At 38.4% G+C, this 72089-nt stretch overlaps 1 protein-coding gene across 1 annotated transcript; it reads left to right on the top strand.

Annotated features, from left to right (window-relative positions):
* Positions 1 to 17881: 17881 nt before the first annotated feature.
* On the top strand, positions 17882 to 55433 carry cxxc4 (CXXC finger 4). Its single transcript, XM_028016248.1, has 3 exons — positions 17882 to 18298; positions 21749 to 22687; positions 52691 to 55433. The coding sequence occupies exons 2-3, from the start codon at positions 21863 to 21865 to the stop codon at positions 52733 to 52735; spliced, it is 870 nt and encodes a 289-aa protein (XP_027872049.1). The 5' UTR covers positions 17882 to 18298; positions 21749 to 21862; the 3' UTR covers positions 52736 to 55433.
* The last annotated feature ends 16656 nt before the right edge of the window (positions 55434 to 72089 follow it).

Here is a 72089-nt window from a genome sequence, read left to right as displayed (position 1 = left end):
TGAATTAAAAGGTGTGTCCAAACTTTTGGTCTGTACTGTATATTTAGAATAAGTATACTCATGGAACGAAAAAACAATCTATGAGGGGTCTCAGTGTGTGTAAATGTTCAACTTTAAAGTAACTAATTAAAGAAATTTTAATCTTTAATCTTGTATTTTCATCTCTTTTCTCTTTTACAAAAGAAAATAAAATCCTGCAGGTCACTGAATGAAGGTATAACACTAGAAACTGCAGTTTACTCTTCATCACTTTTTGCGCTAGCAGAAGCATTCAGACAGAAAAGCTTCTAGCTGGGCTTCTTGTTAGTCTTCTTCCTCCAACAGCTACTGTAATTTGTAAATCTTGTCATTGCTCTCCGCCTGTCACATTTCAAAGGAATGCAGGCGTGTGCCGTCACCTCATGTGTAAACACAGAGCCCTGACCTCAGTCTGACCCAGGGCAATCAAAATTTAGGCACACTTGTCACTTGACTGTTTTCTCACCTAAAATGCTCAAAAAGTGTCAGCTGTTCTCACTTTCTTTGACAGCGGCCCAAGTTATGATTTGGGCTTTTGATTAGGAATCTGTATATTAAAAAATGTTTTTTAATTGTAATAGTATTCCGTAACTACTGAATATACTTCTTTTCTTTTCACATAACGATAGATCTGCTAGACAACTGACAAAGATTTATTTGTATTATACTACATTTTCTTTTTAGTACAATGTACACATGGTACATAGTAGCATCTAAGAAAGACAAATAATTTTCCAACTATAAAATAAAAATTTTGTATTATGAAAAGTACAGGAAGAGTTTCAAACTGTACCTTTATGACCTGGATGTGAGATCCCACTATGTAGTTGTTCCTTATTTGATGCTAATTATTTGGCCCTAATGAGGTGGGGACTTTCACTAACGACAGATTTGTGATGAATCCATTGATTTACAACTGCCTCCACCTCGACCTCTGAGTAGGAGGACTTTTTGAGGTCTGACTGATAGCTAGCGGAGCTCATCATGAAGCCGAGAAAAGTGTCACCTCTCACAATCACTCATGGCTCAGCACACATCTCTCCTGGGGCAATCTACACATACAGCGGTTTATGTGGGGGTAATAACTAGGCATAATCTGCTTGAGCCAATACACAAAATTAGTGGCCCCAAGCCCACCCCCTACCTCACCAACTAGATGCTGCTCCTCCTCCTGTAGTTATCTACAAAGACAAGGGAGAGTTGTTAGTGTGGGACTCACATAGCCCAGTTGTTTAGACCTCAGCGGGGGTTCTGGTTACAGGGTAGATGGGGGGAGATGCAATACACACACAGGCAGAGTGAATACAAATCAATTAATGTCCAGCATTCCTTTGGTAAAAGCCTAATAATTTGAAATTATAGGTTTTATCCTGCCCTCTATGTCATTGTTTTTTGTTCAATCTTTGTGTCGTTTTACAATCTCTTTTTGTGAGGACGACTGAGAGCAATTTCAGTAATTAACTCCCTTTCGCACAGCAGGGTTGGGAACGGATCATGTCCAACCGGTGATCCTCAATAAGATGTGAAGATGCTTCATAAGACGCTTGGAGCTGTGCTGTCCTCCTCCTGCAAAGCTCCAAGCTGAAATCTAACTATCATCATTCAACTCTTACACATACTTTATATTAAGAGTGGGCACATACAAAGGATTACTCTAAGATTATTTCAAAGTTTCACTATGTAGATGAAAAAGATTAAACATATGACACCTGGAAATGCTATACATCTGTATAGATCACAGTCTTGTAATGATCAACACTAAATTAATAAAATACAAAATTTCAAAGTAAGTCACAATTTCAATTCTGCTAACATTGACATTCACTACAACATACACAGTCATAAATTGAGAGCTGGAGGAAAAAACACCCCCTGCTGGCTAAGAAACAAAATCAATCTCTTTCTGAAGGAAACTCAGTTTTTAAAACAAACTTGATGCAATTTTCATTCTATTATAGCTCTGGCTGTATGTTTAGGGTCATTGTCCTGTTGAAGGTGAACCTCTGCCTCAGTCTTAGGTCTCTGGAGGAATTAATTTTTATTTCATTAGCTGTTTCTCTGATGAATCCTTATCTGACCTGTCACTATAGCTGTAGCCATGTTTTAGTATGCTTGAAGTTGTGACATACTATTAAAATTTTCAGATGATGGACTTTCCCTGAGATGTCCAAAATTTGTTTTTTTTTAACATAACCCTGCTTTCAGCTTGTCCACAACTTTATCTCTGACCTGTCTGCTCTGGATCTTCATGATACTGTTAGCTCACTAATGTTCTCTACAAAACTCCTAAGGGTTTCTCAGTATTCATTGCCCTCGATTTTATTCAAGGGTAAATGGGCCTGAACGCAAACATAAGTGACACGTTTTAGATTTTCATGTGTGAAAAATTTAGAAAACCATGTATCAGTTTTATTTCACTTCACAATTATATTCTATTTATTCTATCACATAAAAAACTAATTAAAATACCACAACATTTCACTGTTAAAATGTAACAAAATGTGAAAAATTTAAAGATTGTGAATATTTTTGCACCCTACCACATATTGATTTGGTTTTGCACATAGTTTTTTTTCTTGTATGACCTCAGAGAGTTGATAGTATTTGCTCTTCCTTTGTTTGCATTACTTTATTAATATGTATTCTGGCTTTGTGAGTCCACCGCTGAAACACACTGTTGTGTATTGTTCTTTTTGTATTAAATAAAGAAGATTTTAAATGATTTTTTTGTTGTTGTTTTAATAACCAACACTTTGACGTTATTCACTTTGACACAGATAGCTTCGAGACTTACTTGTTGAGTCTGGAAATCATTGTTGGTGTATCATTTTGCAGCAGTGGCGACGGCTGCAGCAAACAGCTCTGCCACCACAGATGTGACGTGTGTCTCTGTGAATGAACAAACATGAGATAAAGTTCCTCCATGGGCAGACATCTGGTATGCAACATTTGTGACTGTTAATCTTAAACAATACAACAGAAGCCTTGGCTGGTTGAAACAACATCCCGATTCACCATTATTACACAGGTGGCTTCTGGACCCCCACCCTTCCATCCCATCTGCCTACCAACTGTCCCAGTATTGCAGTACTGTTGCAGCAGCAGCTAGGATACACCAGACTACTGTATCTTTCAATGTGCTACTGAGACAGCAGCTTCAAAGACTCTTGAAAGTTTTCTCTTATTCTCAGGAGTTAAGAAAGCTTAAATATAAAGCTTATTAGCATATTCAGAATATAATCAAATAACAGTTTTACTTCAAAACGTGTCAGTAGAAACAATACATTTTAAAGATATTTTTATCTTATATTAGACCTGTAACAAGCTGTATGTTTCTTTTTTTTTATTACTCCACATGTTAATTTATTTGTCTGAGATTACTGACACCAGAAAAAATCTTTAATAGCTAATCTTGCTCTAGCTATTTATTAGGTAGTAGTAGCAATAACGTATTGCAGTAAGTCTGGTACGGCATAGTTTGCAAATGCATTTGCAGACTTGGTCATAGTATGTCCCATTGAAAATGCTCACCTAGCATGCTGTTATTGAAGAATTACTTTGAGCTTGAGCTCACTTATCAGTTTAATTTAACAGCAGTGAAGCTCATATTGGCGTAAATATTTAAATGTCCACACAGTTCAAGAGAAAATATTGTACGAAATCAGTCTATGACTAAACCGCGATACCTGCTGCTTAGCCGTCCATCTGTAATGGCGCCCGTTCTTTGTCACAGGGTGTCATTTTACTCTGAAAACAACTTGTTGTTGGCGTCTTTTCAAATAGTTGTACAATGTATAGGGTGGACATATATACACTACGAACATGTTTCTTTTAATTTGCAGTAGCGCCGCTGCAAGGGGGGGGGGGGGGGGGGGGGGGGGGGAATTCAATTTCAATGTTGCGTTTAAGAACATTTAAGGAAAATTGACTTTGCACCTCAGCTTCCGCGTTCGGGGAAAAGCGGCTCAATCGTTTCCCATCTATTGAAAATGGCTCTTTACACTGGGTGTTTGCAGGGCTTGTCCAAGGTAACAGTTAATGATGTACATCATCCGAAGCCCCGACAATAAGCTGGAGAAAGGTTTTAAGATGTCCGCCTGGTTATACACAGATATGAAGGTGAGTTTGACTTTTTTTAAACTTTGTGGCTAACATTAGCTTTAGCTTATGTTAGACATTTTTCTTGTAAAAACGTGCTATTTAAGTATCTAAACATTTTTCATCCATTCTAACGGACAATGTTTTTACCTTATGTTCAAGTGTCAGAGACCAAGTAACGGGGATTTTACGGTTCAGGCTTTTTGCTTCTGTAGCCTAAGGAAGCACAAAAACCCAATAGCTTAACAGTAGAGCAGCTCTGGTGTCGGAGTTCTAGTTCAGCTGACTGTTCAGGTTCAAATTTTAGAAAAATATGGCAGTGTTCCTTAAGGTCTACGTGTTACTTTGCTTTATTAGTTTTGCATGTTTCTTGTGAAGCAGGACGGTGTTTACAGCAGTGTGTACAGGCGGATCAGTAGCTCGGCTGTCTGGCTCTGGTCCGCTCTCTCGTTCCCATAAACTCGCTCTTTCAGGCTGAATACAGAAGTGATTCCATGGAAATAACACAGGAGGCTCCTTTACCTTCTTCTTTAGGCTGAAGAAGCTGATCCAGAGTGAAGTGAAGGCTGTAAACTTTGCTGTGTGGCGTTAGCTTTAACTGGTAGCGCAGGACAGCTTGGAAATCCATGAAAACTTAAAAGCACATTATATTAGGAAGACAACAATGTTCATAGTATTGTTTCATTTGCGTCTGAAATAAGACTTCATTTCTAGCTGTCATGGTAACTCAAAGCGGAAAAAAGAGAGCCGCATTTGCGCTTGCGGTTGTGACGTCAGCGCGGCAGGTGCAAAGAGCCCATTCAACACCAAGAGAAGACGGCTGTTTGAGGAAAGTGCGTAAGACATGCTGTTACATACTCCAACTATAACAACACTGATTTATTCCAAGATGAACTTGATGAATAATGAGCTCAAGGCTTTTGAGAAAAAGCCTTCAACTTATTAAATTGTCTTTTGTGACAACAAAAATCTACACATGCTTTCAAGTAAAAGTCAAGTAGATGTGGTCCCATTTACCACCAACATAGTTTTAAAAGAGAATTACGTTTTCTACCTAATAAAGATTGCAAGAAGATTAAAATTTGTCGGTATAATTTTGCCCTAATTGAAACTAAACTTTTTTTTTCTGCATCATTCATCTGGCAGGCCAAATATGTATCATCTTTGGATTGCATGGAAAGCCACATAGAATTAGTCAAAGGGCAACAGATGGTTCTTGGCTATGCAGCAGTGTGGACACCCTGGTGTAGATTATTGCATGTTCATTTTATAAATATTAAATGTGCTGGAGTTTTATTCTTTAAATATGCAAAGCCAATAGTGAAATAGCCCTGATTGGTTTGCAGCAAAATGATGTTGTATATAAGGGGGATTAAGTCTGATGGATACCACACTATTTTATTTGAAAAGACAAATGAAGACCATGTCTTATTTTTATTTCTCTTCACAATAAGCACAACTTTGTCTTGATCAATCTCATAAAAACCCACTAACATATATTGAAACTTGTGGTTGTAAGACAAAAAAGCATTTGCTTAAATCTTTTGCAAAACATGTCTGTTTGTGAAGAAATTAGCTTGTTGGCCAACTGTCTGACAGCAACAACACCCCCCTTTCCTTTAGCGTTATCTGAGTGCTGGCAGCTGAGATGGACTGATAGCACAAACACGAAATCATCTTCTAACTTGCCGGCGGTTGTTGTGGGGGATGTAAAAACTACCTTATGGTTACTTTCACCGTCACAACTCTGCAATTTAAGCACAAAAAGAAACACAAATAATACAGACAGCAATAAACAATAAAGAAGGAAGTTCTATGACAAAATACTGGTCTCTCAAGTAGAAACTGTCTTTCTGCTCTATATCTGCAGTTTTGAACATGAGATGGCTAAACATTAGTTTCAGGTAGGTCTGATGTACAAACCCTAGACATTTGTACTCTTAAAAGGGTAAACATGGAATTTATATATATAATTAAGATAGATAATGAATTAGCAGAGAATGAACTGTGCTTTCTCCTAATTTGGCTCCTTACATTCATTTTGAACAATTTTGTTCTTGCTCTTAATTACATCCAGTTCCAGAGTTCAGAAGATAAGTTAAATATCTTTTATATATTTGGTCTGACTGTAACGGATTCTTCCTATACAAGATGTTCAAAGCAACATCTTGTATAGGATTGTATACAAGACTTAGGGTTGTATGTTAATGCTTCACGTCCACTGAGTCGCTGGATAGTGCTTAATGTCTTCATGTACATTTTTGAGCATGTATAGTGCCATCTACTTGTTACTTTTTAAACTGCATTTGGCATAACTTGCTGGCATCACCAATACTGTATTAGACTTACAAATACTCATGATTGCTGTATTTTGATGAGTGGAGTGGAGATTTTGGAGTGGAGATTAAGTGGAGATTTTGGTGAGGATGTTTTTTCTTTTTTTCAAGAAAAAAAGAAAAAAATGTTATGCCCATGAGGTGTACAAACAAAATAACATAAAAAACTTTCACTCTTTAAGAGGCTTACCAGTCACATACATAAAAAACTAATCTTTAAAAAGGTTGAATAATCTTTTATTAATTTAATGTTTTCATTGGTTTTATTCTTTATTTACTGATGTTTCTTGGGTTCTGTGTTTTTCATCTATAATAAATAATAGTAACAACAGTTTCAAATACTACTAAATATGATGTAGATCTATCCTATTTTAATTCATCTGTTATCCTTTATTTCTGTCTGATCTATGAAAATTGTTGTACATTTTTGTGCTTGTGGTGCCCAGCAAAAATATTCACACCCCTTGACCCTTTTTCATGTTCTGCTGTGTTAGACTCACAAAATATGAATAATTATCAAAATGGTTATAATTATTAAACATGTTAAAACATGTAAGTTTGTTTTAAAATTAGTTTTACAAATACAAATCTCTAATATGTGGTGTGCATTTAAATGCACAAGTCAACACTTTCTTATCTGAGCTAAAGAAAAGACCCCCCCCCCCACACCATGTTTCAATTTGTAAATGGTTTGTTCAGAGTGATGTACAATGTTAGTTTTCTCAACATTTATCCATTTTGCATGTAGACCCAAAATATCCCAGTATCAGAACCAAAAAAGAAGAGGCATCATTCAGTTTCCTTGCTACTTAGCTCCAGAACAAAATCCTTGAAAACCTGCAGAAATGATTAAATCTGGACTGAAATCATCTCACCAATCAACAGTTCTCCCAATAACTGAGGAGTGATTAAAGCATGAAAATTAGAATTAAATTTGCTTTTTAGCATTATATGCAGTGCTTTCCAAGGTTTAGATTCCCACATGAGCTGTGAGTTCCTGCAACTGCTCCAGAGATGCCATTAACCTGCTTCTGCGTCTCTGATTGCTGTTTTTCTTACTGTACTTGTCAGTTCAGGCAGACAGCCACGGTAGGTTCATCGTAACACGTCGTGTGTGACTTTTTTATTCATACTGACAAGTCAAAGGGTTTTTATTCTATGAGTCTCATTCACCCAACACTCACAGTGTTCATACATCTAGAGATAGAGATAGAGATAAACCTTTATTGTCATTGTCACAAGGACAACGAAATTTAAAAGGTGCCATCAGTCAGCGCATATGCTTAAAAACAAAAAATAACTGTCTCACAATTCACACACAATGTAAGAATTAACAAATAACTGGTAAAAAAAACCCCCAAAAAAACCTAATAAATAAGAACAGCCACATTCTCACATACATCATTCATGATGATTAACGGTTGTTTTTGATTGCATTTAGTTTTGTTATTGCTATCGGGTAAAAACTGTGTCTCTGAGACGGTTGGTTCTTGTTCTGATTGCTCTGTATCTTCTGCCTGAAGGCAGCAGTGTGAACAGAGGGTGAGAAGTGTCCTTTGTGATGTGTTGTGCTTTTCTTAGACAGCGGTCGCTGTGCAGGTCCTCTAGTGAGGAGAGAGGGCAGCCAATGATTTTTTGGGCTGTATTCACAACCCTTTGGAGAGCTTTCCTTTGAGCCGCAGTGTTGCTGTTATACCATACGCAGATACAGTAGGTCAGTATGCTCTCTATGGAGCACTTGTAGAAGGACACCAGCAGCTTCTCCTTGGTTAGGTTCTGGTTTCCCAACTACATATTCACTTGGAAGCCAGAATCCTACTGGCCTTGAATCCTACAGGTTCCTACTCACAACCTGCCGGGTCACTACTGAATAACTGCCTCTTTCCATTTATGGATATTGGGCTGATGAGTTCTCCATGAGATGCACCGTGTAACCTAATCTTGTTTTTAACTATGACCAGAAGATTATCTATGACCTATCTGGGTATTCCAATAGACCTCTGATGGATACAGCTGTATTTATACAGAAGGTAAATGTTAGCTGATTTTTGGAGACAAAGTTGTACTGGATTTAATTTAAGATGAACAGTGGCACATATCCTATAATGGGGTCGTTTGTTAGGGAGTTTGCATGTTCTTCTCTTGAATGGGTTCTCCCAGGGTACTCCGGCTTCTTCTCACAGACTAAAAATATGACTGTTAGGTTAATGGGTCTCTCTAAATAGCCCAGGTGTGTGTGTGTGTGTGTGCACTGTTGTCTCTGTATTGCCCTACGATCGACTGGTGACCTGTCCAGAATGCACTCCACCTGTCGCTCATTGACTGCTTGAGATAGGCATCAGCCCTCCCTTGACTTTACAAGAGGGTATAGACAATTGTTGAATGGATTCTGGGTACCAGAAGAAAAGAGGCTGACTACAAATGCCTATGACACTTTCCAGATTTTAATTTAAAACCATTTTGAAATCCTTGTACTACTTTTGCACCAATTGGCTTTCAAGCTCTCTTTCTCCAAAAGCCCATATCTGCAAACATAAAACAGGTACAACATCATACAATTTAGGGACACAATAAATCCATTAATCTCACCTTTTAAATATTCGCAGTCGGAATTACAACTCAGACTTTGGTTAATAGGAAGGAAAACTTGTATCTGATGCTGTGCCACAGACATCAAAACATCCACTAGAGGGCAATGTGCCCAATGTGTTCAATTTAATGCCACGGCTTTGGCGACAATCCCCACAAAGAGTCAGTCATTACAACATGTGCTTCCCGTACCGCTAAATCTGATGATTACCTTGCTGGCAAAGACAAGACTCGCAAAACTGTAATTTTTCCCACATCTTCCCTAAATCGGAACCAATGAGCATACAAAATTAATTTACAACTTTTATTATTCGTATTATTTCTTGTGTAGGTGTCATTTTTATTATGAGTTGTTGCATGAATTAAAAAATATAAATAAATAAAAAAAATCTGAACAAAATAATAATTAGAACCAGATGCAAAGCAATAGTTTAAATTTTCACCAGCTGATGACGTTTAAAGGTAAATCATTTTTAAAATGCTGGTTTGGTTCCCAACAAAGAAGAAGCTGCCTCCCTCCCCATCCATCCAGGATGTTTTTCCTTCCCCCTCATCCCTGTCCCCCTTTCTCTGCGTCCCCCCACGATATCTGCCTCCTCCTCCTCCTCCTGTGGGATCATGGGAATTGTGCGAGCAGCGTGGCGCTCCATGCTCTGCCCGCGGCGCTCTAGGAGGAGGCGTGCAGTAATGACCTGCTCCTCAGCTCGCTCGCCACCATCGCCCTCACAATTAATTCCCGCCTCGCGTTCCTCCTCGGTGGCGGGAAAGGGAGGAAGAGGAGGAGGGGGTGAGAGTGTGAGCTCCCTCATTAGAGCCCCTTGTAATGTGTCTGGCAGCAGTTCCCATCCTGCCACTTCTGCATTGCAACTGCTGCTGATGTATTTGTATTATGGATGCTTCCTTCTATGCTTCCTGCCTCGCAGAGTGACTGACACAGGGTGTAAAAGCGCGCCTGGTCTGGTGTTTTATTTTTTTTATATTTTTTTATATCCATCAGGGTTTTCGGGAAACATAAATTCACCTCACGCATGCATAACGTTGAGATCTGGTTTTTCTACAGGTTTTTCATAGTTCGTCGGATTGCTATCAGGATCTTGCGTTTCATAGATGTGTCCAATACTGTGTCACATTGCAATAAAGCCAGAAACAGGCAGTGACATTTTCAATGACTGGTGACACCGAGAACGGCTGAGATTTTACAGCCAAGTGGAGCAGAGTCTGACCTGGTTTTCAACTCGGAATTTGACCACTGGGATATGTCACAGTTTCACTATACCATGGTCTGATTCACAGAGTGGGGCAGCCTGCATATTGTTTGGGAGGAAACAGACCGACTGCACCTCAGAACATTTACTAGCATCCTAGATCAAAATATGTGCATATTTTTAGTCCAACTTCTGATTTTTAAACTGGTGCAAAGCTGTACTCTTACTGATTACTTATGTTTTTTTTTTGTTTGTTTATTTATTTATATATTTTTGTTACACCTAAGTGCTTACTACCTTGAAATAAATTTCAAAATCTGAAAAAGATCACCTGAGAAAATACAAAAAGCTTTTTTCCAATGGCAATTTTAGTTATTAACGGAAAAAAATGTATATCAAACCCTGTTTGGCCCTGACTTCAAAAGTAATTGTCCCGTAAACCAAATAATTGGTTGCCACCCCGTCGTGGCAACAACTGCCATAAAGTGTTTGCAGTATGTGGCAGTAAGACTTAAACATCACTCTGAGGAACTTTAGCCCATATTCTTTACAATTTTGTTTAATTTCAGCTACACTGTTGGCTTTTATAACCAGAATAATACATTTATATCCAGACATCATACACATTTAAAGCTGGACTTTGTCTAGGCCACTCCAAAACCATTTTTAGGCTATTCAAGTCACTGTCCTATACTGCTTTACCTGAGTGTATCTGAGTCTAAGGTCATAAACTGATGGCTGAACATTCTCCTGCAGACTTTTGTGGGAAATAACTCCCATCAATTGTGGGGAAATTATCCAGAATGAAATCAGAATCAGAATTTATGAGCCAAAAATGTGTGCACAAGAAAGAAATTTGACTTTGGTATTGAGCGCTGAAAGCATACATACACAAAGAATAAATATACAAACTTTAAAGGAAATAAAATAAAGGATAATAGGAACAGTGTGTACATGTATTTGCAACCAAATTGATTTCTCTATATATAAAGAAAGAAAAATAAGGCAAACTTGCAAATATTATTTTGTTTCACAATAGCATGGCTGACTACTCTATCTGCAAGGTGTTTGTTGTGTTCATCAGAGAGACAGCTGGGGTTTTTAAACCTGTCACTGTGGCAGCTGTTTTTTTGCAAATAATGCTCTGTAACACCAACCTAAAGGTAAAAGTTTAAACAGTTTGCGTCCAGGATGTGTGGGGTCTAAGACTCACTGGGTAAATGCTCGTTTGAATTTCTAGAATTTAGGATAATAAGATGATAGTTGCCCTGCGACAGACTGGCGACCTGTCCAGGGTGTACCCCTCCTTTCGCCCGGAACGTTAGCTGGAGATAGACACCAGCACCCCTCCCGACCTCACTAGGGACCAGGGTGTTAGAAAATGAATGGATGAATGATAGTTTTTTTTAGATAGATAGGATAGGAAATGAATAGTTTTGAAACACTGATGAAAGACCAAATAATTTTGTGTTTTGTGAAATGAATTTGTTGCAAAAAGAGTTTCTGAATATCATCCTGGGAGGAGGTTTAACATCGTCTCAAATCCACGTCTCATCCAAAACCATGTAAATGTCTTCAGAACCATGTAAATGTCTTCAGAAGTGTCAATGATTTAAATAAATGGAGGCAGTGTAATTTAAGTGAACCGTGAATAGCACAGGTATTATTTTGCTAAAGTATCCATAACTCTAGAAGTTTATCACATTTTGATAACTAACTAAAATGCATTTCAATAAGAGTTTATGTATGTACTTTAGTAAATAATTGTAAAGATGAAGGAAAGCCTTAAAAACTTTTTTCTATCCAAATATCAAATTTGAAAAAAGAAAGAGGTGATATAGCATATTGATTCAAATTCACTCAATGCTTAGTAGAACAAGAGCTTTGCACATCTATAGGGCTAAATATTTGGTTTAAATCAAAAATCTAATAATTAGGTTGTTTTTTTCAGGCATTGCTGTGGATTTAGCTCTGATCTATACTTATATAGTTATATATACTTACTTACAGTTATATATACTGTATATTCCTTTATTTAATCAGGTAAACCCCGTTGAGATCTAGATCTCATTTTCAAGAGGTTCCCCGTCAGGGAATCGAACCCCGGTCTGCCGCATGACAGGCGGGGATACTCACCACTATACTAACGAGGAGATATATACTTATATACAACTATAAACAATCACAGCTGAATCAAAAAAAGAAAAGTTAGGACTCCCCACCGCATGATGCTGGCAACACCATGTTTCAAGAACTTACGGTCTGTTTATGGTGATGCATAATTTCAATCATGGTCTCATCCACGCATAGCATCTTCTTCCATGCTTGCTATGTCCCATAACATCTTGGGGTAAATATTAAGCTAGAGTTCTTTTTGCCTCTCTTACATAAAGGCCAGGATTGTCGGAATGCAGGACTGATATTTGTCCCGTCAAGTGACTCCCCTATCTAAGCTGTGAATGTCTTCTGGCCGCACCTCCGATTACTACTTTTTGTTGGTTTATCACATAAAACCCCAAAACAAAGACGTTTGTAGTTGTAAGATGGAAACATTTTCAGGAGCTATGATTATTTTTCTACAGCATTGCATAGCAGTTCTTAATATGGACATGAAAACGCCAAAATATTTATTTATGATATATCTGTAGAGAAATGCATTAATAGAAGGAAGGAGCAAAATCCTTACAGCTGCAAACTGAAAGAAAATCTAGAAATGTCAAAGTAACATACTGTGCCAGATATGGAAAGAATATTTTAAAACTCCTACACTCTTGGCTGCCAACTTTCCCTCATGTTGCCGGCATCAATAATTTCCCGTCTTACAGGTTAGTGATGGATTTCCGTGGAAAGCGGCTGCATGTAGATGCTGTCATCTGCAACAGACTGTGCCAGGGTTGGCTCTCGTTTAGCAGAGCTACTAACAGGATAATTAAGGGTACTCTCTACACTCCAATTAGCAGGCAACGCAGAAGGATGGGGAGGCGGAGGGAGGGATCACTCAGCACATCCAAAGCAACCGGCGTTATACGGGCTGATACAAATCAAATCACAGCAAAAGGCTAATGCACGCAAGGTGAGGGCGTCATAGATTACAGGCAGCGAGAGGAAATGAGGCCGTTTCTTAAAGAAATGCTTCAGAGGCTGCCTCGAAAAGTGGTGCATCACTGCCAAACTCCCCCGCCCCCCCAAAAAATCACACAGCACTTATTTTCTTAAGCTGTCTCTCCTTTTCTTTAGCCTCATTTTTCTCTGCATCTTCTCTTTCTGACTATTAGTCTTTGGACAGTCCCTTAACATTTCAACAGGCTTGATGATATAAAAAATCATCATCTGGATTTCCACCAATACTTGACATTTGGATGGTGGATATTCCATGTTGCTGCACACACAGATGTTGAACACACTGCTCATATCAATTTGAGACAGCTGAAGCGATGGATTTACACCATTAGTCATTAGACATGCATGCGTCATGACATCCCTCCCCTGTGATTTCAGCTCTCATTGAGAAAATGCAGGCTACATCTAGTGAATCATGGTTATTAATTACTCCTCAGAGCTCACTTTTAAGCCTAAGGAGACATGGGAGGAAATAGGCGCACAGGCGGTGATGCAGGGAAAGGTGGATATGAACAAAGACCAGCCGCAAAGCTTCACGGCTCCCACTAAGGGTGACCCACACCAGCTTTGCAGGTAGAGGTGAGGAGCACCTTGGCAGGTTTTCCTGTGGGGCTATTATCGTATAGAGGATAAAATAATTTTCGCAAAGAGGGATTTTTTTTACACGGATATGGAATGTCTGATACTGAGAACATTGGAGAAACTCACCTTTCAAGGGTTGCTGGTTTTTTAAATGTAGCTGTCCATCATAGTCTTACTGCTAAAATGTATTTTTTTCACCCTAAGAGATTGTTGGAGGCTAAATTAAATGCTTCAGAGCTGTGTTGTTCAAAAGTACTTATACATGTTGATCTTTTTTTTATTTTGACATATTACAACTACAAACTTTTGTTTATTTTTACTTGGTTTGATGTGATAAGTTAATAAAACGTAGGTGAACATTTTCCATCAGGACTGTGGAAGCTAGTTAGAGTTGATGAGAAGATATATTAAGGTCAATACACAGTAGGTTTGAATGAAAAATATGTTACAGAGTTTGAAACACTGGGCTCAGTTGGAAATTCCTGCAGGACAACAACCTTAGCATGATTTATCACAAGACGTCCAAATACAATGCAATGAAGTTTGTGGCTGTAATGTAACAAAATGTGAAAAAGTTTGAGGGATATGAATACTTTTGTGAAGCACTGAAGATAAATAAAGAGAACATGTTGTTTAGGTTTGATAGCTAAAGAATATTAAACCTTTGAGGGAAAACGTATCATCACACTAATAATATCAACAATTTCTGCTTTGTTTAAAGCATGATATGAAGAATAGTATTAAGTCTTGTATTATTTAATTCTTAGATATAGTAACAAAGAAAAGGTATACTACTCATTTTATAACAGTTCTAAATCTACTACCACTAGCTTGCCTGATCAGTAAAAAAAAATACAATTCATCAAAATCTGCAGCAATACTGTCTTACAATACGGCAGACTCTTTCAAACATTTTACTGCGCACTTTTAAATTCTCACCAGTGGTACTTTTAATGTCTCTTATTTATTCATATAAAATGACCTAAAAAAATTAAAAATAACTAAACGCTATACTCAGTTCTCGATTTTGTATTTCAGATTAATGAAAAATTGTCCCAGTGGTATGCAATGTTCCCAACCAAACTTGCACCCCACCCTTATGATTCCTTCTTATGATTCAACCACAATTTATAGTTGAGGTCTTTGTTTCCTCACTTTTCTATCTATCGCCGGCTCTAAATACATTCATCAAAGTGTAGCCGTTAGCAGCCTATAGGCCTGTGCCACACAGCGTACCTAGAAGGGCTCTACGACTTAGAAATGTGTCGGTATCGCTGTCACTTTGTTTACCCACACAAAGCCCGTCTCAGAGAAGACGCAGTGCAGGGACTGTTTATTCCTTTGTGACGTGCTGTCACTTTAAGTGACTTCTAATGGAAAGCTAAAATTATCAATTGAGTGAGTATTCAGCTTTCTTAATAGAAATTTCACATATTTAATCATGTTGCTGTTTACACAAAGCACAAAGGATTTGCTGGACTCTGATCAAGGAAGTGGTTTGAAGATGTCACAAAGAAATCTTTGCTCATGAGCTTGATGGATAAATAAAGGAAGGATCTGCTGCAGGGTCAGTGATCTCTAAATCAAGACAGACCTTCAGCTAACTTTATCCAACATGAAAATGTATGGTGCATGAGCAGGCACCACACATATATATGAGTATATACTGTACATGCACGTCAAAATTTGTAACTAATTTCCAGCATTTTCTGACTAATCAAATGACTCTGATCTCCATTTGGAGTTTTCGCTGATAACGGCTCAGCAATCTGCTCAATTTCTTGTTCCCTCTCAAATTTCTAAACTCACTGAATCTGTTCACCTATATGAAAGCAGATGCTCTTCTAATTATTGGATATACTTAGCTGGATCTGTGCCATTCTCATCGTGTGACAAACAAAGCTGCTACCTACAAACTTGCTTCTACCTTTATATCATCAGCATCACTATTTTCCACTGCTCAGTCTGAACTTGGGAAGACAGAGAACCAAGATCCTGGCAAAACTCCCTCTGCTATTCTACTTCACGTCCCTACTGAGGCCTTCTGTTTTACTTTCTTCCAGATCAGACATCCTAGCCTCAACCTGTGGAACATCAAAGTGACATTATTCCTTCTCTCTCTATTACTTTGTGTATAATAAGACTTTCAAATCTCTCATTGCTTTTGGGTAACTTATATACAAAACACAACATGTTTTCTAAAGAACTGTCCTTGAGCAAGCTCGGAACAGGCTGGAAGAACATCAGCATGAAGCTTTGTGAGAAAGTGAGAGCTGATGATGATTTTTCACCCTCAGTCTGAGTAATGTGGGGTAAGATCATTAAGATGAAGGTGCCAACAGTCTGAAGGTGGTTGGGTTCACAGTTATTAGGTGCATCACTGATAAAACAATAGCCCATATTGTCATAGATTTAAATGTTCAAACTTTTTCAATAGAACTGACACATATAAACTCATCTTGTGTTTTTTAAGTGAACAAGTAAATGATTTAGAGGTTTTAAGAGAGAGAGGAAGTGCTGTGGTCAGTTGAGACACAAACTGAGCTTGGCCATATTTCACTTCACTTCACAGTATCAACTTCACTGGCCGTATTTGGTGGAGGAGAAGTGCTGAATATGCCAAAGCTATAGGGTCTGCAACCTGCAGTTAAAGAGCTATATATGTCTCTTTCTTCCATCCCCTCTCTTTGTAACTTTGGCCAAAAGTGATGCATGCCTGAGCTGTAATTTTGAATATAAATTTTTTTTTAAAAATGAGCAGTTTTGCTATGAAATATCTGCTCAGAAATTATGCAACAGAATGACACAAATTATTAGGCTGCAAACCTTTTCACAGTCCCATATATTATTTTGCCTCCTAGCTTTAAAATGAGACTGCCATAATAATTGGAGGCTGTTCAATCATGTTCTTATTTCACTCTGATGGTGTTAAGAATGCATCCTTCTTATTTGACCTTTTTCAAATGCTTTTCCTCCACTCAGACTGAGCCTAACCTATTTTGCAAAGAAGAATGAGCAAATTTTACAGTGTCTGGATACGCAGCTGGTAATGACTTGGATGGATATGAGTATCGTGTAAGCCATTGTGTTGTAGCAATAAGACTATGAGAATATAACACATGATACAGCAGGCTCTGAGCATGAATAAGCATAAGTTGCTTTACAGTTGCGCTCAAATGCGGACAGGTTAAAACAGTCTAAAACTCATACCGACAATTAGGACAGGATCATTTTCAGTGTGTGAATATTTAACAGCCCAAACAAGCAAATCCTACAACTGACATCAGTGTCAGCTTCTCTCTTATTGCTAAATTATCCACGAAAACTCAGAATAAGTGCTGAGTGAGAAAAATCCATCGTGGAGGTTTGATAGGAGTCTTGATTTAAAGCAAAGCTAATAAGCATCAAAATGAAGGAAAGCGCAAACTCTTAAACGGGGGGGATTCTAGGAATTAATGTTTCAGGAGGAGCCCGGGTTGTCAACTGGAGCTGATCTGAAGGCATGGGTGGCCGGCAGGCGGGATTTATAACGCGCCGGATCCCGGAGGACCCAGTAATTATAGCTGTCGCTGGACTGAGATAGGAAGGAGGGAGGGGGCAACAACCCGACGGAGGCATTTTATCTTAATCACAGCTCAGCGCCATTTAAATTAATTTGACAAGTTTCCCCTCCCCACACACACGCCAAACCTTATTAAAGGGCGCGTTTGGCAAAAATGACACCCCGCTTCCTCCTCCTCGTTAAGGGTCCCGCCATGAAACAAATATGTTAGAAATGTTTGTGTCAAAGCGCGGCGCGGATACTCCTCTCTCTCGGTGCGCCCCTCCGAGCCACATCCCTCCCTCTCCAGTCCTCCCTCCTCCCCGGTGTTTCTATAGTAATTTCCAGCCAATGATCAGTAGGTGTCCACATCCCTGCTTCCTCACCTCAGCACCAATCAGCCACACACAGCGACAGGAGACACGGACCGAGCAGAGAGCAGGCAGACGCACAATACAAGAGGAGAGGAAGCACCTATATATATATCCAGCGCTGCGATCTAGATTTCTTTTTTTTTTTACCCACTCTCGTTTTGGCTTATAGATGCACTTTTCAACCTCTCTTCCTAGTTTGGCAGGACACGCGAAAAAAATGCTTCTTTTGTTTTGAGCGATCTGAACGCACACACTGACAGAGACACAGAGAGACGCGGTGGCTCTGCTCCCCTCGGGCGGCTTGTCTGTGCGTCTTTTCTCGCATCTTTGCATTAAATCCCCCCTGCCTCCCTCCACATATCGCCTCGCAGTGATGTGCGGTAACACGGTGGCGGGCTGGTAGCATCTTGGGAGCCTTGTCTCAACGGGAACCCGGTAGGTGATGCTCACTCTCTCTCTCTTTCTCTATCTCTGTGTGTGTGTGTGTGTGTGTGTGTTTATCTTTTTCTCTGTTTCCTTTGGCTTTTGGTACCTAGACGCATTTTATTAGCCTGTTTCTGCTCCGGTTGCACTCATCTCTATGGATTTTTCACCTTTTTACACTGTTGCACCACTCACCTTTATTTATTTATCTTTTTGGATGATTTCACCTTTGATCTGAATATCTACCTATCTGCATCCTGTCTGATTTTCTCCACTCTTTCCTGTCTCTCTTCCTTCTCCTCCCCCTTTTTTTCCTCTCCTTCTTTTTGTCTGTCTCCCTCCAGCTCCAAGTATTGAACACTTCTGTCTCTGGAAACTTTGTTTACAGGCGGAAAAAATCAATGTCCGTGACTTGATTGCCTCTGGGCTGCGTATTTCGCTCCAGGGGTGAATTGATTAAGTAATAATGACCCTGAGGAGGTGCTGATCATTAAGCCAGCAAGGTTTTGTTTACGGGTGGCTGCTGGTCGACACTGAACTTGAAAATCTGGAAGAGATTGCACCCTGGTGTCACATTTTGTGTGCAGTAACTTCAACATTTCTTAGGAAAGAAATTGTTGCTGTTGTGGCAACATGATGTCTATGGGGCTGTAATTTTTTTAGCTAACAGTGAAGATATTTGCTCTCTTTGAACAGATTTGGGGAAGATGCATTTTAATAATGCAGTTCTAATGAGTGTTAGAGCTGCACCTATCAGATATGTTTTGGCCAATTTCCGTCAATGACTTTAAAGTTTTGACCTGTTAATACAATAAGAACTATAAACAACCACACCCAGAGCATAAGTGTTTTTTACTGTCCAGATTGGTTAAACATTGTACAATAAAAGTTTGGGAAAAAAAGCAAATAATTATTTCTCCAAAAAAGCTAAGTTCTGAATTTTTCCTTCATTGGCTCTGATTGTTGATCAGTAGATCAACCGCTGAAAATTTAAATTTCCCCATAGTAATTTATTAAAAACTGAGAAGTCCCACAATTTTTGGTCCTCATAGTTTATCAACCATCATCATTTAGTGTTGTGCATGGTTTGAATGTAATGAAAAAAGTTTTAAAGAACATGTGCTATAATGTAAAAGTAAATCTCATTGACATAGTGCATTATGAGGCAAACATCACACTATGCTAGAAAAAAGAATGGTATCAATCAGTACTACTGATTGAAGAAAAGCAATTTTAAAAATGTCTGTTGCCTTTAGTTTTCATCCTTGTTCCAGCAGAACCAGCAAGTCCTGGTTATAAGAGTTCAGAGTAATGCTTGGAACGTTTGGATTTAAAACATCTGAGATACTGTATATGTCAATGCTTATCTATTTAGAGGTCCAAAAGTGATAGCCAAGATCTCCTGATACACTCTAAAGAGAATGGAGAGACAGTGTGCCTGGTTAGAAATGGAGTGACATGTTAAAACTAATGTGACTTGGTTAGAAATTTGGCAGTGGTGCTTTGAAAAATCTATTGATGGTCCAAGGATGAATATTAAGTTTTTGTGAAAGAAAAATGCCAAATGAATAACAGTTTCCACTATAGACCATGACACAGTAAAATTAAACTTTTCCACAGCAAAAATATGGATGAACCAGAGATTCCTGAAAGTTTAATGTGAACTTTAATCAAAGTAAACCCCAAGATTCCTGATTGAAGATTTAGCAAAATAAGCAAAAGAACCAAGAATTTTCATTACCCTAGGTACAGTGTTATCTTAATTATGTTGGAGACATTTCTAGCCATCAAATTTATCAATAGTCCAAGCCCTTATGTCAGACATGCAGCTTAAAAACATCATGAGACTTGGAAGCTGCGTAAAACAGAATGTCATGTACCTCACAGTGATGATAATGGTTTTAAATATGCTCATAATGTGCTGAAAAGTAAATGTGGACCAAAATAAAAAGTCAGAGGAGAGCTTTATAGAACTTAGTTATGCACTGTCAGAAGGTTTATTAAATTGTCCAAATATGTATAAAGAAGTCTTAATGATTTTTTCTGCCATGAAAAACATATTTATTGGAATAAGAGGTGATGTCACACTGTGTATGTGAGAAAGGGCAATGATCATATCACACAGCTCTGTGGTGAAACCTGATTTCATAATTATTTCAAAGCAAAGACAAAATGACAATAGGGCCAAATCTTTAAACTTCCCCTCGTGTCTTATCGTAGTGTTATTAGCAGAACTCACACTTACAGTAAACGTGTATTTTCTGCTGTGTAAAGTGCAGACGGGGAGATCTTCAAAAAGGCTGCCAATGTTTTAGAACTGTTCTGTTCTAAAGGATAAAACTTCATTTTAAACACTGTTCTGAGACTGAAAATAGCTAAAACTTCTTACCTCAGTAACAACACTGCTCTGAAGAGTGTCATTGTTATGACCAGCGCTGCTCGAGTATAAAATCATCCGATTACGGTCACCAGACGATTTCTTGGGGCGACTCCAGTGATAATCGATCTCAGCTTTGTGTGTACACATTTATACTTTGCTCTTTGTGAAAACTACGGATAGGATATGAAATGCTTGACGGTTCTAGCGACGGACCCGCAATTAAAAGAGAAAGCCCAGAAAACGGTAATGGAGGTAGGGAGAGATGTGTCTAATGGGCTTTTATCTGTGGAAACCAAATCCAGACAGATTGGTTGGAAAAGCAGAGAAAGGAAATGCCCTCCCCCCCACACCCTGCCCTCCACACACATTCAGGAGGCCTATCCTCAGGCAGCTGACACTGTGGTTGGTCTGGTCCATGATCTGGTTGTAAATCCACCGCTGGCTATCACTGAGGGCTGTCACTGTAATAGTGGCCATGAATGAATGCCAGGTGCTCTTAAGAGACACCAGTGAGGGTCTTGTTTACACGGACAGGGCCGCCTCTCCTATTGCCGTTGCTGCAGATACAATCGATATATTCACTGCACTTTAACTGTACCTTGAGTCCTGTAGAAAATAATTTGATGTGTTAGAGAAATCCAAGTAATTATTTTAAGATTGTGGCTGTTGTTGTTTTATAGTATGAATGAGGGTCCCTTCTGATGTTTCAAAATGCAGTATCACATACAAAACTATATTGCCGTATTGATATTAATGTCCTAATGTTTAATTCATTTGTTCTCAAGTTCTAAAAGTGTTGAAAGTGTTCCTTTTTTTCTGAAATGTGCAAATATTTTTCAGCATTACAATAATTCTAGGCTGGCCTGTCACATTCATCATGTCACTGTCACCAGATGCAGGTCCATTTGGACTGCTTTTTAATAGCCTCAGAGCCTGAAAACATGTCACAGAAGGCTTCACATGTTCAGTTGCTACCTTGAGAGAAACTTGAAGTTGAAAAGTGAAAGCTGAATTTGCATAAAACCGTTTACCATTTTTCTGTACATGTAACTGTTATTTCTTCTCCGTTTTCTGCTTTCCAGTGCTGAAGAAGACACACCAGGATGGTTACTCATTGTTCCTAACCACCTTCAGCTCGACAAAGGCCCGTGCACCTTCACACTCTCCCCCTGAACACTGACAAGCACTCCCCAGCCATGTCTAACATAAACAATGCGCTTTGCATTGAAAACGGACAAAATGCAGACGTGTCGCTCCTGCAGAAGGATAATCTCCAGGATGGTGGATTAAGTCAGCTCTTGGATTATAACGCAGAAATGGAAAGGTACAGGTCTTTTGCGAACTTTTACAAAACGAACGGTGCGTTTCCGCAGACTGCAAAAATTGCCCGAATCACGACGCCCATTTTTCCCAGCGCCAGAATTGGTATGTCCCCTTGGAACTGTGATAACGCCATGCTCTGGGGAAGGAAATCAGCGGCAATAAACCCTAATAGGACCAGCATGCATAGAAATGACTCCCAGAGGCCGGGGAAGCCTGGCGTGCCGCCAGAGACGCTGCAAATGGCAAATAATAATTTCCTCTCTACCTTATCCCCCGAACACTGCAGACCTTTAGCAGGAGAATGCATGAACAAGCTGAAATGCGGCGCTGCTGAAGCAGAGATAATGAATCTCCCAGAACGCGTTGGAACTTTTTCCGCTATTCCGGCTTTAGGGGGCATCTCATTACCTCCCGGGGTCATCGTCATGACAGCCCTTCACTCCCCCGCAGCCTCAGCAGCCGTTACAGACAGTGCGTTTCAAATTGCCAATCTGGCAGACTGCCCACAGAATAATTCCTCAGCATCCAGTGGAAACCCAGCGAAGAAGAAAAGGAAAAGGTGTGGGGTGTGTGCACCCTGCAGGCGGCTAATCAACTGTGGTGTTTGCAGCAGTTGTCGGAACCGCAAAACAGGCCACCAGATCTGCAAATTTAGGAAATGCGAGGAGTTGAAGAAGAAGCCTGGCTCGTCGCTGGAGGTGAGAACGGAGGCTCTGCTTCCCCTTCTTTTGTTATTATCCCCCTCGCACTCCAAAGCATTAACCTTTTCATCCAGTCACGTTCTAAGCCCTTGAAAATTGTTTCCATGCCCACCCATGCCTGAACATCCCCCTGCTTTCTCAAATCTGCCTACCCGCCTAGCCTAATTGGCAGTAATTAGGGGTGTTTGTGCGGAGCGCAAGCTGAGCTTGGCTCAGACACCCCTAATTGCTGCCAGTCAGGCTGGGGCTGGAACGCATCCGAACAACCCCGAGTTTGGCTCTGCTCCAAGCAGGGCTGGGAAATGGTTTTCAGCAGAGAGCCATCTCTCTCCGCACCTGGTCATTTTAACCAATTATGGAAGCCGTCTCTGGATGGGGAGAATCAATATCCCACAAAGCCTCAGCCACTGACCACCAAGAGATGGTGAGAGTGATGGTGGAGCTGCTGATGGCGTTTTTCAAAACACCCCCCTTCCCTGGCCCCAAAATGTTGTATGTGTGTGTGTGGGAGGTGGGAGGGGGGCAGGGAGGGTTAATCCCATAAACTGATCCCCTTCCACACATTATGAATGAACTGATTGAAGTGTGGGTACACAGTATGCAGACTGTGTGTGTGGATCAGTCTGGGACAGATGCATATCAAGAGAGCTATGAAGGCAAACAGGTTCATTCAAGCTGATTTATTTTCTAGTTGACATTTGGGCATCAAGTGCAAAGGCCAAATATGAATCTTCAGCTGTAAATATGCTTCGCTTTGCCCTCAGACTCACACGTATGCCTACAGGGGCCTGGATGAATGTGTTTCTAACAGATGCAACCTGAGGCTCGGATAATTTGCTCATTAATTAAGTGATTACACAGAGAGGAAAACTGGGTTAATCATAAAGTGTTACCTAATCTACTTTTGGAAAAATGGCGTTTATGGATTCAATTGTTAAAACTGAACTTAAGACATCAGTTTGTCAAAATCTTTGCTCACTTTCGCCATCACCTCTTTATCTTTTTCTAAGATAATATAGACTAATGTAATATCAAATTACTGCTTTGACTCCTTTCCAGTGATCAAATGAAAATTAGTTAAAATTGCAGCCAAATTGAGATTCTGATCATATTCACTTCCATTAGATCAGTGTTACAAATGTTAGTGAATAACAGGTTCTACAAAAAAAAGAAAAAGTTTGGTTTTCTGTTGCTATTAACCAGTTTGGTCTTATATTAGTACATCACTGTAAAGATCTCATCCAGCAAATGTTTCATTCTTCAGCTTATAATGTGTATTCTGACAGTTTTCCTGTACAAATCATATTATCTCAGAATCCCACCCATGTGATCTCGGATCGGCACCAGGCGCGCTGGAAACCACATTAGAGTACAGGAGGTGTTTGCAACCTGATCTGACGATATTAAAAGATTACTATTTTTTTTCTTCTAAACTGACTTAAAAGTTGTGTGAAAGAATTTAGCAGAAAACAGTGGCTGTAACTATGTGAAATGTAACTTTAATGTTAGAACAAAGGAAATGTAAGACAGTGAGCTCATATCATAATGTTGAAACTCTGTGTTTTTACAGTTATTTGTTTACAATGAGCCAAAGAACAAATGTTGGTTGGTTGTTGGTTTCATTAAGCCTACATCAAACTCCTGTTCTTTCCTCTGATCCAGATAAGAGTCTGTGCTGTGAAACCTCCATTTTATTGGTGTCAGCCAGAACTTGCAGAGGCGGAAGCAGAAAGAACTGGCGCTAAGTGAGTGAGCCTCAGCACCAGTTTAGCACTGGAATTGGTTTGATAAAAAATAAAATACAAAAGAAAAAAAAAAACAGACAAGAGGAGTTGATACTCAGAGATTCAACTTTATTTTTATGCATGGCTACTAACTGTGGAACATATAATTTACCAAATGGCCAATCATGACTCATTTTGATAGGATGATGCTAAAAAAAAACTTTTTTCCTTTTTAGAATCTAACTATCTGTCTTCTGTTGAATAACAAAACTACTATATTTTTCAAATTGAACAAACAAGTTGTAGTTGTTTCTTATGTTTAGGGGCTGGGCTAAAACAAAAAAATATTGAAACAAGGCAGATTATTCACCTCCTCACTGACAACAAATTGGCCAGTTACTAAAATAGATGTTAATCAATTTAAAAACAAAACCTCAGTTACTGACAGTCTTTGATATGGGTTAGATGACTTTCTGTCCAGCATATGTCAAATAGGTATTCCAGAACTTAATTTGATTTCCAATCATGAGTAGTGGGTGTCCATGGTGGTGTAAAGTTGATATCTAATTCACAAACAAAGGGATATATTAGAGTTTTCAAGAAGTCTGTACAGCTTTTGACCATCTCGTGGTCAACATTATATGTTTATACTAGTTCAACCTTGTCTAGATTATTTTACTCTGAACAGAGATTATTTAAAATACAGTTTGAGATTTGGAAAAACCCAACTGGATTCATGAAAAACAAAAACGAGAGTATTTTTGATGCTGTATTGGCTTTAGGAACATCTTAGAGAAAAAGGTGAAAAGCACAATATTATCTTCTTACTAAAATAATGGTGTAAGTATTTGTTTTTGCCAAAAATGATTTAGGCAAGAAAAAAAAAAAAATTTGAATTGCTGGACTGGTCAAACAGAGACCAAACTATTGTACATTGATTCCAGATGGTTCAAATATTTTATTTTTAGTTCATCTGAATATATCGCTCTTCATTTTTTGATATTAAGTATTCTAAACACACCATATATGCCTTTCAGCTTACATCATGTTTTCTGGCTACTGATGTCGTTGCTCTCATTTTGGCCAAAAATATTTCTCACTGAAAACAAAAGTGTTACAGTTTGTTAGTACAGCTAGTGGTTATTTGGGAAGAAGTTGACTTTTGAAACTAATTTTTAGAAATATGTGTGTTTGAATTAAATTTAATGACTTTTAATGCAAGAAACATTGTTAGGACAATAACCAGGGTCTCCCTTTTTCAAATAAGTCTAAAGGTGAAAACCTAAAAGAACCTTGCATCTTTTGCATGAACTCACAAGTGTCCAGGTTTTGAATGCCTCTAATGCACTATGAGGTAAACTGAGTTTAATTGATGTAGCTTTTGGACAGTGTGGAAAAACAATGCTGCCCTTGGTTTAGCGTGGACTGGATGTGGATGCTCCAAATGTGTCAGTTTCATGTTCGAACAGGTGCCCCCAAACAGGTGCGCAGGAAGCTGAATTCATGTTTATTATCCGAGGGGAGACTCGCTTCTGGAAAACATCTATTTGCAAAGAAGGGTGGAATTAGCAAGGGTGTGCAGCCTCTAAGCAAACCTGCACTTGCTTTTAAAAGCTTCTTCACCTTCTTCAGTAATTCATAGGATGGACTTTTCCGGCAGTAATTGTTATTTTTGGCTCTGCGTTTGTAATTACAGGTGAGGCTTTGGCTACGGAAATGCTTTTGAATCAAAAGTTGTGAAGGAGGAGGGAAGCTCCTGAGTTAGTTTTGAGAGATATGTTTTATTTTTTTTACATGAACCTTACATTAATGCAAATACAGTGCCATGCAAAAGTGTTCAGTCTTTTACTGGGTTGTATGTGATGGACCAACACAGACCAGTAGAATATGTGTGACATACATTTGTACTCTGCTACTCCTAAACAAAACCCACTATAAATAATTGCCATCAGAAGTTGCTTAGCTAGTAAAGACAGTCTACTTGTGTGGAGTTATATTGTTTTTCAGTATAAATTTGGCTGTAAATACCTTGGAGGTTTGTTAAGGAATATTAGGGAACAAACAGCATAATGAAGACAAATGAGTACATCGGACAGGTTGGGGGAGAAGTTTGAAGCAGATTTAGATTATAAAACAATTTCCCAAGCTTCAAATATCTCTCAAAGCTCTGTTCAATCAGTGGTCTGAAAATTAAATAGTATGATACAACTGCAAAATTACCACAACATGGCTCACTACCTTGAAAACTAACACTGCACATCACCCTGAACACACCAAACCAACTAGGTGACAAACCCTGTAGTGGTGGCAGCGTGATGCTGTGTGGATGCTTTGCTGTAAAACTGATCGGGACAAGTCGATGGTAAGAGAGAAGACACTTAGCACAGGGCAAATCTGAATGAAAACCCTTTATGCAAATTGAAACTAGGGCGGTGGTTCACCTTCCAGCAGGACAACAACCCTAAGAACACAGCCACAGCTACAGTTCCATGATTTAGATCAAGTAATGCAAATACAAATATGTGCATCACTTTTCAGTTTTATTTGTAAAACCAAAAAAAGAAAAACACTATCTATGCTCACTGACATAGAGTGAGCATAGATAGTGCTCACTCTATGAGCACTATCCACTCACACAGGCAAAGAGGTACACAAGCACAGAGTAACACACAAGCATGAGCTGAGCGTACCTTTTTGCCTCGCAAGAGACGATAAGCTACCGGCAACCAGTTAGATTTGCCTGTCAATGTTTTCCACATGGGAATCACCCTGAACTAATTATATCTTAAGCAGCGGTGGAAAATGCAAATCAGAATTTTACTCACACCCCTGAAATCGGAGAGCCAATTTAATCTAATACCCCCTTTAATTTAGCGCGCTAATGCAAGGCCCTGGAGAATTGCCCCGTGTCACCGCCATGCCGTTCTGCAGCAGATCCTGCTCTGTCTCGCTGCTGCTACTCCCGCTTCTGCTGCTGCTCTCAGGCTCCAGGATGGATTAGTCTGGCAGATGAATCTCATCTAACCTAACATTTCCCGAGCAGTTACCTTTGCATAGCTCGAGCTCAGATGGCTCAAAGGTCCCACATTAACATTCAAATGCTATACTCATGTGAGAGCAGGAGGAGACTTTCTCTTTGTTTGCTGCTTAAGCTATTTACGACAAACTAACTTTTAATTTGTCTAAGAAGCCAACAAATAGCTATAACTTGGTAGAGTAAAAATAGGTCTTTGCATTTTGGAAAGTGTAAATGGAAGGAAAATACAAACCACACTAACAATCTGTGAGTCTGATTAGCTGTTTCTAAACCAGCAGTTTGTAGGTTTTGTAACCCAGGATTTTCTGATCATTGCAGAATACGGCCATGTGCTAACATAATCCATAACCGGCTCACACAGAGCTGTCAGAAAATGTGTAACGTTTTAGAGAAAGCATAAACATTTCACATTTATTCATTCATGAATTCAGTTAATGTTACATTATACCTTAATTAGAAATATGACCTCAACCGTTCTCCTTTTTTGACACAGTCAAGATCGCAAGCATTTTGGGAAAAAAAACAACTTTAAAAATGACTCTTGTTTTTGTTTACAATTGTTGGATGGATCTTTACTTCTTAAAATCTTATTTTGTAAATCTTAGTACAGTTTGCATATGGATGAGGAAGGTAAAGGCAGTTTGTCATATGGCAGTGGGATATGTTTGTCTTAGTAAATATCTGTTTGTGTGCCTTCCTCAGCATCATTTGTGTAGCAGGTATAAACAGGTTAATGTGTCAGAAAACCAGAACCACTGTCACAGTTACTATAGCACTGATGATGATAATGATGATGATGATGATGATGATGATGATGATGGTTGAAAAATGCTCCCAATGATACAGAATTATAGTTCTGAGTACCATTTTTTTAACATTATGATATATTTAATTCTGAGTGACCAAAGCTCTGCAACGCCAGGTAACATTAACTACAACATCATCTTAAAAAGCAAACGATTTTGTCATTGATAACATAACAGTAAGTTCTATACTTCATAATATTAACGGAGGATTTTCCATGACAAACCAGTAGTAGAGTAAAACATGTCCCTTGGTTCATTTTTTTCTCAGTTATTTTATACTCAGCATGATCAATAATATTTTGGAGACTTTTTTCGGTGTTACATTTGCTGTCATAAATCCCCTGAGCAACAGACATCTGAACCCTTCTGGGGGCAAGATGTTCCAAATCTGAAGTTCTTTTAAAGAAAAGCATATACCTGGGTATTTGAGCCAAAGGACATTCATGGATTATTTTTTAATTGTATTTTTATTTATCTGAAAATAGATTAATATTTTAATGTAACCAACATCAGTCAGACAAAGAGAATGCTTGCAACATTAAGGGTATTTAATGCCTTTAATGTAAGGAAAGGTATTAAATACTTTTCTAAGGTATTTATTTGAAGCTAAGGAATAAAGAATAAAATGCTCAGGAGTATAAAAACTATAAGTTAACATTAGCATCCATTCTCTATTTCTATATGACTTCCTAATAATTTGCCTTGAGGCACATATTCTTTCAATTGCAGTTAATTGTATGAACTAAGCACTCGGTTGTAGCTCTTATTGACTGGTGATGTATGGTTTGAGTATGACATGCATCTGCACTGGCTAATACAGTCTTTCTTTTGTTGCACCTTCCTGTAAAAAAAAAAAGTAGAGATGGAAATGACTGTTGATTCATTAGGTTAAAAACAAAAAATATTAGTAATTATTTATGTACTTATTAATTTGTTAAACTTTATTTTACAAAATAAAATGTTTAAGAACATTTACAGACATGACATCGCTAAGATTACCTTCAAAGAAAAGACCAACTAAGAAAACAATAAATTTCACAAAATATGTAAAAAAGAAGATGATATTCCTAATTTATCAAATTACGCAACACTGTCTGCATTATCTGGGCCTTCAAAATCTTTCTGATTTTGCAGATAATCAATGTTTCAACATTTTTAGAGTTTAGTCCTGTCATATCGCCCACACCTAAATACAATATGGTACTATGCAACTATGCAATACGATATAATAATGAATTTGAAGACATTTGCTCTTGTTCCAAAGACAGAGTAAAGAACATGCAGCTACATCTAAAGAGGCTTCGATTTGCTTGCAGCATAAGGCTGAAGGGAGACCAGGATGAGACTGAACAGATTGCTCTTTCAATTAACAAATGTCAAAGGCCAGCATCAAGTGATGTGTAGGAAAACAGTATCTCAGCATAGGGAGGGATGCTCACTCTCCCAGTCTCGGTATTTGTGCAGGGTTGGTTTGACTACATGAAATGGTTGAGATGAAAAGGCGGCATGTCTGTCTGGAAACCTTTGCTGTAGCGATAAAAGACAAGACCCCAAAATGGTAGAGAGGCAGGACCTCGAGGAAAATAGCCTGGATTTCAGCCCCTTAATGAGAGTGGGGGAGCCAAATAAGCAGCGGCCGCCAGGTCTAATTTGTTTTAGGTGTGCTCAGAATAGATAAGGACAAATCTGTGGCCTTCACCCCCACTCCACCCCACCAACCTTTGCCTCTCTGGAGATAACACCGGCTGCTCCAAGTCAATCTCTGTGGGCTAAAGAGAGGGGGTGAAGAATAAATAAAAAAAATGTGAAGGAAAAACTCTGAAGGACATGTGGCCTTAAGATCCATGGATCTCTAACTTACTGGATTTATTCAAGCTTAAAATTTGAAAATTAACTTGGTCACAGAGGTCTGGAGGAGTGTGGAAAAAAAAATAAAGTGAACACTGCCACGCATCGCAGCCTAAAGGGCAACGGTCCACTCCTGTCAAGACAAAGGGAATTTGCCATCTGAACAACAATGCAGAACGCTTAATTATACAGATCTTGCCCTGCAAACTACCCCCAGTTATTTCAGAGCCCAGGTCCCCTTTAGTCACTGTCATGCCCTTTTTCTCCTAGACCGATTGTACCATGTGGATTTTCTGTCAGCTTTCATTTGCACTGACTCGCTGTCCTCTCTGGGCCAATGCTGTGCTTTGAAAGGCGCAAATGCACACCAATGAAGAATTCCTCATCCTTGCCACGGCCACCAATTAAGGCCAAAGCGTAATTGGAGGCGTCTGGACGATGGCCTTACATTATGTGGTCTGTCGCCTTCTCTGCCATCGTTTCATTTAACATCCGTGGTTCAGTGGAGAGAAGGAGGACTTGTCATTGTCTTCATTATAGCGTAAGGAGAAGCTAAGAGAGAGACGGGAACAGTGGTGAAAAAAAGCCCAGTGGAGGGTGGACAGCGTGAAGGAGCAGGTGTGGCAAGACGTTAATGTGCTGCGCTTTAAATTTTAAATGGAGAAGAATAAATTATTGATGTTAACTCGGGCTGCGAAGTTAAAATGTATCTCGTCATTATTGAGAGACTGTAAAAAAAAAAAGAAAGTCTGAGAGGAAAGTCTTCAGTAAAGATGCACAGAGTATTGCACCACGATATTGGGCCAGTGTGGCTCTGAATTATTTTTGTATTTTATTTCTGCAGTTGTTTAATGTTTTGACTACAGTAAGCTATAGATATACTGTAACTGGGAAGTGTGAGTGTGAAGCTAACATCAGTTTACTGAATAAACATCAACTTTATTCAATATCCATTGAAAATCAGGAGTTGAAATGATGCAAAATTCTATGTATCAATCTTACTAGTAAATACCTTTAAATCCGAGTCATGCATTCATTCACATATTTTGGACATTGTAGGTAGGTACATATGTAGTAAAAACCAGAAATTTGTATCCACGCTTTAAAAACGTGAATGCGTTTTTAAAATGTATCCCCTTTTTTAAAAGACAGAGACAAAAAATATTTTTTCTCAGTCTCACAGGAAATCAGACAAAACTTTACTATTTGGGTCAGTTAGATTTATCAAATTTGTTTATACTTACTAAATGCCAGAATAATGAAAATGGTATCTGTTCGATCTTTTTTTGTTTCATAATTTTTCTTTAATTTCTCATGTTTGCTTTTCTATTTTGGATTTCTTCTACAGTATAAATACATGACTGTCAGGTTCATTGGTCTCTCTCTAAATCATCCTTGGATTTAGATGGATGGATGGATGGATGGATGGATGGATGGATGGATGGATTCTTCCACACGCTTCTTACAATAGTTTGGTCTTTTAGTTCATTCCTCCCAACTGGTGTAGGTGAGTTAGTTTAGTAGTCTCCCTTGCTTGCGCACCTTTTTCACCTCTGCCCACAGATTTTCTACTGTTCTGAGATCAGAGTTTATGATGGCTCCTTCCAAACATTGACTTTGTTGTTCTTTGTAACGAATATGGTGTGTATTCTTTTTGGAGGACAAATTTGCTTAAATCATCGTCATATATATTTTATTTAACATTACCTTCATAGAAATCAAAAAGGCTAAATGCTTTCCCAAAGCAGTGTAACGTGTTTTCTTTGACATGTTTCTTCATCTTGAATTCAAAGTTCACTTAGTACATTTGAACCTCATCAGTCTAGTGCAGAGCAATTCACAAATGTTCCCGAAGAAACAATTTATTTTACCGCAGCTGGTATAAAAACAATGCTGACCAGTGTATTTTGTTCCCTCGGTTTCTGTTTTTGAGACAGCAAAGTGTCCGATTAATGAGAGCAACGTGATTTATGTAAAGGTATTATAGTACAAGGTTTTCTTGAGAAAATGTTCTGTTTCTACTAATTATGCTCTGTAAGTCACAAAGCACTATTCTCTTGCTTTATCCAAACTGATTGTATCACATCCTATTATATTCTATTAAATCAAAACTCACTGAATCAGACTTAATTATTGTTGTGGTGAATTGAATCTTATCGAGTTTGTATTTACTGCTCATTTAACTTTTGTCCGTCGTACCATTGGAAGTGGATCCGTATCGCATTGGCCACAAAGCAGAGATAACCAAAAGCTTCCGGCAGGATTCCCATTCATTCCAAGACACCTAGTGAGAACTGTAAAGGGTTTTGAAAATTTATTCTAGGTTGCAATATTTTGTTGAAGGAAGGAAGGAAGCATAAAAGAATGTATATTTTTTATATGAATCTGTGTAAATAATAAGCCTTGCTTGTGTGATGTTGAAATGGACAGCGTATTTTTGTACTTGCTCTGCATCCCTATTCTGCCTTTCATTGTGTTTCTACAGTGATCTTAAAGGGACTAACTAGACGCTATCCATAGTTTAGGCTTTTCAGATGTTCTGTTTGTCAGCATCTATGACTGCAAGATCCTAAAGAGTTTTAGGGTAGACAGGGGATGATCAGGTAGGTGTAGTCAGACGATGATATATACTACAACATCATGAAGTCAAAATAATTAATTTCCATGGTGCGCCTTAAAGGGCCACAAACAGAATGGCTCTCAGAATTCATTTATTAGCTTTTCTTAATGAATCTCTTGATATTTAGCATAACATGGTGGGATTATAACTCTTATTATTAAAAATGGTAACTACAATCAAAACATTTAAATCATCATTTAAACTATAAAGAATGACATCAATGGCATTTTACAGACTTTTGATCATTTATTTGCAGGTTGCAGAGATCTTTTGCAACAACATCAGGGACAGTCACGGGAAGACACAGTTATAGCTTATGTGAGACAGCTGCCAACTTATTGCAAAACCACTAGCACTTTACGCAAACAGCTCTGGTCTTTGAGAGTTGGACGCTTGTGGTGATAGCTATAACGCAACATAAATACTCACAAAACAATTGCTGTTTTCCATAAAGGTTTTCAAACTGTATCAGAGAAAGACATAATGCTACATACCTGGCTCTGCTGTTTCAGACTCAAACCTTGTGAATTAAATCTGTTTAATTCATGAGAATTAAACTCGTAGGTTTTAGACAATTTTGAGGGCACAAAAGGTGTACATTGTTTGTGTAGATAAAGACCAGAGTGCAAATATATTATTCATATTATTTATTTCTGATGTCTTAAACATACAGTCATCAAATTAGAGCTACAGATCGTTGCCTGCACAGACTACATTCATTCAGATATTTGATTTATCAGCAACCTTGCTGCAAAACTGCAATTTTTATGTTTGTAATTGTATGTAATTATATCACATGTAGGAAATCAGGAGAGGATGACCGTGTAGAGCAAAACACTCTGGGTTGCATTTATGCCACAATGAAAAATATTCCTTTACTTCCAACAAAGGTCAAAAAATGTGTTTTATTAGACAATAATATTCCTACTTTATTCCTTTTTATGTTTATTGGGGACTTTTATTAACATGCTGCAAATAACAAAATCAATAAAGACATTAGGCTTCTGACTTTTAATATTTTGTGTAAAATGCAAGCTTTGTATTGCTACAAAATTTAACATTGTCTTAAAGCTGTCATTGATAGAAGTCTGCTGACTATTGTTCACAATCTCATAGTTGTGTGCTGCACCTTTTCTCCGGAAGCTATTTTGGTTAAAAACAGACACGTTTTCTCCAGTTAGAAGGAGGAAATATCCAAAAGCTTAAAATGACCAAGGAAGGGGAAAAAAGTTTGTTTACTAATGTGACCTATTCAAAATAGACTGCAACAACCACTATTTACTGTGTGTGCTGGTGCATAGGAGAATCGCAGTGTACTAAAAACTGCCATTAACTGTCACTCAGTGTATTTATGTAGCACCAATTCACAATAAATGTTGTCTCAAGGCACTTTACAAAACAGAGTCTCATTTTATTTCAGAAATATGCAGTCTCTTTTATCCATTCATATAGACATAAGTCAAAAATACATATTCAAATTCAATTCTAGCTATGAAACAATGCAGTCAAGTTTAGCTTATTATGGCAATTGATTAAACAGTTTCTAAAGAGACCAAGCCTACTCTATCAAAGTGTTGACTTTGTATTAATCCCTGGGTTGGGTTTTAAGAAGATAGAACAGACACAAATACACAATGAAGCACTAGTCCAGAACCACGTTCTTCCGGGTTGTGTTTAATTGCGCTATATGTTTCTTCTAAATATTCTTTTTCTGTCTGTAACATTTATTCTGGGCAGCATACTCTTAGTACCTCTGTACCCTCCCTGTATACAATACATGTGTTCAAAAAATAGGGATGATTTTTTTTTAAACACAGTATCGAATTTTCGTAGTTAAACTGGAGCTCTCATATAAAATCAAACTGTATTATTCTTTCTTTTCTCGTTTGTTTTAATCAGCTGCCTTAGTGTGAAGCAAAGTGAAAGGTTTGTGTGCTTAAATTAAAAGAGAGCAAATGACAGGTGGCTCCGTGGTATTCAGTCTGGAAATAGTGACGTGGATGAGGTGAATTTGTGACTGACAAGTTGTGATGAGAGAAACTGGTCAATGCGGTTTAAGCACCTCCATTTCTGCAAGTCAAATCCTCGCAGGCTGCCACCTCGTCTTTTGTGGCTCTGGTCTCAGGTTATGAATATTTCATGATGAGCATCTGACACCATGCCCAGAAAGATATTCCTTCTTTTTTTTTTTTCTCTAAGATGCCCTGAGGTTCAAGTGTGTCATAGAGGTGTGAAGTCACCCTGTGGTCCGCAGGCAACGGATAGGATTTATAATGCCACAATCAGGTGGATTAATTTTTTTCCCTCTTGACTACAGCGGTGGGAGATTCTCCCCTCGTTCAGCTGTTCGACCACTGTGCCGTCCGCAGTTTGTTGACATTCCTTAAATGCACTGTCTGAGGTGTTCTGTAAAGGGGAGAGAAGTAATTTCAATCAGTTCAGAGGGCAGCCTGTGTCTTTTCAAACTGTGACCAGTTTCCCTGTCTGATTATTGTTGAGTAGCAATGACTTGGCAGTGTGGGAGTCTCCTTGGACTAGCTCTGTATTAAATTGTTGATCCAGGTTTTGCTTTGTGTTCTAGCTTCATCAGAAACCGTTTGAGTTAAAATATTATGCTTTACAGTTTATATCCGCTGGCTTTCTTACTTATTTCTCAATAAGTAACTATTTTAGGATTTTACAATTACTTATTTATTCAACATTATCACCACTTTGTAATTCAATGTAAACCAAGGTTTAAAATTGACAAAACAGTTCAAACTTAGCATACATCAGCAAAACCTCCTTTCACTGAAAACCCAAAACTGAGTAAAGCTGAAAATTAAAAACTTTGATATTGAAAAATAGAGTTGGTCCTGGCTTCCAAGCACTTCCCTAAAGTTTTAAGTTTGTTGGTTTGTGTGTGCTGTAAGGGGAAATCCATCAGTGTGTTTAACATTTTAAGATTAAATGTTAAACTAACCAAGGATCAAAAAATCCATACAAATTTTAGGGATTTTTATTTTTAAAAAATGAAAACTGTACAATTTCACTTCCACGTAACAACACTACTTTGTCTTGGTGTGCTCCATGAAATCCCAATGAAGCACATTGACGTTTGTGGTTCTGACAAGAAAAAAATTGCAGGTCATTATGTGTGCTTGGTTTTTCCCAGGACACTTTACATGGGCGCTGCATGTGTTTTTACTGAGGCATACCAGGAAGTTTTCACCAGGGAAAGAGTAACCCACACAGAGGAAATGTTATCAGGTAAACCCAGTGGGCTGGTCCTGAAGGTTTGTCTAAAGCTGTCTGCCAGAAAAGGATGTTGATCAACATATTGCATTAAAATGACAAAGACTCAAAAAAAAAAAAAAAAAAATAGAATCACAAAATAATCCATTAGGTCAGGGAACAGGGTGTGTATGGAGTTAAAACGCAAGCTGTGACAAATCGTTGTGTTCCTTATAAAGTGTGCTGAATTTCCAGTCAGATTTACGGTTTGATAGAGGTGTACTGGAAAAGCAGCGGCTAAAGTTGGGTTTGAGTCCTGACACTGGCTGCATGTTTTCAGCCCTTCTTTCTTTGCCCATTTCCTGTCTGGTGACTGTCAATAAAGGGCACTAGTGCCGGAAGAAATATTTCATATGAAGGTAAAGCTGCATAAAAACCAATACAGTCAAATTTTTTTACACCAACCTTGGTATTATAAATGTAAGCTTTCATAATAAACCACTAGTCAAACAAAACCTAAGTCAAGGGCATTTAGGATAAGCAGCACTACGTAAAACTAAGCGAAAGGCAACATGAAAAGCCATAAGAATGATGTAAAACCAATCATGTTGATATTGGACATTTAACTTAATACCAACTAATTCTTAAACTTCGATTACTTCTTGTTAGTTAGACACACATTTTTTATTAACATTGACTTCTTGTCAATAACAATGACAAGATAATAATGTATATAATAATGATGGTAATAATTCTGCTATAACTATTGTGCTGCAGAAGCCTTACTGGGAAGTGTGATACTTAGTGAAAGCTAATATTTTGTGTGTTTTAAAATTTAATTTCCTGAAATGGAGCTTTTGTTATTCACCGTATTTCAAGAACAGATTGCTTTAACTCTCATTTACCTGAGCAAAATTAAACTCTGCTTCAGCTGTGTGTATCTTCCAATCCTAACCTAAATATTATGTTGATTTACTCTAAATATGCAGAGATTTGCGTGTGGACCCTCCAAGTTTTAGGACTCCCACACAGATGCTAAGAAATCTGCTCTAAACAAGACGACCCGCTCCTACTTTGCATTTCAATTTAACATTTCAGAGAACTGGCAGCATGTTGCCTCGCTTAGCCCTCGCTTCGTTACACCCACATGGTTTGTCGATGTGCTGGCTGACGACTTTCGCTGTTCAAAGAGCTGCGACTTGGCTGGGAGATTGGGGATTTCCAGACCGGATCCCTCAGGTAGCCAAACTGCTCCTCCCTTACGCCTGTCCTAGAACACCTTTCTTCCTTCCTGCTCACGCTGCCCTAATCTCCTGTCTTGGAAAGACCTCCACACTCTATTTTATTTACAAAAATACTTTAATTTACAGGTGATGCTTTGATTTCTTCCAGCCTCCATTCATATGGGTCTGAATTTTAGGTAACTAATTAAATTATCTGGAATAATGCTGCAATTTATTTTAAAATATTTGTAGCACAAATATCTTTTAAACAACCGAGGTTGGATGTTACCTACATGAAGGATATTTCTACTTAATGTTGGAAATTGACTCCAAATCCCCAAATCTTTCCCCCAGAAAAACTGCCACAGAGACCTTTCACCTGTAATTGTTCCTGTAGAAAACCTACAAAAATCAAACACATTTTTTTTCTCCTTTCCTTCTCAAAGTGAAAGTCTTTTAACCAGCTGCAGCCTTAATCAGAGCTACATATTTTTATCCATTTCTACGCTTCTCTGCAGATTTTTTGCATAGTAGAAAAACTCACTTTTATGTTGAAAAACTTAAGATGCATTTTATTTATTGTAAAGTGTGTTGGGTATGTATGTGTGGCTTATCCAGACTATTTTGTCGTACATTATATTTATATGCAATGATGCAAAAGGGAAAAAAGAGACATTCTGACCCCTACATTTGCTCTGCTGCCAACCAGTGGTTAAATATGTAATTTCATTATATATATATATATATATATATATATATATATACTTGCTCTCTCACAAGTTAGAGCAATTGATTCAAGATCTAACAATAGTTTAAAGGGGATAGTTTGGAGTTTGGGAGAGAAAGAAAGGAGGGGAGAACAAAAAGTTTTCAGTAGATGTTTCAGAGTATCAAAAAACACCTTAACAGATTATGTTCAGTACCTTAGGAGGGTTTGGATCTTATTGTATCACCTCTCAAGGAACCTGCATTGGTCTCTAGACTTGTGATTCTATCTTCAAGCTTGGCTGGCGGAAAAAAAAAATCTTCAGCACAACAGTTTCAACAGAAACGATGGTCACTTGGTAGCAGGGTGCAGCTGCTTGTGCAGCCCAGATTGATGGATGCAAATTTTTTCTGGTAAAAATTAAGATCAGGAAGAAATCAAAATCCCATTTTTAAATATTCTAAAAACCTCATTCTAATTTGGTATTTCAATAAACCATTTGTAAAATATTTTTGTTTGTGCATCATAAGAAGCATAGTATTACTAAACAACTTCTGATGGTTGAGAAATATTAAAGGCCTTTAAAAATACTGTTTAAGGTAAGGTAACGTTTTTCAGTACAGTTTAAAAGTTACATTCACACATAACAACATACCACAGTTACTAAGCATTTTTCAGTGTTATATGGGACTTCTTTGTGAATATAAGTAGAGCAGAAACGACTCAGGCTTTGTTACTGGGCAAATATTGTGTAAATGGGCGTGCGTGGGCGTGTGTGTGTGAAGTTTGGTGTTTACATACACTGCCTCTCATATGTGTTTTATATTTGCACAGAAGGTTTAGCATAAGAAGAAAGTTAGCGGAGTAGTGGAGTTACTTTTTCTACTTTGTTGTCACCAGAGAGAGATGGGGATCTTGGTTTGAAAACTGAAAGGCACACACATCCCATCTGTTCTTTTGTTACTGACTGACTCTTAAGGAATAAAAATACAACTGAAATGAATAGATGAATAGAAAAATATTTAAAAATTGTAATATTTGAAATGCATGTATTCTTTACCTATTTTGCACTAGTACTAAATGATTAATACAAGACTCTCAACAGTTGTTGCTAATTATGAAAAAGATGTCTAAAAATGTCTGAAAATGTGTTTTTTATCCTTTTTTCCAGCTCAGTTTCCCAGTTTAAATCACAATTCTTGTTGAAATAATCGTTTTTTATTATTATTATCGTGGGCTTGTTTAGCTAAGTGGTTATTTTTTCATAGCAATATCCCAATTTATACAGGTAAATGTACATAGATGTGACTTGAATATCATGTTCTCTTTTCTTTTCCACTTTGAAAAGTACTATGAAAAATGGGCCTATAATATACAGACAGAAAGTCATGGATTTCTAATTAAAAGTTCTGTACAGTGAAGTGTAAATGACAAAAATCCTCCAGTTACATTTGTCAATCAACGAATAAATGTTAACTACTGAACTGCTGATTTAGTAAAAATCCTCTCAATAGATTGTTGTCCTCGCTGAATAAATGTAGCGAGATTGACGGTTTGATTTTTTTGTGTGGGATTATTCTAGTAAAGTAGAAGATAATTTCATTTTTGGGTCTTTTTATACCTTTTTCCTGGGGATGTCAAAAAATTTTGAGGGGAGTGTGATATTCAACTGAGGAAAGTTCATCAATAATGTTATGTTAAGCTACACAATTAATGTAATAGCTAAACACTAGATATAACCAAATTACCTATTTATTTTTAAGGTAAATAATGGAATTGCAGAGCATATTCTCTACAACTGCATATTAATATGCATATTCATAGATAATTATAACAGAAACTGCATACAATTTGAATGTAGTAATAAGAACAAATATATGCCATATTATTTTCACCAATCTTCACCAATACAAAACTCTAACAAAACTCTTAAAGGTCATGTATATCTTTTGTAAAGGATCTGTTTACATCCTCATTTGTTAATTATCCTGTTGATGTCTAAGTTTTAGGGCTTTTTTGAGTTGTACTGGTTGGTGTCTGCATGCATTTTGTCCTCTCTTATCTCTGGCTTTAAACCTGTTCTCCTAACTGTGGTGTATCTGACTCAGCGGGGGTTCTGCCATTGCCAGCAACTGACACATTTCTGCTGTGACATTACTTATTGTGGTTCAGCTGCTTTCTTTCTTAGCTTGGATTTCAGGACTTTTTTAAACAAAGTATTCTCTCTCTATCTGGCTCGTAAAGAGTCATTTTTCAGTTCAGGCTCAGAAATACCGGGTCCATTCCATTTCATTGCCCACTTAATGCAAAGCCACTCCTATTGCGGGCTAGCGAAATATACGTCCTACAGGAATAGTGCGCTGTAATTACATTCCCTCCCATTACCGTACAGAGGCTGCGAGTCACACTGATCTCAGCCTCCAGCAGCACTTTGCCATATGGTCTGTCGGCGCTTCGCGGGCGATATTTGGCGAGACTCTTACTAAAGGTCAAATATCAAGTCAGGGGACTGTGCCGAAATTGCATCTAGGCTAATTGCTCTCTCGTTCACTGCCTCCTCGTTTATCTGCTGCCCCCTCTCTCTCTCTTTCTCTGCCGCTGAAGTAAGTAATCTGCTTTAGGATGGTTCTGAGATGGAGATGGATTTGGGTTTTCCTTCATTGCCCCTCAGCCTAATCTCCCCCCTGTGACCACCCCTCCTCCCCCAGCCATAGCTCTTAAGCACACCATCATAAGCCATTCCTCCCACCATCCATAAATGCCTAGTCAGCAAAAATCACCCAAATTCCTCATTACTCACAAACATCCGCAGTACACTTAGCTAGATTTGCTTGAAAGGATGGCTTGTTCAAGGCTAGGCGTTGCATTGTAGCCACATCATGGTACCGAGGCGTAATAAGGACACTTATAGATCTCTTATCAGCGGACATCTACACATTGACTGTGTTCACTTGGGATGCACAGATGTGAATGGGATGTGAATAAAGACAATGTTTGTTTCCAAGGAGTCGGGCTGCCTTGAAATGTTTCTCAGCAGTTCTGGAGCTTTTTCAGTGGAATTGAGCCACCTAATGCTGACGGACCAAAGAGGAAAATGGAACAAACCTGTGTTGTGTCTGCGCAACAGACGACTTAGCAAAGAACCTATCTTTAGGCAGTTCCTTATTATAAACATTACTTGTCACAGAGGTATAATTTCTTCCCTCTCTGCATTTAATCTATGAAAAACTCAGAAGACCACAGACGGCAGACATAAAATAGCATCTTAGTTCCAACAAAAAGTATCCTGAAAAGCTCTTAGATGAAAACATGGCAAACTGTAAATAGTTAATATTGCTGGTTTCTGCATGAATATTTTTAAGGTCCTGACTTTCAGATACTTTTAATCTATGGTAGTTAGATTATTACAGCCCACTTTGCACTTGGCCACTTTCTCTTCAAGTACTAATTGCAAAGATGCTGTGATGGTCAGATTGGAGAAAAACAATTGTGAAAAATCAACCAAAGTCCAAATAGATTGTTTTTATTTGGACTTTGGTTGATTTTTCATAAGCAATCAAAGATAAGAAAGCTTTGACAGTTTTGTGTTATGACCACCTTAGAAGATTACAAGATAGTCTGGCTCCTTGGAACCAAAACATGTTGAAATAATGGGAGGTTTAAACATTTTTCACTGTATTTCATCCAAGTAGGACTGCAATGTAGAGGACAGAGTAGTGTGGTGTTGCCGCTCCTGCAGCTGTTGCTCATAGCCTAAGAGAAGCATGCCTGAGCAAGGGGCTGCAGGCTGGTAACCAGAGATGATACCCTGACTAATTTAGACCTCATAGTGGGCTGTTCACCTTGTTTTGCTCTACAATGTGAGGAGCATATCTAGCACTTGAAAACTACTACTAACTTTGGTGAGTGTTGATTATGCATTTCTGTTTTTTGGTCTGTGTTTGAGAATCAGAATAACAAATAAATGATGAATGAAATAAAAACATTACTATACCAGTAATAATAGATTTTTTTCATCTGGAACAAAAGAAATTAGACAATGTTATGCATCTCTTATTTATTTTTTACATTAATGTGAGGGCTGTGATGAGACAGTGTTGCAGTGAAATGGTACAATATTTAAATAAGTGTGAATGATTAGCTGGAGCCTCAGATATGAAGGGATGTATATCTTTAAAACTTGCAGCTACAAATCATAATAGTTAACACTTTACTCTTCAGTGTTGACAGTTTGCTCACAGTGCTTGTTACTAAAGCACTGCTGTCCAACGATGATGCTACACTTAGCATTTGCTTCACATATGTCCGTATTGATTCTACACTAAAAGGCCATTTCACAGAATTTGTTGTGCTTGAGCTGCATTTCATCCTCTCTCGTTTAAACCCTAACATGCTGAGAGATAATAAAAAGCATAGCTTTAAATAACAAACTTGAATTTGGCTTTGTGACTGTTTAGTCACTGTAAAACAAGATAGATTTGACCTCTTGTTGGAAGAAAAAAAACAGACAGACAGAAAGGGGGCTTTAGCAAGAAAACAGACGTGTGGTAATTCTACACTCAAACAGATTCCTTAAATAATATATCATATAAATGAAATCATTTTCTATTTATGAACACATAAAGGAACCAAATTCAATATTTTTTCTGGCACTAGGGCAACCTTAAAAGCTTAATTGTAACCACCTCCACTACATTATTGTCAGACAAATATTGTCTATCATGCCGTTTATCAAGTTGGATGCTCTGTCAGATTCTTACTAAATGGCATGAAGGTGTGTTATTTTTTCTCAAGGTGTATCATAAAAATTGTCTTATCATCCCATGCTTATCTAATACAATACAGTTTTTAGTTTAGATTTTTGATAGTGCCCTGTGATTTAGAATTGTTGTAGATTAGGTGACTTCCAAGCTAAGCTATTACACCCTAAAAATTTGCCAGGATGTTGCTAATGTAGATTGTACAGCAAAAACAAATAAAAAATGCTCTGTTAAAAAAATCTTCAAGTTTTATTAATGAAAAACAAGTAAAAATTATTTAACTGATAAAAAAAAATGTCTCTTTGAATCACTTTTGCAGGTAACAAACTGAAAAAATATTTTCATGTTAATACAATCAACTTACAAATGTACAATTGTTTTTGTGGAGGTCATTCAGTGATTTTTAGCAACTTTTTTCATAATTGAAACTGCTTCCCTTACTGAATAGCTTCCTTTAAACTGTTTGTCAAAGGCCTGAATTTACTACCAAAGCAGAGTCTGTCAGTGCTTTGGTGTGATGCTGCATTTTGGCCACCGTCACGTGAACGCCTAGATGAGTCCCACCGCGAAGGCGGCCTTGGAGAAGAGCCTCTCATAAATGGCCTTCGGGTGGCTGGGATACCAGTGACAAGGCTCCAGATGAGATTTCAACCCCCTCCCACCAGCACCGGTGAGCTCTCCAGGTGATGGATTGCGATACCTTCCACATTTGAGCTCGGCAACGCCCCAATATTTTTGCAGAATAAAGTGACAGGATATGTAAAACACATCAGTTAAGGGTGACTGCACCCCAGAGCCCCTCCCAGCAGCACCACTACCGCTCGATCAGCGCTGGAGGTCGGTCGTGAATGATTGGCTTGCTATCATAGTCCTCCCCGACTGACTGATGAAACAAATTAATTCTTGTCTCTTCCCAGTTTTCTGCTGTAAAAACAAGTTGAAATCAATAAAAGCATGGTGTCATTTGACCACTCTGGAATGATTGCAGACTGAACTTTCAGTGCCAATGACTAAGAAGTGTCGAACAATCTGCGTGTGTGTGACAGTGGTGATTATTTTTATTTTGGTTGCAGCCTGTCAGGCGACTGTGGTCATAAAAACTGGGCTCTTTCCCAGTGTGGAGTCTAATAAATAATGGACATTGTCACAGTAATGTATGGGCCATGAGTTATAATGAGCATTTGGGAACACATTGGCTCACTCCCGCTGGCTCCTATTCAACCTGCTTAATGTTACTCACTGAAATTCCTTTCCTCCCTTCTGCAGCTCCCAAATCTCTATATTATCTTCCACTTTTATTTAGATTGTTGACAAATTATTACAGTGTAAGCATTTGCAAGAAATCTTGAGAGTAAAAATATTGTACTGTCTTCGTATTTATGCAAACATTTTTCACAAAAACTGCTTCAATTTCAAACAAAAAAAAAAATTAAACTTACTTCTGCTGCTGCTTAAATGATATATTGATTACTACAACTATACCAATGAATTTATTGCGCAGAATTCTCTAGATTCTTGCCTTTCTAAATGTTTCTAGAGTCACACCAGAGTAACAAACTGCTGTTGGATGGTAATTTCGTTAGACTACCTGTTCCAGTAACCAGCCTGCAGGCAGCCGCTTCACACATGAGCCACTTCTAGCTTAATCTAGCTCCTGTACTTTCTGCACTCAGTATTACAAATATTTGTAAGTGTCTTTATTTCTGCCCTCTGACTGGACGTAAGCAGTCAGCTGGCAACAACAACAGTTTGTTTGTTGGTATAATTTTGAGAATGTTGATTCTTTATTGATTGTTCCCATTGTCTCTTTGTATGTACTCCTTTTTCTGTATGTTTCCATCTTTTTCCTCCCTTTGTAATCTTGAAGCATGTAAATGACCTAAATCATGTTGCCAAGGCCCTGCACAATTATATTTAGTCCATTACAATGCCTGGGAGTACATTTAGGGGAGGTAAGGGGCTCAGTTCCAGGGGTCTGGATTTATCCTGGCTTTGAATATAAGCATAAAATTCCTAAAATGTCTTTAAACCATAGGAAAGGTAATGAGAGAAATGATAACCGTTTGAAACTATAACTTTATAACTCCTTTATATAGCATAGCACCTTGAAACAAAAAGCTAAATGGGGATAAGAGAATTATATTGGAACTTCTTGTAACCTTTTATTGTACCCTGTTCATCAGTTATGGGCATTTCCACTTTATGATCCAACTGTCGGCCAACCACATAAATGACTTCTACTTTCAATTAAAATCAGACCAATTCATTTATTATTATTATTATTATTATTATTTATTTTATTTTTTTTCATAATAGTTATGGCTAAAAAGCTAAATGCTGTCTCTCCAAATGTTGTTGAAATGTGTACCCACTGGGTGTTGGGGAGAGAAAATAAATTATGCAAAATTGACTTTTTTGAGCTTTATAGAATGTTATAATGTCATTTCCCATCAGACACAAATCATTGCTTTAACCAGTGATTTGATTGACAAACCCTTGAGTCTACCATTCTAATTAATACAAATAAAAAAGTTTTTTGGTGGCTAATGTGCAACATCAAGTATCAAGAAAATGATGTTTGGATTTGATTTTTTTTTTTAGGGACAAAGAAAAGAAAAGCGCAGCCTATTTCCACAATGCTCCTCTTTGGAGATTCAGTCCTGAGCCAAGCACCTCACAGATCACCCCTTCCCCACATAGCTCCACCAGACTAGTGGCTGCAGAAATTAGCAAACCTCAGGAGGAAGTGTTGAGTTTATTATTCAAACTACAACATTCCTGTGAACGGTTGTAAACATCAATCTACAACATGGAGAAGCATTGTTCTGAGAGAGGATTGTTGGGAAGAGCAGGAGCTTCTTAAAGACACACAGGGCAATTTCAGGGTGTTAGGTACAACTACGAGGTGCAGTGAAAATTTCTTTTAAGAAAAATGTGCTACCTCTCTACCTGGCCCTATTTGTACCCTGGCAGTCTGATTTGGCTCTGGTCCCTGCTCTCAAAACAAAAGGGCAAAATGGTCCCAGAATTTTACCCTGAATCCTGGAAAAGCTTCTCGCTATGGAAATGCACCTTTTATAGCTGGGAAAGAAATAGAAAATTCATCAGCAATTACAGGAAATTAAAAGTTTCATGATGTTATGCCTGCCTGTGTGTATGCCCTGTACTGTAGAAGGGAGGGAGGGAAGGCGGGAGGGGAGGCAGTGAAGGGGCCTTTGTGACAAGGCTGGCTGAGGGTTAGTGCCAGACATGTCTCAAGAGAAACCGGGGCACATTTGCAATCACCCTGAGTTCAAAAGGGTAATTTATTCACAGTCTGTGGTTAAAGTAGCGCTGCTCAAAATGCCAGTGGGATTGTGCTGGGAAGCAGAGCAGTTGAAACACATTATATTCATTTTTCTCTTGCTCCCCCTCTCTTTCTCTCTCTCCTTTTCTTTTCTTTTTCCCTCATGGCCCTCCACATCTCTCGCTGTTGTTTCTCTGAGCCCTGTGTGGCATCTTTTAACACACGCTGGCGAACATATTTCACTTTTACACTCATCCGCATTGACGTCCAGGCGCTGATTGAATTTTGAGGCGCTGCGGCGTCTGCCATTATCATCCTCATCGTCTTGAGTGGTTTATCTCTGGCCCCGGCGCAGAGTGACGCCAAGGCTGCAGGGGATAAGAAGAGCGGGGCTTCGGTGGGCTGGGAGGTTGAGGACATTTCATGCATTTTTATTGTTTGTGTGGATAGAAAACAGTTTGGACCTGACTCACAGGTTGGATCCTTAAGATTGCGTTTGAAGGCTTAAGTCCCCAGCAGATATGAGCACCATTTTAGTGTTTTTTTGACTTTGCTTATGATTCAAATCTTCCGTACGAGCCAATAATGTCTCTCCACCACCTTGCCCAAATCAGCTGACAACATGTCTGCAACATTAACGGCACCTGCCAGGTTTGGTTAGGATCACAGGGCGTCTTGGCAGCCCAAAGACCTCACACTGCCTCACCAGAATCAGCGGAGAATTATTCCACCACATGTCAGTTTTACTGTGCTGTTATCACCCAGAGCCACCGGCAGACACTTTAGGATACCCTGCCTACTGTGGCGATGTGGTGGGGTTAATTCGAGGTCTAGTGAAATTCTTCCGTCTCCTGGAGTCAGTTTGCCACTTTTTCTTGTGTGCATTTACAGCCTGTGCAGGAAATTGTCTCGTGTTCCTTTGTGTGTCGTTGCAGCCGGGTTGTTTTGTATGCTTTCCTGCAGAGGCAGCGTCATTAACATAAGGCGCAGCCGCTGCTTCAGAGTCTTGATTTGAGGTAAAACCTTGGCATTGCTCCCGTGTCCCAGGTAACACGGTCAGCGCTTCCCTTCTCCTCAAGCGTTCAATTTCTCTCTTTTTCTCTAGCTTTCCTATCCCGTCTTTCCATCACCCTCCCCTCTTCCTTCCTCCCTTTCTACCAGCTGATGGAGTGATTTTGAAGGTGGGGGAGCAGACAACGCAGAGCCGGTGCTAATTGAGCCTTCTTTGTGCCTGGTCACTGCCGTGTGCTGAGGAGAGATGGCCTGGGAGTGAATCCAAGCAGCACTCAAGAGCCCCACTGGATCGATAACGCGGGGAACTTAACAAAACAGAGACATGCCGAGTGCCCGGATCAGGGTCATTATTGTCTCTGGTGAGCCGCACTTCCACCAGGGATTGATCAATGTGAGAATATGGATCAAGATAAACATTCTCGGCTCGCCTCACTCTCTGCTTTGCTTCAGCTCCCCAGGCATTACAATGCTGACAGAAATGGGTTTAAGCCTTTAAAGTGCCCCTGCAGATCCACCATGGAAGGTGCAGATGTCCTCCACATTAGTCAGGTTTGCTCTCTTCAGAGTAGCCTTGATAGGAAAAATTACAATACAGATGGACTAAAAATTTTACAAATTACAGAGTCTATCTAGTTTTAATTTTGAGAAATGTGTCAGCTGAGAAGTTTTTATATTAACCTAATAATTTCCTATTTACACATTTCTCATTGTTTTACCAGTGCAAGATAAAATATTCTATATGTCCAGGCAGGCAGGGAGACAGACTATTCAGCTTGCATATTGGCTGTCTGGTGTTCTGGTAGAGCCGTACTGATTTATTAAAGTCTAAAAAGGTCATGGAAAGTTGTTAAGATATTCAACAGGCTAAACTTGTCTTAGTTATTTTTTATCATACAAAAGACTGTGTTATGTTCTGTTCTTTATAGTATATGAAATAGGCTAAAAATGTAAGTTAGTTTTTGATTCAGATGTGATCATTTTGCAGTTATTAAACAGAAAACAAATTACGTAAACTCAAGTTTGCATAAGTTAATTACAAGAAAATAACAGTTAGTCCTACGGGTATAACAATACATCCAGCTCGTGATTTAATATAATACACAATATAGGGTCCATCAGGATAAAACAAGATTTTAACAATATTTTTTGAAAATAAAAATAAAAAAAATCCTTTTCTCATTAATTTTACTAATTAGGTCTACAAGTTCTATTTTACTGAACCCATGAGTGTATAATTATATAGTTTAGATTTTTTCTTTGGTCTTATAACTAAAGATGATAAATGTACTGTTGAGGCACTATAAAAAACTGAGAAATAGCCCTTTAGTGTATATCCAATAGGAATCTAAACTGGTAACTTCAGCATTGCTAGCAGCTATGTACGGTGGCCCAGAGGTGCAAACAACTTCAGCAAATTGAAAGCACAATTACAAATTGCAAAAGCACTACAACATTAACGAAACGGAAAGGGTATGTCCCAGTTGGAGACCTAAGAAATCGCTGATTGGACAATAGGCATGAATATGTATTCAAAGAGTCCTATTACATCACCGCCATCTTGACAGTGGCAGTGGAGAAAACGTGCTGCGTGGACAAGTTTCAACGGTTTTACTGTACAAAGTGGACCCACTGCCTTTACATAAGGTTTTTTAATTCATATCTTGAAATAGCAAATGCACATTGAATTATGGAACTGTGTTAATATGTTCATGAATACATCACTGTAAAGGTATGTGTGTGTTCATCAATAAAAACGATTTATCAGAATCAGCTGTATCAAATGTAACTATTGTGCCCCAAAACAATTAAATCACATCAAAAAGTTTGAAACATCCTTTGTTTTTGTTTTTTGTTTTCATTCCTATATATAATAATGTGTGAGAGATTGTGTCAGTGGCATTCATTAACTTGAAATACTTTGCAGAATGGCACTTTGTGAAGTTCGGTCCATTTACTTGTATTAGCTTGCTGGTAGATAAACCACTTTCAATATGGCGGACGCTATAACGTATCGCAACAACGGGTCGACCCGCTCATGCGATAACTTCCGGTTCAAAAGCACTGTCGTCCAATCAGCGATCTCTCAGGTCTCCAACTGGGACATACCCTTTCCATTTTGTTAATGTTGTAGTGCTTTCGTGATTTGTAATTGTGCTTTCAATTTGCTGAAGTGATTTGCACCTCAGGGCCACCGTACAGCTAACAGTACACAGTACTTTTAAAATACTTCCAAATTATTTGTATTGTCTACCATTCTACATAAAATGTAAAGACATTGTTATCAATCCAAAATTTAACTCTAAAGTGAAGTTGACTTCAGCATTGTTAACGGCTTACCACTCATTGTATGTTCACTGTTATGATTGTCTGGAACAAATTGTTCAGAACTTTCTCAATATGTCAGTGTTTATTTTTAGAGAAAGTGCAAAGCTCTGTTTCGCACTAAATATCTTTCATATTCTAAGATATTTAAGTTTTAATATTTGTAATGTTTTTACTGTTTACAGAAACCGTCTCTGTGGTGGCTGGTGTTTTAACAAATAGTGCACTGTAACACAAACCTGAAGTAAAATATTACTTTGTGTCCAGGATGTGTGGGGTCTGCAAAGATGTTAGCTGCCATTTTCCTGTCCCTACACCCTTAGTCCTGGATGGAGGGAATGTGAGCCCTTATGATCCTCTCCACAGACCTAATGTTTGTTGTAGTTTGGACTTGTCCTGCTTTGTGGATGAGCCACACAGTGAAGGATAAACACAGGACAGACTGAACAATGGTAGTGTAGATGATGACCATTGGCTCTTGGGGAAGGTTGTACATCTTGAGTTGTCTACACACATAGAATAGAGTGTCTAAGTTTGAGGGCTCAAGTCCCAAGAAAGGGTGGTTGCTATGAAATGGAAATGATCAATAGTAGTAGTGTTGAGAATGGTGATGGGAGGAAGTCCACTGTCATCTCTATGGTCTTTAGTGGGTTTAGCTCTGGGTGGTTCTGACAGCACCAGTGAACCATCACTGTCCTGGAGAGGACCAGTAACAATGGTGTCAAATGCAAATTTTAAGAGTTACATCCTGAGTAATTTATGTAAATAGAGAACAGGAAAAGCTAGAGAAAACTGCTGGGGTGTGCCAGTGTTATTGGCTCTTGTTTGAGATAAGATGCTTTTCACCTGTTGCTGCTGGTCAGTTAGGAAGCTGATGATCTACTGACAGTCACTGTGAACTGGATTAGCTTTGGGTGGAGGATGTTTGGGTTGGTGGTGTTGAAGGCTGATCTGAAATATAACAGTAATCCTACATTATAACGTTATGCAACATGCGGTGAAATAAAGATGAAAAAGATAAATAATGAAGGCATAGGAATGTTTCTTTGGGAAACCACATTTTTTCAACAGACTACTGAAAATGCTTCCCCTCAAAAGCTTAAAAAGTGATAAAAGTTTCTTCAGTGTAACTGACTGTTGTTAGCTAGCTGGTGTTGTCAAAAGAGCAGTCTTAGATTGGTCCTTCAACACTACAGAGCAAGAACTCAACTACTTCCTTTCCTTCTTCAGTACAAGAGTCAGTACACAGTCCAGCTCAAATAACTTGTTTTAAAATAACAGACATACAATACAGTAGCATCTTAATAATAGCTTGAACTCCCTTAAATACATAAAATCACTCATTGCCAGCAAATTCAGAGCGGTTCTGGAGACGGAACTTTTTTTGCAGAGAAATATTGTTTCAATATCTCGACATCTTGTGTCACAAGATCTTGTTGCCTCCTTACTAAAATGTTAAAGCCACTACAGCATATATTAAACTAGAGTAACAATGCAGCCACATCTCTCTACGGAAGAAAATCTATCCATAAAATATTTTTTCTTTCGTCATACTTTAGAAGATTTCAAAAAATGTCTAGACAGTTCCTTTTATTCATGTCACTGAGACATCCTTTCTGTTATTCTGCCTCTGTAAAAAACAAGCAAAATTCACATAGTAATTTATTAAACTGCATAGAAAGTGACAGATGTAAATGAATAGAGTCACAGTGACATGCAGCAATAATCAGCTCATTGCTATTAGGTTAAAAAAAAAAGAAGAGTAAAAAAGGTCGACATTAGATGTGTGAGAACATCTTGACTGCTTCAAATAAGATGGTGTTTCATTTCCCTCATGGATTTAAATTGGTGACGATGGGCCCCTGCTGCTCTGGGCTCCTCTGTTACTCACTTGGAAGGATAATAATAATTGGTTAATATGTTGTGAATATATGGTAAATGGTTTTTACAGAATGTATGCACTCGAAATATGTGAGGAGCTTTTGTTGTCCATTTGAACAGACAGTTGTAAGTTGTGTCTTGGAAGAACTGCTTTTTAAAGAAACTGACACAGCCGCAGTGTCAGAGTTAAGACTGATCCAGTCTTAACTCTTTCACAAGTAGTGGGATGTGTTACCCAGGATGATTTGTCGGAGGTATCATGATCAGAGAAGATGTGTGCAGACATTATTTTTGCTGTTGCTCCGGTTAATTAATTTTAGGATTTAGTTGCATAGTTGCAGTGCCAATCACAGAAATAAGTAACCTTCTGTTGCAGTAGCTTCTCACTCCATAAGATTTAAGAAAAATGCAGATTGTAATTTGGGTACATTTATTTAGTGGGAAAAATGACTGAATATTAATTAATAAAGTTGTGTCTAACTTAGTTGTTTTGTACAATGACTGGCACTGCTCAAAATTAATCTAAAATGAATCTAAAACTTGCAAGTTTGCTCTATGCAAAGTTACAAGTTTAGGTCACAAATAAAACACTTTCTTTGATCCATTTTAACAAACATTATCTCAGAGGTGTATTTTAGAAGCTGACCTTTGATAATCAGAAATAAAACATATAAGATTCACGTAAACCAAATTTTCCAACATCACAACTTTTAATTTTTTTTGTGTAATAGTAATTTAAGAACTTTGAATACCTTTTAATTTGCAGTCACACATACAGTACAGCTCAAACTGCATTGATTACACTAAAGAGCAGTCTCATCAAACCCTAAATACCAAGCAGAAAACAAACGAGGTTAGCAAGTATGCTTGGTCAACAGCCTGTGAACTCAAGGATAATGCTACAGCCGTCATCAGCCTTTAAGGAGCCACCAATGACACTTGGTATTAAAATGTCAAATTGCCCCTTCCTAAAGCTAAAATGATTTTAGTTGTGATTATGCACCATTTCCCCTCTGTTAACCCTCTTCCCTCACACACTCTCACACATACAAAAAAATATGCTAATTGGTCACGGGGATTGGTAGGAGACTCTGGTATTTCACGTCTCTGACTTCTAAATGAGTTTCAGGACACGCGGCATGGAGGTTTTTAGAGAGAAGGAGGTGGGGCAACTGCTGGTGCGGGCTCAAATTGAAATGATGCTCTGTTCCCCCTCACTGCGGCTCCAGCTCACAGTAATTAAATGCCTCATTGTTGCTCCATGGGAATTTGTATCAAATGTTTCATCCAGCGTAATGATTATTTGGGTGTGGGTGGGACGTGCATGTAATCACCTTGGCTGGCTCTCTGATGGAACACTTGGTGGTCGGGCTTCAAGTGCCTTCAGGGTTTTTACTTTACTCAGACTGTTTCTAATTGTTGAATTAATAAAAAAAACAAACAAAAAAAACTCTGCTTTCAATTGCGTTTGAAATTTCTGAAGGCTTCCTGCTTTTGACCTTCACTTGACCTCAGAGCCCACAAATTAAAACCTCCTTCTTCACATTTTGTCTCTCACAGAGGACGCCGGTAAACAACGGGGAAGCTTTTCGGTGGTTCTTTTAGAAAAATGAGAAGTGGACCTCCATCCAGCAGCAGGAAGACAGGCAGGACTCTTGACTGTCTGCCAGGAGAATTTCATGGACACACAGCACGTAGCGCGGCCCAAACATTTTTGAAGAGGACGCAAGGAGAAAAAGTGGACAGACACAAAGATAAACAAAAACATAATGGTGTTGTTTTAACTCTGTAATTTCCTTTTTTCCTGTGTAATTATTGTACCTTTTGACAGTATCATTATGTATATTTTTGGTGTCTATGAATGTGTTTTCAGTGTCGTGGCTGTAGGTTTTACAGCCAGCCCTGTGTAAAGAACTCAAACAGACAATCATACAAACACACTGAATCTGACAAAACGAAGAGGCCACAAGAATCAATTATCAAACAAACACCTGTCACTCTGGAGCAATAACTGAGCCTATTGATCATTCCTCATATTCACATTTCAGTAACATTTATTCCCCAAACTGAGTCATATTCTAGGATTGTCTTTTAACTCTGTTTACACTCTAAAAACTGCTGGGTTAAAAAACAACACTAAATTCAGATTATTTTGCTAACACAGTCTTGGGTTAAACACGGAGTGATCTAAACTTTGGTTGATTTAACAAAATAGGGTGTCTCCAGTGACTTTACACTGGAGTAGGTTTTTAACTGAAAAGATTGGTTAAAATGACAAATGTTTCAACGATAACAAAGAGGGGGTTGAAATGATAAATTATAACCTGGATATACAGTACATCCTTCATTAAAAATGATCAGATGAGGAGTATCAATCTTGTGGAAAAAAAATATTTGGCAAATGTTATTTACATTTAAAGGAATGTCAAAATTTTTTCATACCAATAACTATTGGGGAAAAATATCAGCATTACAGCAATCAGCTCACTCTTGTAATTGCTGACCAGCTTTTTGCACATTTCCAGTGATATCATTGATGACGAGCGCCAAGTGTTTGAAAAGGTCTCCTTACGATAACCCTAATCTTTAGCTCCCTCCACAGGTTTTTGATGAGATTCGAATCAGGGGATTGGCTGGGCCATTTCAAAATGTTAGTTTTGCTTCCAGCCAGAAGAAATATATTCAGAAAAGCAAAAGAAAAAAAAAAACTTTTTGTGTTATTTTAAGACTTGCTTAATCCACCAGGGGTGCAACTACTGTTGGATAACTTTATATAAACAGTATAAAAAGGACCTCTCCATTCGATTTTATGATGAGGTCTTTGGTCAAAGTGGGTGTGTTGAACATACCCATTAGCTTGAGCTAACTACTTAGCAACGAACAGGCTAAATGTGTGCCAAGTAAAAAACCAAATCTATATGGGACACTTTTTTCCTCAGTACATAATTGCTTAAAACTCAAAAATTAAACTGAACGGTAGAGTATCATATATGAAATAAATATGTTAAATCAAGATAAATAATAAAAGCAGTTTACCTATTTAATTTCACTTTTTGACCAACTGATTGGCCAAAGTGCAGTCTTAGCAGCTAAAGGGCTAGCATTGCATTTAGTTATCAAGTTTCATCTCCAGTGTTAATCATTAACACAAAGCACTGACATCAACAGTATAATCAGGTTGTCATGGTATGTAAACCTTGACAACAATAATAATATTGACAGTAATAATAATATTGCCTCACTGTTTACATGTATTTACACAAAATAAAATGAAAAGAAAGACATTGTTAGGATCCATGTCACTACAACAATACTGATGAGTGATGACCTTTTAATTTCCAGTTCAGTTTAATTTTTCATTAGCTGAAATCTTTCCAAACAACCAAATTTGTCTTACTTGTAAGCAAATCAAAAGCGTAGTAGCCTTCTGACCAGCAGGGCCCAGCAGCATTCGGGGGAGCAACAGCACTGCGTTACTATACAATCAGTGCCAAAAGGTCTGATCACTGGCACTTTCTTTGGCAAATTATAATGTTCTAGAAATGATACACCTGAAGGTTTTTAGACAATTATTTAATTTTTTTTTTGGATACACTCCTTATATGCTCATATCTAATCTCTTTGCCAGCCTATGAAACTTGGGTCATGATTTCTGATTTTCTAAAACCATTCAACTTTTGTTTCAACAATTGAGTTAAGAAATAACCCAGCAGTTTTTTTGTGTGTGTAATGTTAAAACCACTTATACCAGTGTGAAGGCGGCAGCAGGCATGGGGACTGACTTGTGTGGACACTCTCCAGAACAGGGCACATTGTCCTGCATTAGTGAGCTGCACTTCTAATTGTTAGTATCAGCACCTGATACTTAAATGCTGACAGAAGGTCATATTCCCCTAGATAATTCAACCTTTTATTTCTCACAAAACTACACCAGTTGTTATATCTTTTTGGTACCGTTTTGTTTGGGGTCACTGAAGGTTAATATGAAAGCTGGAAGAAATCCCAGAGAAGTACTGTAAACTACGGTGGAAAATCTGGAATTAAATGCGGAATGGTAGACAGATTTTGCTCTGAAGCTAAAGTATAGTCTGGACTTTTCTTCAGTGGAGTAAAACAGCAGTCCAGTCTACTGCAAAGCGGCATTAAAACATTCCAAAAAACAAAGTTATTCAATAAGTTACTCATTGTCTGAAACCCTATTGTTGCATGTGTAAATGTGTTTTTGGTTTTAAAGATTACTAAGAATTTGTATATTGTTGTTGTGATGCTTTTATGTGTTAAAATAATAAAAAAAAGAGCTTCAGTAAAGAAAAAATATTTATTTGGACGGAAAATATTTGATACACAAGATGGAAATAAAGACAAATTTAATAGATGAGAAGAACAATCATCAAAGATCCTCCGATGGCGGCTTTCTATGCGGCTGGAACGTATCCCCAACAATAACAATCTGAAGGAGACAGTAGAAATGTAACAGCTTTGGTTACCTCCCCAGTCACGTATTCCCTCGAATACTAAAATGTTGCATGAAGACGAGCGGTTCCCAGAGGCAGCAGACTTTAAAGGACTTGTGAAATCCCGTGTGGTTTGTCACGCTGGAATGCTCTTGGGGGGGATGAGGATGGGTGGGATGGAGGGATGCCAGGAAGCAAAAGAGAGGAGGGTGGCTGGTAAGGTGGGAGGGTGAAGCAAGACAGGCTCCTGAGATAACGTGAGCAACTGAGTGATGGCAGGGTGTTTGAGTATCGAGGAAAAGGGGGGGGGGGGGTGTAATAATGCTGAGGGAGGAGGTGGGGGGGCAGCAGTGGGAGGGAAAGGGAGGACAGAAGCACATTTGGACGATGGCTGAGGTGGGGAGGGGTGTCAGCCTCGAGGAGAGGCGAGCAGAGAAGGAGGAAATCATCCGGGACCGACTTCTCCCCTGACTGAGCACGCTTGCCATCAGCCAAATTGAGCTGCCGACTGGTTAGAGCTGGACAGGAAGACGGTGCTCTGCAGTGGGGGCGTTTGGCTGCGATGTAGCATCTGAGGCACCCAATCTTCCTGGCTGGTCATCAGCGGCTGATGATGTGCATCAGGAGTGCTCCGGCTGGCTCGCTCCCTGGCCTCTGAGATTAAATAACATCAGAGACAGCTCCTCTCTAATCCTTCCCTCACCTCCCACTCCTCGCTCTGAAACTGGAATTCTGTAAGTCCTCGGGCCCCAGAGGTAATGTTCAGTTTCTTGGTTTGACAGGGTGGAGAGGTAGCGATTCAGAGGGTAGAAGGATGCAAGTGACTTGGCATGGTGGCAAGACTACATAAAAAGACCCCAGAACTCACAATGGTTCTGTAAATCAACAGCACATTTAATTATCATCCTCAACCATATTTAAGCTGTTTTTCCTAAATTAATACATAGGTACTGTAAATTCTTCCAAGATTTCTTAGATTAGCAATTTTAGAGTTTACAACAGGAATGTGAAGGTTAGTTTAATGTTGCAAATGTTCCAAAAACACATGTGGGAAGCCCTTTAAGTTTTTCACATTTTGTCACATTACAACCACAAACTTTAAAATATTTAATTGAGATTTTACAAGACAGAGCAAGTTAGTGTAAAACTATTAAGTGGAAGGAAAAGGATACATGGTTTTCAAACCTCTTTTTAAAATTCAAATACAAAACTTGTGGCATGCATTTGTGTTCATTCCCCTTTACTCTGATCTCCCTAAATAAAATCCAGTGCAACCAAGTTCAAAATTAGTGAATAAACAGCCTCATCAAGACTAAGGAACACGGTAGACAGGTCAGGGATTAAGTTATGGAGATGTTTAAAGAGTGGTTAGATTATAAAATAGTATCATAAGGTTTAAACATATGATAGAACTCTGTTCAAGCCATTTTGTGAAAACAGAGACTACAAATCTACAAAGACATGGGTATCCTCCTAAACTCCAAAGCTGTTCTAGGAGAAGCACTGAAGAGGGCCATGACTACAACGAAGTACCTGCAGAGACCGACAGCTTAGGCAGGAGAAGCTGTTGCCATGATAACTATTCCACAATTCTGACCTTTATGGTGGCGCGGCAAGGAAAAGTTCATTGTTGACAGAAAGCCATAAGAAGTGTAATATGAAATAAGGTTATAGAAAGCATGTTAAAGAAGGTGCTGTGGTCAAATGAAAGCACAATTTGACATTTTGGTCTTCATGCAAACTGCGTGTGGCATAAGCCTAACACTATCCATCACCCTAAAAACCAGAACACTACAAAACATAATGATGGTAGGATCATGTTGGGGGGTGCATTTCTTCAGCAGGGAGAGTGAAGAAAGTAAAAGTTAATATGATAATGGACAGAATTAAAAAGGTGATGATCCTGGAAGAAAACCTCTAAGAGACTGCGAAATATCTAAGACTGGAGAGGATGTACACCACCCAACTGAATAAAACCTTTAAACAAATAGAATCAAATGGTTTAGTTCAAAGCATTTATCTGTTAGAAAGTCCCAGTCAAAGACCAAAAGCTAAATGCAACTGAGAATCTGTGGCGAAGTTTAAAAATACATTTTGTAAAGAAGAATGGACAAAAATCAAAATTTACAAATCTATCAAAGGTAAATGTTTGTAAATATACAAAAATCTGCAAAGCCGATAGAGAAATACCTTCATGGGGAGAATATCAAAATGTTTTATTTTTTGTGAACTATTAATCTCTAAATAAAGACTAAACTGTTTTTTGTGTGATGTTTTGTTATATTTATGTTTACTTTATATATAGTTCTTAGCCTCAGAACAGCTTTTTAAAAGTGATCTACAACCAATCTAAAATTATGACAATTTTTTTAGATACTGTTTTTTATTATCCAACTTATTTCTGACAGTGTTGCTGCAAGATTGATTATGTGACCAACTTCTGGTAAGACAACGGCAACAATAAAGATTTGCACTATACTGTAAGTCTGTTACTTCAGAAACAGTTACTACATCAGGTGTGTTTTAAAGTTTAGCAAATAATGTATAACATTCTATTGTTTTATGATGTGCAAAAGTTCACTGAATAAATCGAGATAAGTCTGAATTTGCAATTAATTGTAAATAACATTATTTAATAAATTGCATTCAGCCAATGGACTGGCCATCACCGGAACCTCCTGTTGCCTTTTGAAAAAATATTGCCCACCCTTTCCCACTGGGAAGTATTCATTTCCATTAAGCCATTCCAATTGTATTTGTCTATTTAAATTCCAGTAAATATGCATGTATATATCAAAGGTACAAATAGAAAAAATATTTGTATATACATAATATAGAGTGGTTGCATGGCCATGTTTTGAGATTTTTAAATGAGCGTCAAATCCTGGTGACAAATCTAGGTGGGATGATGGTAAATCAAGTGGTGTGGGATTATGATTATTATCTTTTTTTTCTGTTGTGCTGATTTAAGATGAACCTTCATTTCAGTCTCCATTCTGTTGCAGCAACTAACAGGGTTTCTTCCAGGATTGTCCTGTTTTTATTTCCATCCATATTACTCTGATCAATTTCCTTCCATGCTGAAAGAAAGCATCCCGCAACACAATCCAGCCACCACCATGCTGTGCATGTGTGAACTACTGGCATATGTTTTGCAAGAAAGTAAACTAATTAATTTCATGCAAATAAATGGCATGTTAAGCATGTTGACTGGGAAAATTAACACTGGGCTCTAAAGATTCTTTGCACTAGAGATAAAAAATGTGCTTTGACATTTCACTCAAAACAAATTCATTGCATTTTTTGGTTCTAATTTCATGTTTAGTTCCTGTCTAACCTCAGCTATGGAACTAGTCAGGTCTGTGTAGTTCTATCAGATCGTTCAAAAAGTGAAATAAGTTTTTAAGATTGAACTTTTAATTTGTTTCCAACTTTTAGGATACAGATACTTGTTAGAGCACATACTTACATGCAATTACGTATGCCGCTTTCCCGCAATGACTCTCTCACGCATACAGCGGACAGAGAAAGAGACGGATAAAGAAAATGTCATACAGAACCTCCCCCTCCGCCCCTCCTGCTTCCTTGCCTTTCATTATTTATTTACTGTCTGCAGCTTTTCCATCGCACGCATATTGATGCAGGGAAAGCTGGGTGTGAGTGCGTGTCAGAATCATTTCCTGACGAGGGAGACAAGGTGGAAGTAATCAGCAGAGCGCTGATGCAATATGACAGCTCCTAGAACCGCTGGTACACAGTTAAGAGCAGGAGAGAAACGAGAAAGAAGGAAAAGGAAGAAAAAAAAACTCCCATGGAAAGAAGCAAGATTTGCACGGGCAACAATTGGGTGAAAAGTAGATTTCTAAAGTTCTGAAAGTTCACTGAAAGAAAATCGGCTTCTGGGTCTGTGTTGTCAAAGCAAGTCGCTGAAAATTATTGAAACCTTTTTGCAATATGCACTTCATTCACTCATTCAACAAGCTAAGTGAGCTGCCAAGTTTTAGAAGTTGTGAAGTGCTCGAGTAATTTGAGTAACTTGGAAACTCTGTGGGTGTAGGAGTCATAAAAGGTGACTGGCATTTACCTTTCTGAAGAAATCCAACCAAATACAGTGAAATGTGTGTCTATAGGCTGGTATGTGAGGAGGACGCCGACTAAAAGAGAAGCAAGGAAGCAGCAGTGTGCTAAAATGACATGATCTCTCTCTCTCTCTGCACTAATCTTGCCTGACTGTTCCTTCCCCCTCCTGCGAAGCAGCTATAGATTGATTAGTTATCCTGCAGCCATCACGGAACACGCCGGGCTTCTCTCTGTGTAGCACACCTGTACGTATCTCCCTCACACATCTGTACATCTCTATCTCATACATTTCTCTCTCTGTCTCTGTCATCACCTCTCTCTGTTTCTGACTAACACCTTCACCCTGTCTCACTCACTCTCACACACACAAAGCGAGACGCACACACCATCTGCTCCCCCTGACAGACACAACCTTCCTCTGTGCCATAATTGATGAATGTGGAAGAAGAAGCTTTTAGGGTCTCCCTACCTGTCCTCTTCACATGTCGACCTGGAAGACACACACAAATGCACCCCGGCGCACGCACACACACCGGCACCAAAACACATTCAAACACATACAGGGAGGTGCTGGAAGACTGATTGATTGGGACGTTTGACTTCATGATGGCTGGCGACATTTCTCCACATCTTGTCAACGCCTGTGGCAGCCAGAGTCTCAGAGTGATCTCTGAGGAATTAGGCAATCAAAGTCAGCAGGGCTGGAATCCAGGAAAGTGTCACCGTAAGAGCCTAATGTATATAAAATATACTGGGAAATATCACCTAATGTATGGGTTTACAGTTTTGCATAAGATTGTTCCACCTTCCACTCAAAATTGGGTTTATTGGCAAAATCCAAAACTGTTAAATAAAGTAAAAACACACTACAACTGCTTTAGCAATTTAAAAAAATTGAAGGATTTCATCCAACTTCAACAGTAAACGCTTTAGGGACTACTGCAGACTCCAAATTTTTAAAACCCTTGAAACAGAACTCTGCAGCTCATATGTGTCAACTGGTGTGTCATTCACGCCTGGTGCAACCAATCAAGTACTTCACTGACTGCGTGAAAATGCTTGAGTCAGAACACCTCAAACACATGGACTGCTGATGATAATGTTTAATGCGTCTATAAATGTGGCTAAATAAAGAGAATTGCCCAAAAGTTTAGAGAAATGACCACTGTCTTGTGCACAAAGAGAAAAGGGTTATAAAAAGATAATAAAGACACAGAATATTCCTAAAGACACAACATGGCAACTATATAATTAAGCCAAAGATGTTTTGGGATTCTGTTCTGTTGGACAATGAAACAAATATTATAACATATTTCAAAATCAAAGGCTTGGTTTCAGAAGAGATTTTATACTTAGAATCTGAAAAAGGCAGCAACAGGCCACAGGCTCGATGATATTAATGAGCTGGAGACGTTTTCCTGTGAGAAGTGGGATACAATTCTCCAGAAAGGCTACCAGAAGCTGCTCTCTGCCTAGCAATCGGATATGCAACAGGCCCTACCAACAAAGATTTCCTCTACTAATTGCTAAAGATGTTCATCACTAAGTGGCTGAATAATTTCGATACTGCAGAAATTATTAAAAAACACATAATCTCACCTATGTAGAGCAGGAACTTAAAAGTCTAACACCACTTTGTGTTGTTCTGTCACATCAAATCCTAATGAAATATTTATCAAAATATAAGAGAAGGTAGTTTATTAATAAAACTGAAATAGGTGATTATTTTTCTGACATTCAACCCACAGCAGCAGTTCTCTGTTCTTAGGTCAGTAATGTAATAAGTTGTCATTTCCTTGGAAACACTTGGATGAGAGAGTTCAGTCTGTCAACAAGCTTGAGTAACAGCAGCTGCAGCCTAAGATGGTGATGAAATACTGCTAAGGAAAGGAAGTGATGTTACCGTACAGATAATGAAACAGTTTGAATTTTCAGTTGAACATCTGGAAGCGTTGTGAAGTTACCTTTTTAAACTAAATGTCCTGAAAAACACAATAAAACATAACAGTATTTGTGCCTCATTTCCGTTGTTCCCCAGTACAAAAGGGAATGGTGAGAGAAAAAAGCATTCTGGGTTCACTTTAAGCTAAAAAAATATATTGCTGAGGTTTTTTAATTATAAAAACAGTCCATATCAAATATGAACCACCATGCAACAAATGTTATCCAGATAAATGTTGTATAGGTTATGGGAAAAAGGAACTCCAGGATGAACTTTCCTGCAGTCTAGGCCAGTAAAACACTGTGTGAGGTTATAGTCTGTTGCTGAACCTCATGGTGGCCAGCTAAGACAAACGTACACTGAAGGATGTGATGCCTACAGCTATCTTTAAAAGATTCAGATTCAATGATGCAGGCACCAAGTCATTTACCAACTGAAATATAATTATAAAAATATCGCTAAATATGAGTGATTCTACCACCACTATATTTTGCTCTGGGGATATTCAGGGTGACGTAAAGTATTACTTTTCAGCCACAAAAAGGCTAAAAAGTTATTTTTTTTTATATATATCTAACCAGAACTTTTGTTTTCAATATATTCTAATTAGGTGACCTCAGATTTTTTTTTATTTGGAATACAAACTTCATTGTATTTTAACATTAAAAGAAAAGTAAAAAAAATAAAGTTGTGTGAATAATTGTTCAAGGCACTGAATACAGACTGCCTTTAACCCTACTGCATGGGATACATTGTTGATCTATTTGTCCTTTACAGCTCAACTTAGTATCATAAAAAAACCCATTATAGAAAAATGTAATCAGAATAAAAGAAACATGCTAACATACTTTATCACTGAAAAGGCTTTCACTCACCTATCTGCTGTGAATCTGTTGTTTACCCATCCCCCCTCTACTCATCATCTATGCATCCATCAACCAACTACAGCACACTGCTACATCCATCCATATACCTAGAAGGGACCATTAAAGTTATCAAGAAGCCTAAAGAAGACAAAAACATCACCAATTGCAGACTGCAACTTCAATTTGCACTAAGACCACGAACATGTTGATAAGCGAGCTGAATGTTTGGAAGGGGAGAAGAGGCTGTGAGGAGAATGGACAGGGAGGATCCAAATGTCATGTCCCATTGGGGTCAGAGGATGGAGGCTACATTTAGCGAAGCAAACAGCCAAGAGGAACAGAGTACTTCACCTGTCGCTGTGAATTACCCCATTATCACATCCAGCCAGTCTTACAATGGCACATTCTAGCCTCTCTCGATTCAAAATTCATACAACGTGCTACATAGTGGCTGCTATAAAACACTGAACCGCACGACTATTCAAATTTTTAAAGAAGTGTTGAGCTTTCTGAGAGGAGTTTACGGTGTTCCTGAACTGTTGAAGCAAAGACAAGTTACTGGTAATCCCATAAATGCAAAAAGCAGTAGTACAAAGACAAACACCATTTAAATGCTTCTCATGTGCAGTTTTAGGCTTATTTTCCTTTTTAATTGGAACTGACTTAAACTACAACGCACCTGTTTCCATGTCTATTATCTTGTGGCTTAGACTTTTAACATTTGAGTCAGTTTAGTTGGTGAAAACAGCTTTGACAGAAAACAGTTTTTGTTTGTGTAAACTGGGATTATTATTATTTCATCTTTGGGTCGTGTACACCACACTAAACCAAAGTCCAGGTAATGTTTATCACATTGGCAATAACATAAAGCTGCTTGATGTCATCTGGGACAAATGTTCTTCTTTACATATTTGTTTTTCAAATTGGAGATATATATTTTTTTAATTTGGGTTATTCCAAATTTACTTTCAAACTCATCATCCTCTATGTCTAGATGTTCCCTCAATAACTTCTATTTGATTCATTAAACTGTCATCTGATTTATTTGTGGTTAAATTACAACAAATCACTCCTCCAAACAAACCATCTCTGATCTCTGATCCCCGACTTCAGGCTGAAGATCCTGTTTGCTGTAGCTCCAGTGACAACAACCCATTCAGTGTGCAATCATAAAAACAGATGTAGAAAGATAAAAACAATTAATGAAATTTTTTTTTGCAAAGCAATATATTTTATATATATAAAATATTAATTTACCTAAAGGTGCCTTTGCATTACTTTACAGCCATGTAGAGTGCAAAAGCTTTCATGATGCTGCTGTGGCTAAGTATGGCATTAAATAGAACACAGGGAATGGCACAAAAGACATATTCAGGGTAAAGAGCCATCTCAGAGGAGAAGAGTGACAGCAAGCACTCCCTCTTCTCCTTCTCAGCAGTGTGATTAATAACCCCTGTGCCCCATAATCTCTCTATCATCTATCTATGTAAATGCCCCCAGACCTGCAGCGGCAACACACTTTGACTGATGGCTGTTCCACAGCACTGGGCTAGGTGCGTGAGTGCGCACAAGTTTTCTGCTCATGCACTCAATCTTCTGCGAAAGTGTAGGAGTTTTTCTATGATGAGTGGAAAAGAAGAGAAAAGAAAAGAAACAGTTTACTCTCACAAACCGCTTCCCTCTGTTTGTGTGAAACAGAGGGAAAGAGCAGAATCAAGCTGAGCAAAAAGACACAAGGGAGGTCGTAATTTACTTTCTCAAATTATATAATAAAAACAGAATTAGATTTGGCAAAATTGCTTAATAACTTCTCATTTCTTCCCCCAAGCCCCCTTTCCCCCAAAGTGATTGCGGTTTAAATGGGGTAAATTGGATTAATTAGGATTCTCAAAGCCCCACTGCAAACACTACATAATTTATTGATGCCTGTGGAATATATCTTTTATTTAGTGAAAGTGTATTGAAAGTAACAGCATGAGTTGTTGCCTACCATTGTTAAACTAAAACCCAAGAATAGGTGGTATGGCAAACTTAAATAATAATTAAAAAAACTCACTAGAATGAATGATTACTTGTACATGCTGCTCTTTGTACAACTGTCTCCTAGTCTCAATATAATAAAATATATGCAAAAAATGGTTAAAATGTGCAATTTTTAATTGTAACATTTTTAAGACACTTGCAAAATTTGGGAATCTTTTTCATTCACTGAAAGTTTTAAATGAGACAAGTTCAGACATCTTCAGTTCAGGTGGGAGAATATTCCAAGCAGAAAGAACAGAGTAACTAAAGGCATGATTTCCCCACTATGTCGAAACAGGAGGACCTGGTTGGTGGAAAATATCACCACAGTGCAAAGCATAATGGCTGCTGGTTCTTTTGAGAAGCATAGAAAAATTTGATGGGGCCGAGCAAAATCCATGTGTGAAAGATCACTGAAATCAAGACAACAGTTACTTCTCTTTCTTCAACGTAATCCTGTCTGTAAAGTTTCACATAAAAAATTCACACTTCCTTGTAGAACATCTGCTTAAGCCAAACAATGGACAATTTAAACCCATAAATTGTTAAGTACCTCAACAAAACCATTGATTTATGGTATAAAATAAATAAATAAATAAAACGTGGTGAATACAAGCACAACCGTGACAAACCAGCCCTGGGAGATGAGACGTAATGAGGAGGCTGTATGCTCAGCAGAAATAATCAGGGACAGGTGTGTGTGTAATCAGACACAGGTGAACTCAGCCAGGCAATCAGGGGACATGCAGCAGGGGTCTGCAGAAGGACTGGGGAGCAAAGTGAAGACTGAAAAAAAAAACCAAGTTGTGATTATTTATATATGTATAAATACTCACCAGCCACTTTACTGGGTACATGTCTCTAGAGCTGGGTTGGATTGCTTTTTTTCTCCAGAACTGCCACAATTCTTCAAGTTAAGATTTAACAGGATGTTGGAAACATCCCTCATAGATTTTGGTGACATAATAGTGTCACAAAGTTGCACCAAACTGGCTGCACTAAACTATTCTTAGATAATGAGATTTCAGTGTGGCCAGAGCTCCTTTCAGAATGAGCCTCTTTAGGGCCTCTTGTCACTTTAATTTTAAATAAGCTGCTGTTGGCCACGCCCCTCCGACTCAACATTTACAGTCCACAACCTTACACCTTTGGAAAGCAGATTTAGACCCTCCTGCAAAACTAACAAGAATGCAGTAAGTGGGTTCTGAGTGGTAAGTTAACATCAAAACACTTGTCTTTTCCAGTAGCCACTATACAGTGCATAACGTAGTAAAACCAGCTGGCCAAACATACTGGAGCTCTGCTTGGGTTGCTAGGTGACTGGCTGGATTTAGCTAGGGTTGCTAGGTAATGGTGCAGTTCTCCTCAAATGTAACTTACCATTCAGGAGGTTTTTGCAATAGCTCATTTTCCAGATGTGATATTCTGGGGTTGGAAAGAACAAGCAGAGGGAATGTGAAGACGAAGTCTTTTAATGGTGGAACACAGGAACAGAAAAGCTACTTCAGTACAGTTTTTCTCACTAACCCAACCTAATAAGTTGGCCTACTAAGAACTATACCTAGAACAGGTATATCTGTATTTCTACCACTAGGGGCAACAAACCACTCTATTACACCAGAGATAAAAAAAAAAACAACATTAACTTACTGCCAAAAGCGTAGCTGGGGAGTTTTTAGGTGCTGTTTTTAGAAGCAATTGAGTCCAAAGTGTGAATTTTGCATAACAGATCTATAAGTTTGTTAACCGCCTGATTATAATTGACTCACTTCTGTGGTGAGCATGAGCATATTTTTGATGTAGCTCTGCTTACGATAAACACAAGAACAGTTTATGAATAGTTTGTATATGAACAATGTTTTGGTTTGCTGTTTCAGGGCTTGAAGTTTCACCAACAACTCTATTAGTTCAATATAGAGGCTGTGTAGCAGGCTGTGATATTGGCAGACAGAAAATAATATTAAACCAACAAAGCTTGTGTATGAAAAAAGAAGCATCACTTTAACATAAACTGCGTGTCTGTATCTGGAGCATTTATACCAGCTTGAACTGTTGAGTTGATTCAAAGCGGGATGGATTTATGCTTACATATTGTTTACACTAGTGGTTTCCAACCATGTCCTACATGTTTAGATGTGTCTGTTCCAGCAGACCTGATTCAAATGATTGCATGACCTCCTCTGCCTGACATTTAGTATTGCTGAAGCCTGTTCATCAGCCTGGTATGTGGCAAGAAGAAGACACCAAAAACATGCAGTACAGGGGAGCTTGAGTGTCAATGGCCAAAGGAATTGATCATGTAAACTGCTTTATCACCTTATATTAGCATGGTAATGGTGAGCACATCAAGCATTGTTAAGATGGCAGCCAAATATATTCAATTGAGAATGTAGATCATTATTTTAACCCTGATATTTGAAAATCTGGCATGTTCTATGTTAGGCAGAGGTTAAAAACTCTTAAAGATAAAACAGTAACTTTGCTGTACACTTTTTCAGTCTTCCTGTTATCTGCTGAAAATCTCACACTCTTTAGCAGTTTATATGAGACATAAACATGTCTCATGTTCAGTTTCTTTTAATAATGAATCTTCTAACCTTTCTCTGCTTCCTCTGACTTAATGTTTTGACATCTAACTAATCGTGAAAATAAGTTAACTCTTTCTCCCTGAGAAATATTTTCCACATTGAAGAATGTTTGTATGACACAACCTGTTAGAATTTAATCACTGATTAGAAAAAGTTAAGATATTTTAGCCAGCTACGCGTCAGGGCTGATAAAGCTGAAAATCATACAATTATAGTGACCAGGTGATTTTTTTACGGGGTGACATCTAATAAAGTATCAGTGTATCAGTGATGGCAATCTTCATTTACACTGGTATATTGCAAAAATATATAACTGAGCCCTACACAGAGTTTTTGTGTGTAAAACAAAAAAATAATAATAAATACATAAAAATAAAATATTCCTCTCCCAGCTGCTTACTCTGACTGTTCTAAGCAAGTTGTAGCATTCTGCTACTGATGAACCTGTAAACAATGAGCAATCTTCAATTAAACATCTTGACATGAAATGAAACGAATATGAAACCTTTGCTAACCGCTTGTCCTGAAACAGTCTAACACTGTGAATATCTCCGGTGAACCGCAGCTACCCGTCTGCACTCCAAAGAACGTTTTTCTCTGTGCCACCTTCACACAGTTCTTCAGAGGGGAGACATGTTGTTAATAATTAAGGCTGTGGCTGGAGGCACAGAGAGGCTAAACTTCCTCTAACAAGTGGCTTTCTGACAGCGCAGACATATGGCTCCTGCTTCCCCATCTTCTCCTCTTGCCTGCCAGACTTGTGTATTTCACACACGTTCCAGGCGGGGGTGAGAAACCTCCTCCCTGGCTGCCAAAGAACAATAAATCACGTTCCTAATGGTCTGAAACAATCAGATAATTATGAGTGTGGCCACGTGTCATGAAAGGGAATTTTCTTCTTCAGATCCATAGACGATTTTTTGCTTGGTTTCAGTCCCGGGATAACAAGATTCAGTCTAACAAGTGATGGTAAGTAATTTTAAGATATATTTAAATGGGAATTTTTAGACATGATTGTTTCTGTAAATTCAGCTCCTTACCTGTAGGCATTTTGAATAAGATATAAAGATCCTAAGGCAAAATAAACAATTTACAATACTTAATATATTTTCTGAGTTTTTGTGAGGTTGTTTTTTGTTTTTTTTTACCTCAACTATTTGCCAAAAATACGCAATCATATCCAAAATTTACATTGTTGGAAGAACACCTTTCCTATACGTATTGTTTTAGTATATTTTGTCAGATTTACGTCTCAAATCCTATCAGAAGCAAACCTGTTGGTTGAATGCAATTATTAAAACAAAATCTTTCAGAGGTATAAATTCTGTGCTTAACTGGATATGGAAGAAGAAATGGGACAAAATATTTTTATTCCATTTTTGTTTGTTTTTCAAGCTAAAAAAACTATATAATACATTAATAAAACCACACAATAGAAATTAACCAATTAAGCATAATCAAAAACCACATATTGCAATACCATAGTCTAGAAAAATCCACCAAAGGGCCTCCAGATCTCCTTAACCTTTTCAGCCTGTCTTCTAGTCATCAATGAAAGTGAGCTATTCCAGTACAATGGAGGATGCCATCATGCTATTTTTTTATTTATTTATTCTTTTTAAGCAAACCCAAGTGATTGACCAGGGAAACAGCTCCTTGTTTTTAACAACCATTGCATTTCCTGATCCTCTTTCTGCAGTGTGGGGGGAAGGGGATATAATTCTTGTTTTGATACTGGTGCTGTCAGGGGGCTAGCCAGAGAGGATAGTAAACACTGCCTTTGCAGAACATTTAAAATCAATCATTCAGCCACAGGCCTCCAAGCTCCCCTTGCTTCTCTCCCCAGCTCTCTTTCCTTCTGGCTTTTTTTTTTTTCCCGCTTCCTTCTTCTCCCTCCTCCTGCTCTGTAATGTGTCTGCAGCTCTCTGCGAGTAGACGTAGCACTTAAAAGCCGAGCACGGGGGCTGAGTTTTGTGACAACAGCTCGGGCTTTTATTATCGTCCTTAGATGCGACCAGCGCCACCCGCCACTGCCATCAGCAGCAAAGATCATAGACATTTACAGATGCGGTACACATCCACACATGTATGCAAGTCCCACACTCACATCACCCTGATGAGCAAATAATCACATCATTAGCCTGTAAGCTTTCAAGGCAGTGGCTCATTTGCCAGCCTCCAAGCCGTTACCTTTGCTCATCATTGGCCGCAAGATTAGTTGAAAATCATTTTATTTCAACCGTTATTGCTTTATTAAGTCACCATTTACCAGCAATCTGGAGCATCTAACTGAACTTCTATCAGACCACCAAAGACGTCGGGGCAGAATACTAATGATTGTATCCTTAGATGACGTTATAGCCTATTTCTGCCATATAATTCACTCTTAAGGGCAGGTCAATCAAAAACGTGTTCATCAGGTTAGATTTCCTTCCACAAGTCACATGTGGCTTTGTCTCAGCATGCACCATTAGACGGCTAAGCTGCAGCGAAGCGTCAAGCAGCTGGTGAAGCGCACCTGAAATCTGACCCCAGTCGAGGTAAAACGAAGCCTGAAACAGACAGCACTCTCACCCTGAGGGCTGTGTGTGTCGCCCACCAGCCCCTCTTTGTAGTGTTTTATGTCTTTCACCAGGAGGAGTGTAAGAGAAAAAGCCAGCGTTTTTTCAGCTTTCTGTCACCGCCTATAAAAATTGCCTTGCAGCACATTCTCTGATAAAGTCCCAGCTACTTTTCTGAACGAGCAATTTTCTGCTTAGGAACACTATTTTACTTTGGCAAACAATACCCAACGTGGTTCTTAAAGGTTTCGAGTCACAAGGGGATTTTCTGCGACAAAAACCTAATCTAAATTGTGCTGGTGGTATAAAGTCTAGTGTGGTGACAAAAATAAACTTGGATCCTTCTCTTTGATCAACAGCTCAACATTTTTTAAAGGTTTTAAATATTGTTCGGCTGACTGTAGACATGAGCAAGTTCAGGCAAGTAGCTATTTTATTGCAACCATGTCCATGTCTTAACAATTCATGCCTGACTGACTTACTGTCTTCCATGTTCTCTTGTCTTTCTAATTTTGAAGAGTGCTTGAGCCTCTTACATTTATAAACTAGAAATGGGAAGACTTTGCTTACCAAATAAAAGCTCCTGGACATGGTGATCAAACAAAATTAGAAATTCGAAGACATTGGTTGTACAGTATTCATTTTAAGGAAACTGCTGGAAGTGGCAACAAGTGTGGCATCGTTGATGATTAAAGATAAGGTTTTTGTAAATTTGTCTGTTACTAAAATAAAAGATTAATTTATTAGGGGTGAAAGGCACCCTACATTGCAGGAACAGACGAGACTACTGCATTTATTGTAGCAATGTCTAGTTTATAAATAAGGCTTTGATCACACATAGCCGGCTATCTGATAAACCAAATCGATTTTTATGCTATGAGGCCTTTCATCTGCATGTTACCTCCGTTTAATAATATTAAAACCAATTGATAATATAAACTCCGGCCGAAGTGAAAATTTGCGAATTCTCCTTTTTTACATTTGCATGTGAATATTGGAAACTGGAAATTTAGAGGTAAACACATTACAGACCTACAACTTGAGTGCAAAAATAGGTTACGCAAATAGGAAAGAAAATTTGTGCAAGAAGAGCAGAACGTAGTTTGAGGGAAAGACAACTTATTTGTAAGCTAATAGGAATTATTTCAGCTTGAGAGCAGAGTTTTGAGGGCAAGCAAACTTAAGATAAGAAATCCTGCTCTTAAATTCAAAGTGTGTATTCTAATTTTAAAATAACATTTTCTCTCTGAAAAAGCCCAGGTTTCATCAGATGCACATGACCTCAAGTGTTCAACTGTTGCATCATGGAATAGCTGTTTGCATGAATCACCTGCACAATCATTCCTCCTTTGGCTCGTAAAAAAGCAAGAGCTATCTGTGTGCTTTAACACACAGTCAGCAGCCGACACAGAGATGTTGTGGATATATATTAGGCCAATTAGGCCAGCTGACTCTGAGAGGGCGTGTTTATTTAAATATTGAAGATGTGCTGACAACTGAGGAAAAAGTCACTTACTGGATAAATTAGAGGGCAACTTACTAAAATGAAATGTCAGTCTTGCAGTATTAGAGCTAAACATGAGTTCAAGATATTAAGATTGTGTTTGTTGATGCAGAGTCAGAAACAACTTTTTGATACAAGCTTAAAGATTACACTAGTTTAAATGCGTTTACACACTGTGGCTGGTTTTAATATGCTTATGGCTCAACACTTGGGGTAGCGTCTTCTTGGTGTCCAGAACTAGCTCTAAATAAACTTCTGGTCCTGAATTTCTTTTTTACTTGCTTATGTGCAATTGGTGTTGGACACAGTGTAATTTCTGTAAGAAAATATGGCTCACTCCTCAGATAGCTGAAGATAATGATGTTATCTTAGTTTTAACTTCTTATCCATTGCTAAATCTATGGGATTTTTTTTTTAAATATATGTTTTCTAAAAAATCTAAAATACCAAGACTGGTAAAATCTGAACTAGATTGCTCTAGACCAGTGGCCTCAAACTGCAGTCATTGAGAGTCAGAGTCTTGCAACTTTCAGATGTGTTCCTTGTCCTAAACTCTTGGATCGGAGGTAAAACTGCCTCACTAGCATCCAGTCAATGCTCCACTAATGACCTGATGACTTGACTAAGGTGTGCCGAAGCTGAGAGAAATCTAGAAGTTGGAGGATTGGAGTTTGAAACTACTGCTCCAGACCAGGGAGTCTCAAATCCAGGCCTAAAGGGCCAGCATCCTGCTGGTTGTAGATGTGTCCCTGCTTCGACACACCTGAATGAAATAATCAGGTTATTAGCAGATCTCTGGAAAACTTTGCTGCGGAGTTAATTCTGCCATTTTATCGAGGTGTATTGAACCAGGGACATGGAAAAGTTGCATGAATGCCTTGGTTTGCAGACCTCTGCTCTAAAGCAGCAGTCTGCAACCTGTGGCTGCAGAGCAGCATGTGG

Source organism: Xiphophorus couchianus, chromosome 5, assembly GCF_001444195.1.
Source record: "Xiphophorus couchianus chromosome 5, X_couchianus-1.0, whole genome shotgun sequence".
Lineage (NCBI taxonomy): Eukaryota > Metazoa > Chordata > Actinopteri > Cyprinodontiformes > Poeciliidae > Xiphophorus > Xiphophorus couchianus.
Note: the sequence above shows the minus strand (reverse complement) of the source record. Positions and strands in the feature narration are given on the sequence as shown.

Bases quoted from the DNA above. Each gene is read 5' to 3' on its own strand.
- cxxc4 (XM_028016248.1), top strand. From the start codon at position 21,863: ATGTCTAACATAAACAATGCGCTTTGCATTGAAAACGGACAAAATGCA. The intron at 22,688-52,690 runs GTGAGAACGGAG...TGTCTCTCACAG, and splicing joins AGCCTGGCTCGTCGCTGGAG to AGGACGCCGGTAAACAACGG.